Source organism: Myotis yumanensis, unplaced genomic scaffold (genome assembly GCF_028538775.1).
Source record: "Myotis yumanensis isolate MYYU_CA2020_CCGP unplaced genomic scaffold, mMyoYum1.0.hap1 SCAF_3, whole genome shotgun sequence".
Lineage (NCBI taxonomy): Eukaryota > Metazoa > Chordata > Mammalia > Chiroptera > Vespertilionidae > Myotis > Myotis yumanensis.
In genome coordinates, this window is record NW_027223754.1 from 97,483,450 (window position 1) to 97,555,538 (window position 72,089).

General features: G+C 43.0%; 1 protein-coding gene and 1 pseudogene across 1 annotated transcript; both read left to right on the top strand.

Annotated features, from left to right (window-relative positions):
* The first annotated feature begins 20,398 nt into the window (after window positions 1-20,398).
* LOC139005120 (endogenous retrovirus group K member 6 Env polyprotein-like) lies at window positions 20,399-27,494 on the top strand. Its single transcript, XM_070407497.1, has 2 exons — window positions 20,399-20,485; window positions 25,156-27,494. The coding sequence occupies exon 2, from the start codon at window positions 25,173-25,175 to the stop codon at window positions 27,099-27,101; it is 1,929 nt and encodes a 642-aa protein (XP_070263598.1). The 5' UTR covers window positions 20,399-20,485; window positions 25,156-25,172; the 3' UTR covers window positions 27,102-27,494.
* A 35,772-nt stretch (window positions 27,495-63,266) lies between these two features.
* On the top strand, window positions 63,267-64,009 carry LOC139005121 (TCF3 fusion partner pseudogene; annotated as a pseudogene).
* The last annotated feature ends 8,080 nt before the right edge of the window (window positions 64,010-72,089 follow it).

The window sequence follows — 72,089 nt, forward strand, 5'->3', positions numbered from 1 at the left end:
TCTGGACTCACTCCCTCTGAGCTCCAGCACTGAAGAAGCAGCTTGAAAAGCACCAGGAACATACAAGAAGGAACTGAATTGTCTAGCACCAGGACTGAGGAGTTAGCTTTCTGCCACACAGAAATTCTGGCAGAGACCATTGTTCCTTTGATGAGCCCTCCCTCACAGAGCAGGCAGGATGGAGTCATATCTGAGTTTCCATCAACCTGGCTCATACAGTTCACCTGGTGCTTGCCCAAGACCCTGACTTACTCAACTTGAAGACTCATCCAAGCCATTTCCACTGGCTTTTTCATACAACTGGCCTCTCTTGCCTCATGCTTCAGACTTTACTAAAATATCTCAAGTAAGCAACAACTGGCCTCAGCAAGCTCCGTACTTTTTGCTAAGTGGCCTTGGGCCTGGCACTGGTGGCCGCCTGCCTTGGTCCATGGCTTGGCCTCTCCTGGACATATGCATACCATCATAAATAGCAGCGGTCTGAAGATTTTTCACTAGCTTGTGCCAGGTGGCCCTAAGCAGGGCATGGCCCCAGGCAGAGCACAGGCAGCGGCCAACTTTGCACCTCTCAGAAGGCCCTAGAGCCAGTGAACCTGGTAAAGATCTTCAAGTCATGCTGGATTACAATCCTACCACATCAATGAGCAACACAACCAATGGACAGACTCTGTGAGCACCAAAGCCCCACTGAAGTAAGTCCTGCTCCATAGGGTCGACACCTGTACACAGCTCTCCTGGTATAGTTGCAGTTGGTTCTCCCAGCTTATTAGCCTGGGGATCAATTCTTCCCAGTGATGCCAATAGCAATCAAAGCTCAAATACAATAGGACAGTGCACACAGCCCACACCTGCGTACATCTGGAGCACCCAGCTCAAATGACTGGTGAGACTGCACCACTGGGCCCTCAGGATACTTACTATACAAGGCCATTTTATCAAGTATGGGAAATGTAGCAAGCAGCTCTACCTCATACATAGAAACAAACACAGGGAAACAGCCAAAATGTGGAGACAAGGAAACATGTCACAAATGAAAGAAAAGGAGAGAACCAAGATGGCGGCGTAGGGAGCGGACCTGTGTGTGCTGCTCTCTCACAGCATCATTGAAACTATCAACTATGAAGTAAACAACCGCCACTCAGAACCATGGGGAAGTTGGCCCAGTGGGAGATCTACAACTGGAAGAAAAGAAAGAAGCGCAGTGAGACTGAGTGGGAGCTACGGAGGCACCAAAACCAGAGATACGCAGTCACACGCCACGCGGGCTGCAAATGGATTCTCGGTTTTTTACAAACCCTCGAATCCTCTGGGCTTGCTCGGGGCGGGTCTCTGAGGCCCCAGATCCCACAGGGAGAGGTGGCCACGGCCTTGCAGTGGTCGGAGAGCGAGGGAAGCTCTGACATGCGGCTGCTCGCCGGCACTGAGGGACAAGAAGTCCTGGTGTCCCGGGGAGGCGAGGGGCGCGGAGACGCCGCCATCGCTATTTGCTCCACGCTGGCGACTCCCTGTGACCCCGCCCTACCCTCAGGGCTGTGCCAGAGGCACAAGAGGGAATGACTGTGCTTTTACAAACTCTCAAATCCACTGAGCTGGTTCGGGCGGGTCTCTGAGGCCCCAGGCCCCAAGGCGAGAGACGGCACAGCCTTCCAGCGGTCAGAAAGCGAGGGAGGCTCTGGCGCTCGGCTGCTAGCCGGCACTGGGGGACGCAAAGTCCTGGTGTCCTGGATAGGCAAGGGGCCGCTGAGTCTCCGCCCCGGCGACTCCCTGTGACCCCGCCCTACGCAATTTACATTCCCATCTGGGCTGTGCCAGACTCACAAGTAGAAACGCCTTTGCTTCTGCAAACTTTCAAATCCACTGAGCTGGTTCAGGCGGGATCATGAGGCACCAGACCCTACAGGGAGAGGCAGCACGGCCTTGCAGCCATCAGAAAGCGAGGGAGACTCTGTTGCACAGCTGCTCGCCGGCACTGGGGGACACAAAGCCCTGGCAGAGATTCAAGGGGCCGCGGAGACTCAGCCAGTGCTATTTGCTCCGCCATGGCGACTCCCTGAGACTCAGCCCTAATCAATTTACATCCCCATCCAAGCTGTGCCAGGTGCACAAAAAGACCCACCTGCGCTTTTGCAGCCTATCCCAACAAATTGCAGACTTCAACTGCTCGCAGCCATGGGAGACACACTCAAGAAGCAGACCCAGGAGAACCAGGATGGCAGCTAAGGAAGAGACCTGTGCGTGCTACCTCACACAACAACATCGAAACTACCAAATATCAGACAAACACCTATCATACAGAACCATGGGAAAGTTGGCCCAGTGGAAGCTCTACAACTGGAAGGAGAGAAAGAACATTGAGACTGAGTAGGATGTGACACCAAGTACAGATCCCAACCCAACAAACTGCAGATTTCAACTCCTCGCATAGAAAGAAGCGCATTGAGACTGAGTAGGATGTGCAGAGGCACCAAGTACAGAGCCCATCCAAGCAGGCTGCAGATTTCAGCTCCTTGCATCTGGGAGGGACACAATCGGGGGGCAGAGTCGGGTCCGGGGCTGGCCAGGGCTGGGCCTGACTGGGCCGGCACTGTGGAACTGCTGTACCAGCAAGCGCACAAACATGCCCACTGGTCCCAGTCTCTTGTGGGGCTCTGGGGGACAGCAGACAGGCAGTCTGTGCACTTGGTGGAGGGCAGGAGTGCTGGATGTTCAACCACCAGGAATGCCTGGAGATTTTGTCTGGTGGGGAGCCGCCGGCAGGGGACAGAGGGCCAAACTTCCTGTTTCCCCGGTAAGGCTGGGATGGCCCCGGTGAGGTCGGGATGGCCCCGGTGAGGTTGAAACGGCCCCGGTGTGGTAGGGACGACCCCGGTCAGGTCGAAACGGCCCCGGTGTGGTAGGGACAACCCCGGTCAGGTTGAAACTGGCCCCCGTGAGGTAGGGACGACCCCAGTGAGGTTGAAACGGCCCTGGTGAGGTTGAAACGGCCCCCATGAGGTAGGGACAACCCCGGTCAGGTTGAAACGGCCCCGGTGTGGTAGGAACGACCCTGGTGAGGTTGAAACGGCCCCCGTGAGGTAGGGACGACCCCGGTGAGGTTGAAACGGCCCCTGTGAGGTAGGGACGACCCCAGTCAGGTCGAAACGGCCCCGGTGTGGTAGGGACAACCCCGGTCAGGTTGAATCGGCCCCGGTGTGGTAGGGACAACCCCGGTGAGGTTGAAACGGCCCCCTTGAGGTAGGGACGACCCCGGTCAGGTCGAAACGGCCCCGGTGTGGTAGGGACGACCCCGGTGAGGTTGAAACGGCCCCCGTGAGGTAGGGACGACCCCAGTCAGGTCGAAACGGCCCCGGTGTGGTAGGGACGACCCCGGTGAGGTTGAAACGGCCCCCGTGAGGTAGGGACGACCCCGGTGAGGTTGAAACGGCCCCCGTGAGGTAGGGACGACCCCAGTCAGGTCGAAACGGCCCCGGTGTGGTAGGGACAACCCAGGTCAGGTTGAAACAGCCCCGGTGTGGTAGGGACAACCCCGGTGAGGTTGAAACGGCCCCCGTGAGGTAGGGACGACCCCGGTGAGGTTGAAACGGCCCCTGTGAGGTAGGGACGACCCCGGTCAGATCGAAACGGCCCCGGTGTGGTAGGGACAACCCCGGTCAGGTTGAAACGGCCCCGGTGTGGTAGGGACGACCCCGGTGAGGTTGAAACGGCCCCCGTGAGGTAGGGACGGCCCCAGTCAAAAAAAAAAAAAAAAAGAAAGAAAAGGAGAAATCTTCAGAAAAAGGACTAAATGAAATGGAAGCAAGAAAACTACCAGATATAGAGTTCACAGCAATGATTATAAGGAACTTAGTGATAACTTCAAGGAACTTAGTGGGAACTTCAACAGCATGAAAAAGGACTTAGGAACCATGAAAAAGAACCAGTCAGAAATGAAGGCTACATTAACTGAAATGAAGAATAATTTACACAGAATCAATAGTTGAGTAGAGGACACCAAGAATAAGATCAGTGATTTGGAATATGAGGAAGTATAAAACACCGAATCAGAACAGAAAAAAAAAAAAGAACCCAAAAAATGAAGATAGTGTAAGAAGCCTCTGGAACAACTTTAAGCATACCAACATTCACATCATAGGGATGCGAGAAGAAGAAGAGAAGAAGCAAGAAATTGAAAACCTATTTGAAAAAATAAAGACGAACCCTAGTTGGTTTTGCTCAGTGGTTAGAATATCAGTCTGCAGACTGGAGGGTCATGGGTTCAATTCTAGTCAAGGGCATATACCTGGGTTGCAGGGTTGATCCCCACCCTGGTCAGGCACTGTGGGAGGCAACCATTTGATGTGTCTCTCTCACATCAATGTTTCTCTGTCTCTCCCCTCCCTTCCATTATCTCTCTAAAAACAAACAAACAAGCAAATAAATAAATAAAGACAGAAAACTTCCCTTACATGATGAAATAAATAGACATATAAGTTCAGGAAATTCAGGAAAAACAACATGAATCCAAGAAGCCCACACCAAGACACATCATAATTAAAATACCATGGGTTAAAGACAGAGAGAATCTTAAAAGCCACAAGAGAAAAGTAGTTAGTTACCTAAAAGGGACCTCCCATAAGACTGTCAGCTAATTTCTTAACAGAGACTTTGAAGGTCAGAAAGGAATGGCAAAAAATATTCAAAGTGATGAATAGCAAGGACCTACAACCAAGATTATTCTACCTATCATTTAGAATTGATGTCAAGTAAAGAGTTTCACATACAAGAAAAAGCTAAAGGAGTTCATCACCACCAAACTAGTATTACATGCAATGTTAAAGGTTCTTCTTTAAGGAAAAGAAGTAAAAAAAAAAAAAAAAGATAAAAAATATGAACAATAAAATGCAATAAACAAATATCTATCAACAATTTAATCTAAAAATAAACATACAAGAAGAACAGAAACCGACTCATAGACACAGAGACAGTTGCCAGATGGGAGAGTGGTTGGAGGAATGGATGAAAAAAAGTGAAGAGATTTAGAAGTACAATTTAGTAGTTATAGTATAGTCATGGGGGTGTAAATTACAGCATAAGGAATATAGTCAATAATATTATAATAACCAGGTATGGTATCAGATGTGTATAAAATTTTGGGGAATGATCACTTAGTAAGTTTTATAGTGTCTAATCACTGGGGTGTACACTTGAAACTAATATAATATTGTATGTCAATTATAATTGAAAAATAAAAAATGATTTAAGAAATGAAAACAAGGGGAATTTATTTCATAGTACCTTTGTTTCACCTACCCTAGTGATGTCGCTAAGGCTGGAACCAGATTGTTTGTTAGGAGTATGGGTGATAGAGAAGTGGGTGCTTGGGAAATTACAAAGGCAAACCTAATATAAGATGATGTATGATAAGAACCACAGTCTTTTGCTAATTTATGTCAGCAGAATCTGCTGGGAAATGATTTCTGAAGAAGCTCTATCAAGGAGGAGAGAGTGTAATTACAGATCAGATTGAAAGTATCAATGCAGGCCCACACCCCAGAGATTCTGGATCCTGTGTGCTGAACCCAGTGGCTAGAAATGATTCTAAATGACTTACCTGTTGAATGAAAACTGGGTTCCACAGGGGTCTACAGTAAATAGACTTAGTCTGTCAGAAAATAATCAAGTGTGACTCCTATAAGTATACCCTCTAAGAGGTCTCAGGAGAAACTGTCTTTATCAAGGCCTTGAATAATACATTGATGAGGTGAGCACTTTTGAGAATTGGTTTAGGGGTTCTTTTTTGTAGGTTCAAATTGCAATGGGAAGTGCTGCAGGGGGAATGGCTTCATACATTCAGTGGAGATAGGAAATACCCAGATGCCCAAGCCAAGCAATGGCATTTGATTGGCACAGGTAAAGTGGTATGGTTGCCTTCATGGGTATCTGGGATCATGGTCAGTTGGAAGAGTGTGACCCATACAGATTTTGAAAGTGGATAATTAATCCCTAATTGGAAGCAGCTATGCTTTTTCTTTATGTATTTAAGTAAAAAACAAAAATATCTCTAAGTGTGGTGGTAAGAGGCCTGACTTGAGCTTATAAGTCATCACTCCTTACCCAAATCCCATACTATTTCATAGACTTGGAACCCCTTGAATGAAGGCAGATCTGGGACCCATAAAAAAGGCAATAGTTTTCCTTTAAGGGCTCAGAGCCATTTACCGTGGTAGTGGACCCTGGGGAAAAGGACATACCCAGATATTCCAGGGAATACTTCACAAAGGTTCTAACTCAGGCTAATTTCTGGTGACTCCAAATTCCACTGAGGCCTACCAGGAAGAGTGGAGATTTTAAAAAGCCAGATAATAGAGTTTTGACCCAGATCTATATCACAGTAGGTCCAGTATGTTTCTGAACATGGTTATTTACCTGGTTCCTATATAAATAGATGACAGATAGATAGATAGATAGATAGATGATAGATAGATAGATAGATAGATAGATAGATAGATAGATAGATATATGTATTTTATACAGTTAGGATAGGTATCCTAAATAATTGGCAGATATATTCATTAGTTTTCTGACTCATGAAGCAAGGACTATTATGTAGGAAGGACAAATTGGATGTTAAGCTACAGTAAAATAAATGAGGCAATAGTTGATGCCCATGGAATTCACTGAATTTATATCTCCATCACTAGAAGTAGTTAGCTTTATAGCATGGTGCAATGGACTCTGTGATACTCAATTTTAGTGCTCATACCTTGTGAATTTGGCTACTATCTTACAAAATTCAAAATGCTACCTGAACTGGCAAGTGAAATATGCTGCTCTTTCTCCCTTAGCCAGAATGTGTATATCTCCAAATGATGAACTGGAAGAGGGATGGATTCACTACCTAGTACATCTAATGACCCACTTATAAAACTTGCTTTCTGTCATTGTGGCTCTGGATTCTGTCAGTTTAATAATTTTAGTACCCCAGGGAGAAGTGCTTTTTTCAGAGGCTATAACAATAGGTTTCCGTTGAATTGGAAGTTAAGGTTGATCATTTTAAGTCACTCAGGAGGAGCATGGTTGTAATTGGAATGATGGATCTGACTATCTAGGAGAAAAAGGGTTTCACTTACTCAAAAGACAGAGATGAGTGTAGACAATTTCTGGAGCAGCATTCTACTTTTATGCTATTTGGCAGTAAAAGTTAATGAAAAACTACAGTGCCCCCACACCCACCTCAGGCTAACCCACAGAGCTGAGACCCCTCCAGGTGGAAAAAAGAAGGTTCGGTTTATCCATCTGGCTAAAGAGCCCACACCAGCTACAGTGCTGGCTGAAGACAAAAGGAAACTGAACTGTGCAATAGAGGGGAGAAATCTTAATTATCTGTACATCTCATTACTAGTATTGCCTTCCTTGCCATGTCATGTATGGATTTATATATTTTAACTAATTTTCTTCTTTCCTATTTCTTTCCCATGTCATTTTAAAATAAATTTTGTTGGTTAACTTTATATTTTAGGTCACAGGCTGCAGAATATTAAATAAATATTCAACAGAAATCAAGGACAAAACATCACGCAGAGATGTTAGACTTTGATCTAATGGCAATAACTGGCAAGGCTGAGGGTTGCCTTCCTTTGCTGGAAGAGGCTGAGAATGTCTTGATTGGGACACACTGCATTATACCAGGCAGGAGTATTTTCAAGTGAAGAGTATATGTAGATATCAGGAAGAGTCCTGGACTATGCTAGACATCTGCTATTGTTTGGCTACTCAGCATCCAAACACCCTTCTAGTTGTGGGAAATCCCCAAAGTGTAAATCTTGGTGGAAGGGAGGCCTCACTTCCCATTATAGAAGCTGAAATGGCCAGACACTTCTCTCTGGCCCCTGGTGCTGTGGTATATATGCCTCCATGACCTAGGCTTAAACATTTCAATGTTCCTGGGAGAGTGACACAAAGTCACAGACCCTGTGAAAAATGCTTCCTGGTGCTACTTTGATCATTTTTCAGAGCTCAGCAATAGCAGTGGTTAGTGTCAAAATTCTAGAAGAAAGGACATGAAGTGTTAGGTGGTGGCAACATTGAGTTGTTGTTGGTGGTGGTAACCCTGGTGGCATCCTGACAGAATGTTTCTGGTTCCCTGCCGTTCACTCTACTCTGGTCCTGCCTATTTTCTCAGCCTGGGCTACATAGTTTTCCTGTTGATACAGTTAGTAACACAATATTCTCTCAATAAATGTCTTTCTCCTTTACTAAGTTTGTGATATTTGGTCCCCATTACTTTCAACCAAGAGCCTTTACTTTTATAAGACTGATTCATGGATAACATCTGATTTCTAGCTAGGGACAGTGAGCCAGAAAAAAATGAGGGCTACATGAAAAACACTGCAGATTTTTTATTTGTATGATTGTTGTTTTCTTTACTCATCTACTTTTTCAAATGAAGTAAAAAAATAGAAAAAAGAATAACTTCCACTAGTAGAAAATTACAAACTTGTTAGGGAGATAAACACTTATCTATAAAGAAGGCTATAACTACGTTTCTCTAGTGCTCGTGCCTGGAGATTTCTGTCTTTGTGCCTCTAGTGTGGGCCATTTGTCCTTCTCATCTTTATCTAGTTCCACTGCTGTGGGTAGTCTGCCTGCTGGTACAGGAGAGGGAAAGTAAGGCTTCAGATCCTGCAGGGAAAGGGGGCGGGAGAAAAGGATGTCGTTATCATCTGACCTTCAGGAGAACTGTCTCAAGATTAGACCTTTCCACACTGTGAAAGTTAATATTTTTCTAGCATATCTCTAGTTCTTAATATACAAAATAATTTCCATTACCTTCTTAACATCACATTTTAGAAGGCTCCCATTTTATTATGCAAGCTTTTCCTCAAGATAATCAGTATATAAAATCTACCCCTATGTAAGACTGAAACAAAAGAATATAAATATCCAACTCTCTATTCTTATGTCTGCTAGATTCACAAAGGGAAGGAGCAATTCCTTGTCAAATTGACAAAATACAGTGAGCACTCTCATGTCAGAATTGTTAAGTACATGCAATCTGGTTCTTAAATAAATACTCAGAATATTTTGGTTTCTATTTTTATTTTGGTGAAAATGTCCTCACTTAATTTGGCAGGTTGAATGCAATTTACAGCTCAGTTTCAGATAGAAAAAAATCCTTTTCACAGGGTGAGTGAGGGGTAAAGCATCACCTAGCTGTTCTTAGCTCACTTCCAGTGGCAGGTGCATGGGTGGGCTTATTTATTTTGAAGAAGATGAAACACAGATAAAGCAGTGGATTTATCTCTGTTTAACTCTTTAGTCCCTTCTAGCTCTGAGAGTCTAGGATGGTCACAATGCTAAGTGTACAGAACCACTTAACATCCTCCACTGCTTTAATCCATTTAATCTTTTGTGTGTCTAGAATGGGGAGTGGTGCCAACAGGGATCTATTTTGCTGGAAAATCCAAGTCACATGACATCTCAAAGATGGCAAAATAAGAAATAACTGCAGTAAAACTTAGAACAGTGGGTAGTTCTCTAAATGTTTCTAAATATACATCATTTTGCAACAGCTACTTGGAGCACAAGCAGAAAGGTTATGAAGACAAAATAATGACTTTAGTTACTGGAAGGCATCTGTGTTCAACAGTCTGTAAGGAAGACAGGTGGGGCTGGCTCACTACCTAGGATGAGGGCTGGTACAGAGCTTTTATTAAAATTACTGTATATCGGTGGAGAAAATAAACACTTAGTGGGTGCTGTGGAACTGCTAGGCCATATGTTTGACCAAAACTAAGAAGCCCTGCTCCAAAATAAACCTACCTGAAACAGGCACTATGTTTTTTTTAAAAAAAAAAATCCATGTATTAGGTAAATTTGGAAAGGCATTTTATCTCTTGCTATATCTTCAGTGCCAGTGTCTGGGATTTATGATCTGGCCATAGAGTCACTTGACATATGGTATGGCATGGCAAGGAGAATGTAAACACAACTTTAGAATATCATCAGGAGGACAAAGAGGATGTTAAGTGGCTCTGTACACTTAGCATTGTGACCATCCTAGACTCTCAGAGCTAGAAGGGACTAAAGAGTTAAACAGAGTTAAACTCTCTGGTGTATGGGTACATTAAGGTCCTGAGAGGTAATGGGACTTATTTAGGATCCCACAGCTAGTAGTGACAAACTTAAAACCAGAACCAAAGTCTTCTGAGCCTCACTCCTTTGTTCTTTTTAATTAGAGAACATAGCTTATCATTTGTATTAGTTTCACATGGCTGCTATTAACAAATTAACACAAATTTAGTGGCTTAAAAGAATGCACATTTAAAAAAAAATATATTTTATTGATTTTTTACAGAGAAGAAGGGAGAGGGATAGAGTAACAAATTAGCACAAATTTAGTGGCTTAAAAGAATGCACATTTAAAAAAATATATATTTTATCGATTTTTTACAGAGAGGAAGGGAGAGGGATAGAGAGCCAGAAACATTGATGAGAGAGAAACATCGATCAGCTGCCTCCTGCACACTCCCTACTGGGGATGTGCCCGCAACCAAGGTACATGCCCTTGACCGGAGTCGAACCCGGGACCCTTGAGTCCGCAGGCCAACGCGCTATCCACTGAGCCAAACCGGTTCTGGCAAAAGAATGCACATTTATTTTCTTACTGTTATGGAGGTCAGAAACCAAAAAAAGTTTTCTCTGCTGATGCCAAGTTGTCAGTAGGGCTGGGTCCTTTGGGACACTCTGAGGGAGAATCTGCTTCTGTGCCTTTAGCAGCTCCTAGAGACTCCTGCATTCCTTGACTTGGAGCCCCGTCCGAGAATCATTCCAACTTCTTGCTTTCATCATCCCATCTTCTACTACTGACTCCAACCCTCTGACCTCCCTCTGATAAGGACACTTGTGATTACATTAGTCCTAGCCAGTTAATCCAGGATAATCTCCCTTTTCCAGATTCTTAACTTAATCACGTCTGCAAAGTCCATGTTTCCATGTAAGGGTTCCAGGGATTAGAATGTGGAGATTTTGGAGGCATTATTCTGCCTACCACTCCATTCTACCTTCCCTTATGCCCTCTCCAATTCTCTGAAATCAAATGATATAGAAGGCAGAATTGATTTCTGGAGTCAAAACTATGCAGTAAAACTTAGGACAGTGGATAGTTCTTTTCATTTGACACAACACTTTTGCTTCAGTCAATTTCCCTGAGCCCCCAGATGAGAGGAAGGGCCAGTATCATTTCTATTTTACAGATTAGTAAAAGAGGGGAAAGTTAAGGACTTTTTTTCAATTATAGATTGGTTCTTAAGACATATCTGCATGTACCAAGTAATATTGAACTGCACTTAGTACTTAAGTATTTTAAATCCTTAGGTTTCAAATTTTTTGTTAATATTTAGAGCAGCTGGCTTCATTTGTTTCTTCAATAAATTTTTCCTAATACCTGTTTGTTTGTTTGACTTCATGTCCTTGGGCTATGCCAATTGGGAGAGCATTGGTAAAGAAAACTTATTCATAATCCTAAATACATTATATAAGTGGCTGGATCAAAACAGGGAGATGCCTGTTACCAAAGGCAATCCAGTGAGGAGGCCCTGGGAGAAGGGGAGGCCTCACTAGCAAGGGGTGGGTGGCCCTTGAAGAGGTCAGTCATTTCTGTGCTACTTGAACAGGAAGAATAAGCCCATTGCTCTTTGAATTTCTTTCTTGCAGATTGATGGAGAGGGAATAAACATATTTACAGTTAACATGAACTTTACCACTTTCCCAATATTCTAAACACCTGGCATTTTTTATTTAAAAAAAACAAATATAGGGAGAAACCAAGATGGCGGCATAGGTAAACACCGGAGATTGCTGCCTCGCACAACCACTTCAAAAATACAACTAAAAGACGGAACGAACATCATCCAAAACCACAGGAAGGCTGGCTGAGTGGAAATTCTGCAACTAGAAGGAAAGAGAAAAGCATACCGAGACTCAGAGGAGGTGCGGTGCGGAAGTAAAATACAGAGGTACAGAGATGCATGGGTCTCTGGGGACCCAGACTCATACGGGAGAAACTGGACTGTCTGGCATCGGTCAGAACTCAAGAGCAGCTTTCTCTCGGGGGTGCTTGCAGCGATTGCCGGGACACTGAGAAGCAGGCCCTCTGAGGGCAGGACTGAGAGCAGCCATAACTGCTCGCTCCGCCCTGTTGATCCCCTGGGACCCCACCCTGCCCAAGCCATGCACAGAGGCTTTTGCATATGAAAGGCCTGGCCCATTGCAATCTGATAGTTACCTAACAAACTGCAGCTGGCTCAAGGCCCCAGGGCAACTTGCATTGCATCACAGCTGGCTTCTGCTGGATAGCCTCAGGCAGAGGCTAGATTAGCACCTCCTTTGAGATCCAGGAGCCAGTGTGCCTGGTGGTCAGAGTGGGACCATCCATATTGCAGCTCCTCGGATCCATAAAGGACACACTCAGGGGGCAGACTCAGTGAGCACCAAAGCCCCATTGAAGCAAGTCTTGCCCCGGAGGTGTGTCTCCAGCATAGAAGTACTTCCACTGCAGACACAGCTGATTCTCACAGCCAATTGGCCTGAAGGTCAATCCCTCCCAGTGTTATCTACAACAATCAAGGCTTAACTACAACAAGACTGTGCACAAAGCCCACAAAGGGGTGCACCAAGAGTGTCTACCTCAGGTAATTGGGGAGGCTGAGCCACTGGGCCCTATAGGACACCTAGCACAGAAAGCCACTCTATCAACACAGGGAAGCATAAAAAACGCGGAGACAAAGAAACAGGACACAAATGACAGAAATGGAGGAAAGCAAACGACTGGATATAGAGTTCAAAACCACACTTTTAAGGTTTTTCAAGAATTTTCTAGAAACCGCCGATAAACTTAATGAGACCCTCAAGAAATCTAGTGAGACCCTCGAGGTTGTGATAAAGGACCAACTAGAAATTAAGCATACACTGACTGAAATAAAGAATATTATACAGACTCCCAACAGCAGACTAGAGGATTGCAAGAATCAAGTCAACAATTTGAAACATGAAGAAGCAAAAAGCACCCAACCAGAAAAGCAAAATGAAAAAAGAATCCAAAAATACGAAGATAGTGTAAGGAGCCTCTGGGACAGCCTCAAGCGTACCAACATCCGAATTATGGGGTGCCAGAAGAAGAGAGAGAGCAAGATATTGAAAACCTATTTGAAGAAATAATGACAGAAAACTTCCCCTACCTGGTGAAAGAAATAGACTTCCAAGTCCAGGAAGCGCATAGAACCCCAAACAAAAGGAATCCAAAGAGGACCACACCAAGACACATCATAATTAAAATGCCAAGAGCAAAAGACAAAGAGAGAATCTTAGCCGAAACTGGTTTGGCTCAGTGGATAGAGCGTCGGCTTGTGGACTGAAAGGTCCCAGGTTCGATTCCGGTCAAGGGCATGTACCTGGGTTGCGGGCACATTCCCAGTAGGAGATGTGCAGGAGGCAGCTGATCGATGTTCCTCTCTCATCGATGTTTCTAACTCTCTATCTCTCTCCCTTCCTCTCTGTAGAAAATCAATAAAATATATAAAAAAAAAAAAAGAGAGAGAATCTTAAAAGCAGCAAGAGAAAGACAGTCAGTTACCTACAAGGGAGTACCCATACGACTGTCAGTTGATTTCTCAACAGAAACTTTGCAGGCCAGAAGGGAGTGGCAAGAAATATTCAAAGTGATGAATGCCAAGAATCTACAACCAAGATTACTTTATCCAGAAAAGCTATCATTCAGAATTGAAGGTCAGATAGAGTTTCACAGTTAAGAAAAAGCTAAAGGAGTTCATCACCACCAAACCAGTATTATATGAAATGCTGAAAGGTATCCTTTAAGAAGAGGAAGAAGAAGAAAAAGGTAAAGATACAAATTATGAACAACAAATACACACCTATCAACAAGTGAATCTAAAAACCAAGTGAATAAATAATCTGATGAACAGAATAAACTGGTGATTTTAATAGAATCAGGAGAGAATGCAGAAGGGAAAAAAGGCAGTTTTACTCCCTAAGTAAAAAAGCCAGTGGTCTCAAGGCTTGGCAAGATAAAGTTGCCAGGTGCTTCTTTTGGATTATGGGAAGGCCACAACAAAGTCAAAAGGGACCTTGAGAATTAATCTGTACCAAAATATTCAGCAGAGGAATTTTGTAACCTATAGGCAGGAGGGTATATAATGCCTCAGACCCCCACCCAACTTGCTCTTCAGATTAGCTGAGAACCTGTCTGCGCTTCATAAGCCAGATGTATAGGTTTGCTTGCCTTGCCTTTTCAGTAAATGTGTATGCTTTAATAAATTGGCTTTTCACAATATAGTCAAAGTCTCTCGTATACATTTATTTATATGGGAAGACAAGGATCGAGGTTGGGGACAACCCTCTCCCACTGACTCAGGGGGCTGTCCGTTAACATATCTCTGGTGTTGGTGAGAGGTGACTCTAACATCATTTGTTAATTGACTTCCTGAAAAATAAATGAAGAATGTTTTCATTTGGGCTTGTTTGCTTCCTCTACATTCAAGGATGACTAAAAGAGTCATTTATCTTTTTAAAAATATATATATTTTATTGATTTTTTTACAGAGAGGAAGGGAGAGGGATAGAGAGTTAGAAACATCGATGAGAGAGAAACATCGATGAGAGAGAAACATCGATCAGCTGCCTCCTGCACACTCCCTACTGGGGATGTGCCTGCAACCAAGGTACATGCCCTTGACCGGATCGAACCTGGGACCCTTGAGTCCTCAGGCTGATGCTCTATCCACTGAGCCAAACTGGTTAGGGCTATCTTTTAAAATTGGACTAAACAAACGTAGGCCTGTGGTCAGAAAAGTGCTAGATTTGGTTTACTTGGAGACAAAATAGAGGGAAAATATATTATTGGACTAGATAGGGCCTTCTAGAGTGTTCAAAAATGGTCACAATGAACTTCCTTCTACCATTCCGATGGTCCACTGACCAACTCCTTACATCCTGGAGGAGTCATTGCCAATTTCAGAGGGTATTGTGGAACCTAAGGACAATCATGGAGCCAAAGTCAGCAAATATTTGAGCCCCAACCATGATCCATGCCTTTTAAAAATATATTACTTCATTAAATTCTCTCAACAACTTTGTGAAATAGGTGTTGCTCCCATCTTACAGTTTAAGAAACTTTGAAGGAAGTTAAGTCACCTGGTAAAGAAAAAGATCCAAGTATTCCAATGCCCTTATTTTTCAACTCCAAGTCTAGTGCTGTTTAGACCTCACTGTGGCTTTTAATTGTGCCAGAAATTTCTGTTAAGTGAAAAGACTAAGAAAACATCCATGGAATGTTTGAAAAGTGAGGTCATAAACTTAATACATCTTCCAAAGAACTTAGGGTGACAAACTGATAGAAAGCAAGGGCTGAATTTCTAGTTTTGCAAAGGGACATAAAAGCAGGAGCTGTACACTTGGGCATCTTGTATCTCAGGGCCACCATTACTCACTGAGATTCTGAACAAGAATCCTTAACCCTCCTCTGCTCTGCCTCTTCAGTTTTAAGACAGGATTAATGATGACACCTACTTACAGGATGGTTGTGAGGGCAATGGGATAAGACATGTAAATTCAGTTTATGCCATATAGGAAGTTCTTCAATAAATGCTAGTGATAGTTACTTTTGCGAAGCCAAAACCTTTTTCACCACTTATTTACTCTTAAATCAGATCTAATCTTCCTTTAAGCCTCATTTGTCTTTAAAGGGTCCAAGATTCTAAAATTTTAGATTATTATTTTTAGAATAATTACACTTGTAACTTTAATATCTCTACAGAACTTTAATGCCATTATTCGTTTTCTGAAACATTTTTAAAGTATCCCATTTTGGGCATTGCTTTAATTTATGTGCCACCATCCTTTTCTAGACCACTCATAGAGAGAGGAGTTACATACTGTAGCTTCTGCCAAAAAAATATATCTGCCAAAAAAGGATTTCTCATGGTTAACTGGGCCTAAATTCATAACCAGAGGCTGGCAGCCATTGCTGCCTTTCATGCCCTCTGCATTTCAGGGAAAGCCACAGACTGAACTTGCAACCTCCCGTGCTGTGCTCCTGCTGTCTGAGTCAACCATTATAAGTGAGTTAGTTCCTGGTTTTGTCTTTCAACCAAGGGACTGAGACCTGCCCTATCTAATCAGAAGTTCATTATTATATCCTCATCTGTATCTATACCAACCAATCAGGGCTGTGAGAATTTGGATACCTCATTTGCATAAAACTGGACGAATGGGAAACCTGAGCAGGCACTTTATGAAAGGTGGCCTCTCCTTTGTCTTGGTGAGTGCATTTTCAGTTTCCACTGGAGGCTGCATTTCCATTTTGCAAACTATTCACCTGAATGAGGGTTCTCCTTTGCCACATCTCAAATTGGGAATTTTTGTTGAAAATACTAATTATGATGAGTCCATTAATAAAAAGTCATTATTCCATTTCACAGGCACAGTAACTAATCACTGCTTAATTATTAACAAACCCAATTCTGGTTTAACAGAGGCAGCATGACACCAGACCAGCATTAGCTGGTTTGGGTTCTGGGCTGGCATTGTCACTCACTTACTGGGTGCTTTTTGTTTGAAATATCTGCTCTTTTCTTCCAGCTGAGGTGTTAAGATTCTAAGAAGGTTGTGAATTTGACTGAGAATGACTCAGTCCATGAGGAAATACATGCTTGGAAAATGTCCTTTCAGATGACAAACCTGTGTAAAATTTTTTGCTTCAAAAATGCAAGTAGACAAGGTGACTGGTTTGTTTGGTTTGGGTGTCCTTTTACTTCTGTTTACAACTTTACTCTCAGGTCTATTCCATTTCAAATATTTCTTCTGCTTTCTGTCAATTAAAGGAGGAAATATTGACCTAACAGGTGAGATCTCACTTTTACTTTCATTTCCTCCAGTGTCTGGAAGCAAGTATTGTGAGTGCCCACCTATGCTTTTGGTATTGAAAACACAGCAGGGTCTTATGACTTACTGGAGTCTTCCAAAAGACCACAAGATGGAGATGTTACTCCACAAACTTAGATCTTCTCATTCAGTCTAAAAATGATTATATGTTTGGCAGTGGAGCAGGCTCTCAGATTGCAGTAATGAATAAAATAGACCTTGCTCCATGGAGTTTTCAGTTTTGTGGAGAAGGTAGATGTTTGAATGTGGATTTAGCAGTTCACTTAGTACTATGGTGAGAGAAATGCAGGGGGCTATGGTTATGCATCGTAGGGATCCTAAATGCAAGTGGAGAAGGTCTGGATGATGCTCTTGTAAGCTTCCCTGGAGAAAACAATGTCTAAGCTGAGACCTGGAGAATAACTAAGCATTACCTAGGAGCAGAGATCTAATCTAAACAGAAGAAGGGCATTCCCAGAGTCCCAGCATGGAAGGTGAACTTGGAAGGAGTCTTTAAAGCAACTGAAAAAATGTCAAATTATAGTTGAAGCATAGGAGTAGAGAGTGATGAGAGACATGGGTGGACCATATGATGAAGGGTATTTTTAGGGCAATTGGAAGGCAATTTCTCTTATAGTGGTTTGTCCACCTTAAAGGTCTTTCTTGCCCTTTCTAACTAGCACAATCCCTGTCATATCTCAATGGTACACATTGTGTTCTCTAGGAAATTGTCCCTGATCCACCAGAACAGGGTTAGGAGCCTCGCCTGCAAGCTCCATTGCATGCTACCCATCTATCACTTTTGTAGTAATTGACATTATGAACAGACAGGACTTGGACTCAGCTGTCTAGGATTTGAGTCCTACCTCCTCTAATTTCTAGTAAATTCCTGGCTTCAAATTCCTGATTTGGAAATGAGGCTAATAGTAGCAACCATCTAACAAGGTTTTGTGAAATGACTTGCAAGTGCTCAGTATATTCCTTGGCATATATTATGCATGGAATAAATATTAGCTATTGATATCCACTATTTTAAATGTTAGTTGCTGATAGCTATTATTCTATCCTGGATTGTAGTTTCTTAATCACATGTCTGAGGATATTCATTGTATTACTCAAGATGAACCTGTGTCACATTTAAAGCTATTAACTCAAAGAAGATACAGTTCAAGACTGTGGTGAAGCTCCTCTATGACTTCCCCTATCATGAATTGGGACCCCTAAGGGTAGGAAACATGTCTGAATCAGGATTTTTATATCCTTACTTGAGTTTTGAGGTTTTTGTTGACAGTCCTTACTGTAATCAATCTCTGTTGCTTTCTAAATTTAATGAGCATTTTTATAAAACTCATTTAACCTGGATGGAATCAAAGATGGCGGTCGACAGGACAGCAGTGATGAAGAGAGTTTGAGGGAGGGAGCGAAAGGGGAGTGCGTGGATGTATGGTGTGTGTGTGTGTGTGTGTGTGTGTGTGTGTGACAGTTATATCCCTCAGGACTTCTGGGGGCTGGCAGACCAGGCTCCCTAGCCGGGCAGCCTTTGCTAACGCTAAAACCTCTCCCAGGGTGGCCGGCTCTGCTGCAGAGACCCCGCCATCTTGAAGGGGAGAGCGACTGTGACGGGCAGCCCAGCCTTACCTCCACCCAGGGAGACCTTGGACACCACCCGGGACCCTACAGCCATACTGGCCAGGGACCTGCTGCCTTGGCTGTGAACTCATGAACACCGAGACTCCAGCCTCCCAGCTGCAGGATCCTAAAAAGTTTGTCCGTGGAGAGACAAAATGGTAGCTAAATAGGCGGTAGTGTCCTGTGCCTTCTCACAGAGCAGATAGAAGAAACAACTAAATCAAATAACATCCACCTGGAATTGACAAATTAGACACAGCTGGTGAGACAATCCAGGGCCAGAAAGGACAGAGGACACCTGGAAAATGGTAGGATCAGGGATCTGGGCTGAAGAAAGAGACATGCAACCATCTGGACTAGAGGGTCAGAAGGAAACTGCACTGCACCAAGTCCGTGTCCCTTGGGGATACTGTAGCACTTGACTGTGGAAGGGGTCCACAGGGCTGCTGACAGCGGGAGACTCTAGATCTAAGTCCACAGCCATGGGAGGCTGTGCCCAGAAAGGCAGCCTGAAGTTCTGCACTTGGTGTGCAGTGCCAGGGTAGATAATTGAAAGGGCAAGGGCTATGCCCTCCATCTTGCCTGTATCCTCCATGTTGGGGCCACGTGCGGCCTTCTTCCCGGAAGCCCAGGCCTCTGCTGGCCACGCCCGGGATTTTAAACTAACCAATGACAATTAAGGGAAGTGCGCGCCATAGATATGACCACATCCTGTGTAACAGGACCTGGCTTGCGCCTGGCCAATCGGCAGAGCACAGTCCTTTCTCCTCCCCTTACTCCGACCCCCCCCATATAACCGGTCTCTGGGCGGGGTTCGCTCTCTTGGCCACTTGGCTAGCCGATGTGTCGGTGAGTCTGGTGGATGGAGAGCTCAAGCTAGCTTGAAATACAGATTCTTATGCTTTTGCATTGGATTGGCTGGCTCCCTGATGTGGTTTCTTGGGAATCTTGAAATCTGGGCACAACATTTGGGGGCTCATCCGGGATTCCCAAGACCATGCAGGGATCCTCAATTCGTAGAGTCTGCTTGGCCGCGGTAAGTGTCTGTATGTTGTGTATTCTGTCCTGTATGAGCTCACTTCTGGAATCTTTGCCTGAGGGGTCTAGGGCGGACGCGCCCATGAACGACCACAGGTGGGGGAGAGTTAGAAGACGTTCTGCTCCCCACGAGGAATGTGTATTCTCCTCACGGATATGAGAGATGTGTATTCCTCTCATGAGAGATGTGTATTCCTCTCGCGGATTTGAGACGAGGCGGGTAGCTCCCGCCGGGTTTGGCGTAATGCCATCGTCTAGTTGCTTCCATGGAAGACTGTATTTTCGGGCCCGTTTGTTGTTTATGTTTGTGTTTTTTCGGTTTTGTTTTGTGGACTTACTGGACGGATGTTGGGGACCAGATGTAAGCTGGCAAGGTCCTTGCACCTGTAGGGGCTAGCAAGACTGGGACCCTTACCCACACAGTTTTCCCAGACTTGTTTGGATGGCATTTATCAGTAGAATAAGAGCAACATTTGTAGAATGAGAACAGCCTTTCATAGCTTACCAAGAAGTCTGTAACTATTTACTGAGATATGCTGTACTGAGAACTTGTCCTTCTGCTGTGTCCTTCCCTTAGAGATTAAGAGGAACAAAGAATACATTCCTCTTGATAGACCTCCTATTCAGTGTGTTATGTATAAATAGTATTGTGTGGCTAATAAAGTTGCTTCAGTTCATCGAGAGAACTGGGGTCCTCCCGATCCCGCTTTCCTGTCTTTCTTTCTTTTCTCAATTCCCACCTCCCTGCCTCAGCCCGGCTCAACCCTGTCAGGCTGGCCCTGACAGATCTGGCGCCCGAGATACGGGACTGAGGAACTGGGAAAAAGACGGTGAGGAACTCCGTCGGGCTTGGAGAGACGACGGTGAGGAACTCCTCCGGATAAAGAGTGCACTCGTTAAGGTAAGGGAGGAGCAATTTTTTGCTAGTCGGGAGTAAAGCATGGGACAGTTAGAATCTAGAGAAAATGCCCTTTATGGGCAAATGTTAAAGTCTATGCTTAATAGTAGAGGAACTAAGGTTAATGACAAGCAAGTAGAAAATTTTTTAAAATTCATTCAGGAGGTCTGCCCTTGGTTTCCTGAGGAAGGAACCGTTAACTTAGAAACGTGGCAGAAAGTTGGAGAACAAATGCGTGATCATTATAAAGCCCTTGGGCCAAGTAAGACCCCGGTTGATGCATTTTCCTTATGGAATTTAATACGGGATTGTTTAGATCCCAGGCATGACCATAATCAACCGTCTCTTAAGCCAGAAAAAAAGGAGAAGCAGTGTGATAGCACAAAACAGGGGTCTAAAAAAGACAGTATATTAAAAAGAAATAATGTAACTTTTAAAGGCAATTTAACTCCTCAAGATGAGGGGGATTTTGAGGAAGCTACTGCTCTTTGTCATAATGATAATACAGGTATTGTTCAGGCAAAAGAGGAGCAAGAATATTTTTCTGCTGGAACTGAAGAGGGCAGTGATATAGAGGATGTGTTGGAATGCTTTTTAGAAAAATTAAAGCTTCTTGGCAAGAAAAAGAGAAGCCGCGGGGGCCGTTCCCGCAGCTCTCCGCTGCCTTGTGCAGCACCAGTTCCACTCTCCCCTCTCCAGATGGCTTTGCAGGAAGCACGAAAGTGTGGTGAGGAATTGGGCATTCATGCCTTCCCTGTTATGGAACAGGTGAACCCTCATACGGGACAGCGTGAGCATGCTTATGAACCGCTTCCTTTTAAAACCTTAAAAGAGTTAAAAACAGCCTGTGCTCAGTATGGGCCCACTTCCCCTTATACTTTAACCATCTTGGAAACTATAGCCTCAGAGGCTCTCCCACCTAATGATTGGAGAGCTATTGCCAAGGCTTGTTTATCAGGAGGGGATTATCTCTTGTGGAAATCAGAATATGATGAAAAGGCTAAGGAGCAAGCTTCTCGTAATCGAGCTGCCCAGATTAATATTTCTTATGAAATGCTGGTAGGTGAAGGAGTCTATGCTGATACCCATAATCAAATTCAATACCCCCAGGAAGCTTATGGACAGATTAATGGAGCTGGGATTAGAGCCTGGAAAAAGCTGCCCACCTCTGGTCAGAAAACAGAGGAGCTCTCAAAAATTATTCAAGGGCCAGATGAAAAGTATCAGGATTTTGTCTCTCGGCTATTACAGGCTGTTGGCCGAGTAGTGGTGGATGGAGAGGCTGGCATGTTAATAGTTAAACAGTTGGCATATGAAAACGCCAACACTGCCTGTCAAGCTGCACTGCGGCCCTATCAAAGACAGGGGACTCTCTCAGATTATATCTGCATTTGTGCAGATATTGGTCCCTCATATATACAAGGAGTTGCCATTGCAGCTGCATTAAAGGGAACCACCATTGAAGGAATTCTTCAGCAACAATTTAGCACAGGGAAAAGTCCAACATACAAGTGCTACACTTGTGGAGGAACAGGACACATAGCAAGACAGTGTCCTTCTAATAAAGGGATTAATACAGGAAATGGCAGAGGTCCCAAACAACCTGGACTATGCCCTAAATGTAAAAAAGGAAAACATTGGGCAAATGAGTGTAAATCTAAGACAGATATCCAGGGAAATTCTTTGCCTCAACACCAGTCGGGAAACTACCAAAAGGGGCCAGCCCAGCCATGGCAAATAACAGGGGCATTGTCTATTTACTCTCCTGTCTCTATGCCGTCTCAAGGCCAGCAGGCTGCACAGCATCCAGCCTGCCCCAGAGAGCAAAATAGATACAAGAGCTATTCCGAGCAACCCCCGGAAGTACCGGGCTGGACCTTGGATCCATAGAGATGAGACATTCTATCTGCCCTGGGTGCTGCCATTGCTTATTAAAATAAACAAAATATCATTAGATTTAAAACCTCCCACATAGAGAAGAAATGATGATTTCCTTGCATTTCTGATACAGCTACAGCAAATGCCACCGGATCTGAAATTTAAAAATACGTCTGGGATTTCTGTACACGTGTAAAGAGAAAACTAGCTTGGAACTAAGGCGCCCGTTGTCCGATTTTGGACATTTAGATAGAGTTCTAAGCTGAAATCTCTTTGCAAATATACAAAATAAAACCCAAGACTGATTATTTCCTAACAAAAATAGCAAAATTTAACCCAAAAGAAAAAAGATGCAGGCTAGATTCTAGCAGCAGGATTGGCATTTCCATAATAAAGAACAGTTTTTAAATACTAATAAAGAATATTAAAAAGTTAACTTCAAGGCCAAAAAGGAAATTCAGTAAAATTGTCTCTGTTACAAAAATTTGCTAAAGAATATGCCTTAAAATAATAAATTAGATTTAAATCTCAAGAATTATTGAAATATATTAATTATAAAAATCTAAGTAGCCCAGGTAAAAGACAGCTACACCCTTTAATTAAGGCTGGCTTCCCAAAGCAATTTCTAATAGAGGAAGGGCTAGCCTCCCTTCCCCCAACAGAGCAGGTAGGCCAAAAATTTCCTGCCAGTGACAACTTTTAAAGAGAGGTTTGCTTCTCAGTTTCCCATCCTTAGTAGAAAGAATGTAACTAATTTGCATTTTAATGGTTACCTGTTTTCAGTCAATGGCACCCCAGGCTTAGGAGTTAGCTAAATTGAACTAGATATTCTGAAATAACAAAATGCTAAAATATTAATCTAAATTTCCCTCACGAAAAATCTAGAGGACAGAATTAAATCTATTGATTATGTCTTGTATTTTTGAAGTTTACTCTTAAAAATGTTACTGATTGAGAAATGCTGAATGTTTAACTTGCCAGCTAAGAGTTTATAGTTCTAGTTAAATAAACTAGGAGAAATCATATAATTATAATAAAATTTCAACATTTGTCTAATTGAAAAAAGAGGATAAATTGTTATCCCAACCAAAAATTTTAAATACAAAGATCAGTTTTAATTTAATTGATATCTTTTAATAATTATAAAAGGTATATAATCTTTAAATTATATATACACATATATATTTAATAGTCTTTTAAGTTAGATTTTAAAACTATAATCAAGGAATGACTTTAGGACATTTCATGGGCCCTGAAATGTTTTCAGAAGTTTATTTTCTCTTCTTAAAGGATTTTTTAATAAAGGCAATTTAATATACTTGAAATCACATAGAAAGCTTTATCAAATAAATATTAATAAATATATATTTTAAGTTTTTACCTCTGAGAAAGGGAAAAACAAGTTATCTTATTTAATATTTCTTAAAATACAACAGTAGAATTTTAAGATATATTTTAAAATAACAAAAGCTCATTAATAATTTTTAATATTTTACAACAGCATATTAACATTTATTCCAAACAAGCTTACAAACTAATTGTTTGGCAGCAATTTAATAAGAACATGAAAGGATTTTATCCCTTTCACTGTGTGGAAGGCCCCCTGGGAAGGCACTTGAGCATTCTATATTAACCTCCATTGACTTTTTTATCAAAGGGGTCCGTCCCTCTTCAACTGTTACCTAAGCTCTCTGTTCATACTGAGGTTAAAGCCTCATGGTGGCTGGTACCATGGATCTGTATCTTGCCCAATGGCGTAAGCTGGGCCCTCTCTGGAGAACAAACCTGGGTTCCCCATGATCAATGCCAGGGCCCTGCCAGCAGGCGAGGGGATCCCAAGGCAGTTACTGGGCATGGAGGCCACAGGGGCATACACTACCAAGGAGACAGAACTAAACCTCACATCACCCTGTTTGGCCCCAGAAGATGGCTGGTTAGTCAATGACGGGTAAGACCCCTCTGGGAGGGGCGACCTAAGACAGGCACAGTCGCAGGGGGCCTCAGGGGAGAACTTGGGGGTCAACAGAGGTGGGGCAGAGATCCTCACCCCCCCAACTATGCAGGGGCTTGAACACTCGCCCCTTCTGAGGGAGTCTCCTGCCCCCATGGCTGCTGCGCTTCCCATGCCCAGCTCAGATCGGGACCTAGATAACAGAAAGAGACTTAGTCCAGCCGAAATCGGAACCCAGATAACAGAGACTTGGCTAACAGCAACTACCCTATATCTAAATCCAGCTTAACACCAGGAATGCTCAGGGCCTTCTCAAGGATACAAAATAATCCTTTCCATTAATATTTACAGTATAAACTAAGATTGTTATTAAAGTATTAAATTTGACAGTAAAATAATAGTCATGTTTTCAGATTAATTAAAACTAGCTCAAGAAGTATTAACCAAAATTATCATTTCATGGAAAAATTGCTTAACATACAATAAACCTAAAGCAGTCATATTTTTGTACAAAAAATTAAAATTTAAAGTTATCTAGACTGCATTATATAATTTCCAAAAGCCTCCTAATAATCAAATTTTTTTTTTTTTTAAAAAAAGGAGGAGGATAGTGGAAAGATAGTGGAAAAATACCATGTAAGGAAAAATATCCTGTAACTAATTTACATCTAGAAAAATTTTTTTATTTGTAATGCTAACAGCAAGACACCCATAAAAAACACATATGGTGTCAAATAAGCCAAAGGAAAATCGTTTGGACAAAAATTAAAAGAATCCCAAGTCTAAATTATAGATATGATTCCTTTATTAACCTTTGGTCGAGAATACGTTTGTATATTTTCAGAAAACAACTCCAAGACCATGTGGATTCCTGCAACAGAAGAGAATTATCAGGAATGCTCCAGCCATGAAGACAAGAGAAAAAACAATCCAGAGATAGAGAATGAAGTGGAACAAGAACTCACTCCACCATTCAAGAGGCTACGAGTCGGTCCACTAGCGCCCATGCCACCACCGCTGCCACAGAGATCACAGATGACTCGGAGGACATCTCCACCAACTTGGGAACAGTTGAAGAAGCTGACAACAAAGGCCGAGGCCATGGTCGTTCGCCAAGGAGCACAACAAACTGCTAAGACTTTGTTTCTAGCCATGCTGTCAATTTTGGCTGTTCAGGTCTGTGATGCTCAGACTCCATACTGGGCATACATTCCAGATCCGCCCTTTCTCAGGGCCGTTACTTGGGATGACCCCAGCGTTCCTGTTTTTGTTAATGATACAGATATCATGGGCCAATCAAGTGCAGATTTTCTTACTCCTCAATGGGTAGAAGATTATAGATATGAGGGAAGGTCAACCAGGGTCCCCATATGTTTTACAGCCATTAAATATTGGAATAACTGTCTTACTGTAGAACCTTCACCAAGGTATACCCATGGCATTAGCAGAGGTGGAGATCCTGAAGAGTATGAGGGGTGGATCCGACGAGAATGGTTCCTTACTATATATGGCCTGCCTGACATCACCCATACTGTCTCTCAGGGTGTCCCGCCCAAATTGCCTCCATGTGTGTATAATGAATACAGACTATTTCTGAAGTATCCACCTTGGCGGCGTTGCCGTCATGAGTTGGCTGTGGTACATACTCCCATTAACAATTCCTTTCAGTTACTTGACTGGTCCTATCCCAACCCGCTATCTAGCAGAAGTAGTTTTAAGGCTAGAGAGACCCCTGGAGGCTGGGTAGAAGAGATCCTCACCACCAAGCGGGGAGGAGTACAGTTAGAAATATTTAAGCTTATGGCCGCTTTAGGTAGCATTTCTCTGCATCATGATAACCTTACAGTAATCACAGGTCTTACTGCTTGTGTACCTCCTCCTTACCTTCTCCCTATTGGAATTGTAGATATTGTACTTAAGGGCAACTTGTATACAATTTCTTGTACTCATTGCAACTTGTCTAACTGTTTGTCTAGATACAACTTTGGTTATGCGGTGGTTGTATTACATCAGCCTTCCTTTGTCATGCTCCCAGTTAATATTACTGGACCTTGGTACAGGGATACAGGTTCCCAGGTATTAAGGGAACTGAATGAATTGCTAAGCCGCCCTAAGAGGTTCATCGGAATGCTTATTGCTGGCCTCGTGGCTCTAGTCTCCCTCATTGCTACTGCCACTTCTGCGGCCATAGCTTTAACCCAAGAAATACACACAGCTCATTTTGTGGATGGCTTGGCGAAGAACGTTTCGGATGCCTTAGGAGCTCAAGAGCTCATAGATAAGAAAATAGAACAAAGGCTCAATGCACTAGAAGAAGCTGTGCTCCTTATAGGAAATCAAATGCACAGCTTGAAAGTGCGTTCTACCCTTCGGTGTCATGCTGAGTTTGATTGGATTTGTGTCACCCCTAAGATATATAATGGTACTATGTGGCATTGGGATCGAGTTCGCAACCACCTGTTAGGAGTTTGGGATCAGACTAACTTTACTTTAGATATCAGTAGATTACATGGAGAGATTCAAGCTATTAATGATGCAGGTTCTGCTCTATTGCCTCCTAGTGAAGTAGCACAGAATATTTTTAATGAAATTCAAAGCCTTATGTCCTTTCATGGATTACAGTCTTTTATTTGGTCTCTATTAACTGTTGTTATCCTTGCTCTCGTTATTCTCTGTTTACTTCCAGTCTGCTTCCGAACCATCGGATCTAGCATCCGATCCCTACAAATAGAACTACATAAACTTCGCCTAAAAAAGAAAGAAGGGGGATCTGTTGGGGACCAGATGTAAGCTGGCAAGGTCCTTGCACCTGTAGGGGCTAGCAAGACTGGGACCCTTACCCACACAGTTTTCCCAGACTTGTTTGGATGGCGTTTATCAGTAGAATAAGAGCAACATTTGTAGAATGAGAACAGCCTTTCATAGCTTACCAAGAAGTCTGTAACTATTTACTGAGATATGCTGTACTGAGAACTTGTCCTTCTGCTGTGTCCTTCCCTTAGAGATTAAGAGGAACAAAGAATACATTCCTCTTGATAGACCTCCTATTCAGTGTGTTATGTATAAATAGTATTGTGTGGCTAATAAAGTTGCTTCAGTTCATCGAGAGAACTGGGGTCCTCCCGATCCCGCTTTCCTGTCTTTCTTTCTTTTCTCAATTCCCACCTCCCTGCCTCAGCCCGGCTCAACCCTGTCAGGCTGGCCCTGACAGACAGACGTTATGGAATGGACTCAGACTGCTCCTTTGGGTATTGTGATTGATCATTTCAAGGAGATTGCGGGAGGCTTTAGAGCTCCCTCAGAAACTGGGAAGTTGTTAGGAATTGAATGGATTGTTTAAACTCTGAATGAATGTCTGGTGAAAGTATGTGAGTGTAAAGGCAGGGGAGGGGTCCCCGCCCGCCCACGCGCCTCCCAGGCAGGGAAGGTGAGCAGGGATCACTGTGCCTGGGGCCGCAGGAGCTGCTTGCTCTGCAGTCGGGGGCAGGCGTGCGGGAGCGCGGTGCGCGGTGACCGCAGCCCTCGCCCCGGAGCCCGGCAGTGCTGCGGGCCCAGGCGGCGGCGGCGGCGGCGGCGGCGGCGGCGGCGGGCCGGCGTTGGCCCTGGGCTTGTGGCGAGTGAGTGGAGCCCGGTGGAGCTCGGGGGGCGGGGCGGGTGCGTCGCTCGCGGGAGGCGGGAGCGGCAAGGCCCCTGGCGGCATCGGGTCCAGGGGGAGGTCACCACAGCTAGATCATAGAAATTAAATGTAAAAGTTTTAAAATGCATCCGGGATTTCTGTGCACGTGTAAAGGGAAAAGGCCAGTTTAGAAACGAGTGCACATAGTTTTGAGCTGAACCTGACCTTTTGCTGTGTACAGAATAAAAACCCGAGACTGTTTTGGCCTTAAAAAGTGGCGAGAAGAACTTAACAAAGAAATGCAGGCTGGTTTCCCAAGGTGATTTAAAATGGCTCTTTTGAAGTTTCCCGCCCTGAGGCAAATACCACCAGGAAGTTGATAGTCAAATTTACATGTGAATAGCTATGGGGGTTGCTTTTGATTTCCCCAGCAGAAAAATTGTGACCATTTTGAAACTTAGCAGCTATGCCAGGCTTATTGGCTGGAAACTTAAAACTTTTAAGTTCAAATCACCTATGAAGCAGGAAGTGTGCTTGAATCCAATTTCTAAAGTAAAGTTGTAATAAATACCGTTTCTATCTAAATAAGACATAGGTCAAGAATCCTGTCCTGGGATGTGGGAAAGACCCCCACATCTGTTCCTGTCAGGCCCCCATCAGGAGACTCGGGCGGTGTCCCTGTTATCTGCTCAAGAGCCCAAGGCTGTAAAAATACTTGTTCACTGAAAAGGTGTAAGTGTAAATGTTTATTTGATGTTTATAAGCATCTCTGTTGTTTACTGGGAACTTTGATTTTCTATGTGATATTCTGTGCTGGGTTGGGATTTTGGAATTCTAGTCTGATTGGGACATTTAAGGATGGGGCTCACAGTTCCTCAAGGCAAAGACTTAATGGGCCCTTCCCCCTGCCTGTGCTGAATTAGATAAAACAGGCCAGTACTGATTAAGAAAGACAATGGGCCTTGGAATCTGTAAAGATAGGCGGGAATGAAGCTGGTCTAATGTACTGAAAGGGTTTGGTCATGGAAACTGGCGGGGGAATGGGTGGCTCTCCTATCATGTTTGGCAGGCCTCACCCCCTATCATTCCTGACTTTCTTGCTGCAAGAATTGTCTCTTTTCTTGAGAGGGCTCCAGAGGGTGCACGAGGACATTTGGCTGTGCCTCGGCACCACCCAGGAGACTGGCCCAACCCCAACTCCTCATCAGCACAGACCAGGAGATTGGGTCTACGTCAAAAGGCATCACCTGGAGCCTCGATGGAAAGGTCCCTACACCCTACTCCTTGGTGCTGACGACCCCCACCGCTCTCAAAATAGATAGACAGCGTCGCGACCTGGGTCCATCACACCCACGTCTAGTCAGCAGACCTATCCGAGATCCGGAAAAACTTCGTCATCGATCGAGAACAACGCAACCTGCTCAAGCTCAAGCTACGGCGTGCTCGACCTGCCTGATGCTGGTAACATTGAATAGACTTAGATAATGCCTGCGTCTTCATGGACGTGGCTCCAAAAAGACAAGGACAATTCATAGGAAGGTCAAGAATAGACTTTAGTATCACATGTTTAGTAGCAGAAGATGTGGCTGCCTAAAGCGGCCCTGATGCCTATATTATGTTTCATTGTATTGATGTGTTATATTGACCTTTAGTTCTCTTGCAGGTTTGAATGTATGTTGGCTGTCCTGGAAGGGAACTATATGGGTTGACCCCCAAAAGTAAAGGGTGCCTAGCTGCCAAGAGGACAGGTGCCCAAATGGGCAGGGAACAGTGCCCATCAGGTTTTGGTCTCTGTTGAGAGACAGCTAACAGTTGGCAGCCTGTGTACTGCTTGCAGGCCTTTGTGACCATGCCCATGTCAGGGGTAGTCTGAAAAAAGCCTGTTTAGAATAGAATGTCTGAGGCATGGTTATACATAGAAAGAAAGTTTAATGCCAACAATTAAAAGGAATTGGCAAGGAAAGTCAGCAAATCTTAGAGTAGATCAGTATGTCTTTCTTCTTATGTAATTCCTCCGAAATTTGGCAATGCTAACATCAGGACATTTCTTTGCATAGATTCAATAAGACCGGTTCCTAATAGTGGTTTTATTAACGGAAAACTTTGACTGGAGTATCATGTTTTAAAGAGCCCTGTCTGAGCTCTAAAGACTTGAAGCCAGTAAAAATGCCACGAAGAAAGCCTGGTATTCTGCTTGGAAGCCCTGAAGATGGCTGGTGCTGGAGTGTCAGGCCGATGCCCTACCATCACTGGCGGTTGGTAAGAGTAGAAGGGGAGCAGTAGGGATGCCTCTGCATCCCTGCGGAACCCCCACACACTCTGGGCCGCAACAAGTAGGAGGGCTACTGAGATGAGCTTAAAGCCTGGAGCGTGGGCTCAGGTGGAGTTGCTACAGGTGAAGGATTCACCTAACTCAGCAGACACTGCAGGCAGGCCTGATGGCAGCTGGGTGGCGTGGCTTCCTGGCCCTACGGGGCACATTAAGATTCAACCATGAGATTCCAGCAAAGGTAGTCAGTTACCATTCTTGTTGTGTTTATGCAAACATCAGGACAGTAGATAAATTAATCTTGATTTGGCTTTTTGATAGCCATGGAGGAATTTTAAGAAGAAAAATCCTATTTCAATAGAAGTTGTTAAAGCTAAAATGGTTTCTTTCCCTTCCATCAGACCATTTGTTAAGATATGCCCAGTTCGGGCCTCTAGCAATGGTGAAATAGAAATGCAGTCCGTCTCATGATTGAGCCGGAAGTTCCAAGACAAAGGGGGGGAATGAAAGGGCGAGGGCTATGTCCTCCATCTTGCCTGTATCCTCCATGTTGGGGCCACGTGCGGCCTTCTTCCCGGAAGCCCAGGCCTCTGCTGGCCACGCCCGGGATTTTAAACTAACCAATGACAATCAAGGGAAGTGCGCGCCATAGATATGACCACATCCTGTGTAACAGGACCCGGCTTGCGCCTGGCCAATCGGCAGAGCACAGTCCTTTCTCCTCCCCTTACTCCGACCCCCCCCATATAACCGGTCTCTGGGCGGAGTTCGCTCTCTTGGCCACTTGGCTAGCCGATGTGTCGGTAAGTCTGGTGGATGGAGAGCTCAAGCTAGCTTGAAATACAGATTCTTATGCTTTTGCATTGGATTGGCTGGCTCCCTGATGTGGTTTCTTGGGAATCTTGAAATCTGGGCACAACAATAATTGTGCAGCGGTGTGGTTGCTCTTTCTTTATATTTTTCTTGCTTTTATTCGCTAATCCCAGTACATAGGATCTTTCAATTACAAACACTCACCGAGGCTGCGGTGCAGGTGGAGGTAATTTTGTGGAGGCTGGGGAACAAAGCAGTGAGAGGTGACCAGGAATCCAGCTCCGAGACAGTCCGGTCCCTTCAATCTAAACAGCCATTTTTTCTCCTGAGAAATCAGTCCCTCCTAGCAGCACAGCCACACCCAGCCTTGAGCTCCACAGGGAAACAAGGATTCTGAATACCCCCAGGGAGCCCTTGGGGACTGGGTTGAGGGGCCATTTGGTCCCGGAAACTAATACAGCAACACCCCCACCTAGAGCCTGTGTCAGAAATAGAGGCTTGTGTAAATATGACTGAAAGCAGGCAGACAAACAAAGAGGGCAGATTGGTCCTGCCTGCTTGAAACCAAGGCTGGGAACACAGACAGGGAGGAGAAGTGGATCGCTGGGAACTTCAACATGGTGCTAACTACCTAACAGGAAGCTGACAGGTGGCAGACAGAGCAATAGAGAGGGTTCTTAATCCAGCTCCCATGGGACATTAAAACTCAGCTAAAGCAAATGACACTTCACTACTTCATTTTTAAAAAAATTTTTTATCTTTTACTTAAGAAAGAAAAGGAAAAAACATTCTTTTTTCTTTATTTTATTTTTAAATTTTTATTATTATCTTTTAAAAAAAAAACCTTTTATTGTTTCTGGATTAGTGTTCTACATTCTATTTCCATTTTTATTTTTTATCATTATCTTACTTTATCTCATTTGTTCTTTTTTGCCAACCTTTCCTTCCTCACTTCTCCCTTTCTCATCCTGTTTCTCTTATCCTATTCCTGCTATAGTTTTTCCTCTCTCTTTTCTTTTTACCCCTCATTAAAAATTGATCTTTTTTATCTGCTTTATTGATACATTACTATCTTGTTCTTTTCTTCTTCTAACCATTTAATTAATTTCACTCACCAAACTCAAACCTATTTGATCTCTATTCTATTTTCCTTTTCCAAAAGTAGATGAATATATAGATAGATTAAAGAAAGAAGAAATTTTTAATCATTTATTTTATTATTATTATTAAAATTGATTATTTTGTTTTTTTACTTTTCTTCTTATCCACTCATTCTCTTTCTACCTCCTCAATACTGAACCCCATTCATTCAATTCCTTTACCTTACCTTCTAGAAATAAGCTCTGCCTCTTCAGATTTAGTTCCCCCCCCTTTTTTTTCTGTGTGTTTGTTCTTTACACTTTTTGGTTTATTTGTTTGTTTTGTGGAGTTTTCTCCTCATATATGTATATATTACCCCTCCTTTTTGCTTCTTTTTCTTTTCTCTCTTACCTTTTTTCCTTTTCTCAATATCATTTTGCACTCTTTTCTATACCCTAATTCTCTTTTCTCTGGGGTTATTGGAGTCATGGATACATTCATGTTTTGTTCCCTTTTGTCGTGTCTTGTCGAGTTGTATTTTGTGCCTTTCGGTCAATGCAGTAGAGAGTGGGCCACATAACTAGACACCCTGAGAGGAGCAAAAATGGGGAGACAAAGAAACAGCCCTCATACAAAAAAAAGGAGGAATCACTAGAAAAGGAAGTAAACAAAATGAAGGGAAGCAATTTGTCAGAGAAAGAATTCAGAGCAATCGTCATAAGGATGCTGAAAAGGATGGAAGACAAATTCAACAACATGTGTAAGAATCAAGAGGAAATTAAGAAGAACCAAGAAGAAATGAAGAATGACAGAGCTGCAATAAAGAACACAATAGAAAGCATCAACAGTAGACTAGAAGAAGCTGAAGACTGCATCAGCGAGCTAAAAGACAAGTTAGGAAAAAACACCCAAGCAGAGCAGCAACTGGAAAAAAAGTTATAAAAACAGGAGGAGAGTCTAAGGGAGCTTTGGGACAACATGAAATGAAATAACATCCGCATAATAGGGGTGCCATAAGAAGAGGAAACTGAGCAAGAAATAGAAAGCCTGTTTGAAGAAATAATGACAGGAAGCTTCCCTGATATTGGAAAGAAAAAACTCACACAAGTTCAAGAAGCACACGGAGTCACAAACAAGATGAACTCAAAAAGACCAACACCAAGCCACATCATAATTAAATTGGCAAACACCAAAGACAAAGTAAAAATCTTAAAGGCTGCCAGAGAGAGACAGAAAGTTACCTATAAGGGATCTCCCATTAGACTATCCACTGATTTCTCAACAGAAACACATCAGACCAGAAGGGAATGGAATGAAATATACAAAGTGATGCAAAGCAATGGACTGAATCCAAGAATACTATACTCAGCAAGGCCATCATTCAAAATCAAAGATGAAATCAGGAGGTTCATAGACAAGAAAATGGCTAAGGGAGCTTATTTCCACCAAGCCACCAATGCAAAAAGTGCTAAAGCATCTGCTGTAAAAGGAAGAAATAGGAAGGGAAGAAGGAACACAGGCATAAAGAATAAAAATGGTGACAAACAAGTACCTATCAATAATAATCTTGCCCTAACTGGTATGGCTCAGCGGGTAGAGCGTCGGCCTGCAGACTCAAGGGTCCCAGGTTCGATTCCGGTCAAGGGCGTGTACCTTGGTTGCGGGCACATCCCCAGTAGGGGGCGTGCAAGAGGCAGCTGATCGATGTTTCTCTCTCATCGATGTTTCTAACTCTCTATCCCTCTCCCCTCCTCTCTGTAAAGAAATCAATAAAATATATTTAAAAAATAATAATAATCTTAAACATAAATGGATTAAATTCTCCAATCAAAAGACATAGGGTAGCTGAATGGATAAGAAAACATGACTCATATATCTCCTGTCTACAAGAGACCCACCTCGGAACAAAGGACTCACACAGACTGATAGTGAAGGGATGGAAAAAAATTCAGGCAAATGGAAATGAACAAAAAGCTGGAGTAACAATACTTATATTGGACAAAATAGACCTCAAAGTGAAGGCCATAACAAGAGATAAGGAGGGCCACTTCATAATACTAAAGGGAGCAATTCAACAAGAGGATATAACTCTTCTAAACTTCTATGCACCCAATTCAGAAGCACCCAAATACATAAAAAGAACAAAACAAAACAACTTCTAGAAGATATCCAGTAAGAGATAGATAGCAATACAGTCATAATAGGGGACTTTAATACCCCACTGACATCACTGGATAAATCCTCCAAACAAGTAATTAGTAAAGAAACATCAATCCTAAATGATTCACTAGATCAGATGGAATTAATTGACATCTTCAGATCATTTCACCCCAAGCTACAGAATATACATTCTTCTCAAGGGTACATGGGACATTTTCAAAGATAGATTACATATTGGGACACAGGCATAGTCTCTTCAAGTTCAAGAAGATTGAAATCATATCAAGCATCTTCTCAGATGACAATGGCATAAAATTAGAAATCAACTACAATAAAAACAATGAAAAAAATCAAATACCAGGAGGCTAAATAGCATGCTATTAAACAATGATTAGGTTACCCTGACCAAAGTGTGCTTCCTTTGGGGAAAGTCTATTTTTACTTGTCTATTAGCTAATTCCTCATGTTGGAAAATGAGGTCAAGTAAAACACTCAGCCACAGTCTAGAATTATAGCTGTAGACACTGGGAGCTGCTTAGAAACTATCCTGATTTAGAAGAGGAGTCTTTGAAATCCCCAGAATGAAATGACCCAGTTACTCTGATTTCTACTATATCTTCAAAGGCACCATCTTTTGAATTATCCCTGACTGTCAGAATAATGTTCAAAATGAGTTTTATAAGGGTGCCAAGACTGTTTTGCTCAGAAAAAATTTCTCCCTACAATCCATCCAACCAAACCTCATAATAATAACCAGAGCTTTGCTCACCATGGTGACTATGGAAGCTGCTATTGAAGGTTAAATCTATTGATCTTGAACAGAGAATCCATCTCACAGCGTTTTCAAATGGGCCGTGAAGTCTTCCCTCAGGGATGAACTGTATTTTAGTTTCTTGTGGGTTTCTAAAGACTCATCTCTCTTTTTAAAAAATATATTTTATTGATTTTTTACAGAGAGGAAGGCAGAGGGATAAAGAGTTAGAAACTTCGATGAGAGAGAAGCATCTATCAGCTGCCTCCTGCACACCCCCCACCGGGGATGTGCCCGCAACCAAGGTACATGCCCTTGACCGGAATCAAACCTGGGACCCTTCAGTCTGCAGGCCGACGCTCCATCCAGTGAGCCAAACCAGCTAGGTCAAAGACTTATCTCTTGGTATGATGTGTTCTTTAGATTTGCTGGTGATTTTGTTCTCTCAATGTAGAGATGCAAACCAGAGGACAGAAGGAGGAAAAGGAGTCCAAGGAATATGGAGTTCTTGCTTTTCAAGTCACCTTTCCTATGCTCTGTTGCCCTCATATCCAGGTCATTTGCTGAACGCCTCTACTCTTTTTTAAAAAATATGCTTTTATTGATTTCAGAGAGAGGAAGGGAGAGGGAGAAAGGGATAGAAATATCAATGAGAGAGCATCCTGCATGTCCCCCACTGAGGAAAAATCCCTGAAACCTGGGCATGTGCCCTGACTGGAATCTAATTGTGACCTCCTGGTTCATGGATCGATGCTCAACCACTGAGCAACACTGGCCAGGCCTCCTACTCTTATTTTGCTGGTTTTTAAATCTTCACAAGAAGATATTTTCTCCATTGCCTTTCAGAGAGAGGAGGGCGGGGGGGAGAGAGAGAGAGAGAGAGAGAGAGAAACATTAATGTGGTTGCCTCCTGCATGTGCCCCCAGGAGAGTGAACCTGCAACCCAGGTATATACCTTTGACCAGGAATGGAACCCTTGACCCTTTGGTGCCTGGGCCGATGCTCTAACCCAGTGATGGCGAACCTTTTGAGCTTGGCGTGTCAGCATTTTGAAAAACCCTAACTTAACTCTGGTGCCGTGTCACATATAGAAATTTTTTGATATTTGCAACCATAATAAAACAAAGACTTATATTTTTGATATTTATTTTATATATTTAAATGCCATTTAACAAAGAAAAATCAACCAAAAAAATGAGTTCGCGTGTCACCTCTGACACGCTTGTCATAGGTTCGCCATCACTGCTCTAACCACTGACACACCAGCCAGGGTTGGACCTCCTACTGTTAGAATGAGAGACAACTTTTTTATTTCTCTCAGGCTGCTTTGGGAAGATGGTGGGCTCTTGGGAGAGAGAATGCTCTGTTGAATAGAGCTACCTTTAAGCCTGTAATCCCTATAAGGCTGATTAGTCTATCTTGGACTTCACTAGTTAGTTGGAAATATGGCAGATTAACTATCGCACAGTGGTTCTCAACCTTCCTAATGCCGCGACCCTGTAATACAGTTCCTCATGTTGTGGTGACCCCCAACCATAAAATTATTTTTGTTGCTACTTCATAACTGTAATTTTGCTACTGTTATGAATCGTAATGTAAATATCTGATATGCTATATTTGTTTTCCGATGGTCGCAACCCACAGGTTGAGAACCACTGCAAAGTATCAAACTATACTATAGTGTATGTAATTAAAATACCGTATCATTATATTATTATTAAATACTTTGATATTCTGCTATGACAATATAAACATCACAGGAAAAAAATTGATCTCAGAGTCAGGAGGCTGAGGACCAGTACTGGGCTTCATTATTAAATAATTTGTTAGCTATGCTGCTTAACCCCTCCTTGCTCCAATTTTCTTCTCTGCAGATGGAAATAAACTATAATAATACCTATCTCATAGTTATCTTGGTAAAATAAAAAGAGGATGTTTAGCTGAAGAATACTACTCTTGAGGAAGAAAAAATAAAACTAGAAGTTTGTAAAAACTAAGTATAATTTTAGCAGATACTGACAAGAAAACAAAGAACTGCTGGCTAATTTATTACTTGCCTGTAAATAACAGGTCCTTACCTCCACCTGCCAAGGACAGCAGAAAGGGAGGGGGAGAGTGGGAGAGGAAAAAAGAGTCATTTTACTTTTAAGCAAAGAAGCAAGAGGTTTCTGACTCCAAGCCTAGCAGAAATGTTCAGCAAAAAAAAGTTAAGATATAATATTTTATTGGCCTGTCTAGAAAAGGATTAATTCTGTAGTCAAGACCAAATCTTTAATGTTACAACTAATTTAACTTTTGATAATCTTTAAATTAAATATATTTAACAGCTTTGCCAAATGTAATATTTCAAGAATTTAACCGAGAGACAGCTTTGTGGTACCCCAGGGGCCCTAAGGTAACACAAAGATTTTCTCTCTCTCTCTCTCTCTCAAAAAGAAATATTTTTGAACTAAATTAGACCAATACAATATACTTAAAATTACATAAGGATGTAAGCTATACAGGCTGGGTTGGGTAACAAGATTAATGCTTCCATAATAATAGGCGGTTCTTGCTCGGGGCATACATCACAGATTAGCATGTCCTTTCCTTGAACAGAAAGGGCAATCAATTAGTTATTGGTCAAGAAAATAATTTAGGTAATAATTAGCTTTAAAATCTCAAAGTTATTAAGGTATAATTGCTGGGGTCCAACCCCAGCAGGTCCAGGGGTCCCCAAAGGTGTGGACGGAGTCGGTGAAGAAGGAATGGCACGGGGTCAGCATTCAGTTGATCAGCAGCCTAGCCAGGATCTCTAGCCAAGTTCTGGTCAGGATCTCCAGTGAAGTTCTGGTTAGGATCTCCAGCCAGGTGCTGTGTCCATGTTCTCTTGCTAGGTTCTCCAGCCAGGTTCTGTCCAGGTTCTCCAGCCAAGATCTGTAGCCAGGTTCTGTCCAGGATCTTTTGCCATATTCTCTCGCTAGGTTCTGGCTCTAGGTTCTGTGTGTTGTTGTCTTGTTACATCTGTATTTATACCAGTTGATTTTAATCCTATCAACTTCTATTCCAAAGGTTAGGGTGTTTCTTATCTCCACTCCAGGGAGTAAAGATTATGTAGCTTAAGCATGATTAATTACCCACCTGGCACTTAGTTAAGGGGTTTTATCTCCTCCCTAACTTCAGGGAAAAATCCCTACCTGGGGAAACAACCTTTCTCGGAGAGGTGACCTTGGTTAAAACACATAGTGCTAAGGGGAGCAAACATATCAAGAACAGTATGCCACATACACCAGGTCCCCCGAAACATATGCTGTGCAGATGTTTCTTCTCTGCAGCGACTGTGTCAAGCAGCAAGGATGGACCGGCCCCCGGCATATAATAAATAAATATAACTAAAATAAAGAATTTAAACAGGAGAACCAAGATGGCGGCATAAGGTACAAACCTATACGTCTGCCCCCTCAAATTAAAACCACAACTATAAGACAAAACAGCTATCATCCAGAACCATAGGAAAGCTGATCAAGTTCTACCACTAGAAGGAAAGGAAAAAGCACATTGAGACCGAGTAGGAGGGGAGAGGCGCCAAGAACAGAGGTACAGGGGCGCGCGCACACGCGAGGCTGCTGCACCTTAGTGCACGGTTTTTTTCAATCGGAAGAGGACAAGCTCTGAACTCATTTACGGTGAGACGCTGGGGTACAGGCTCCTACAGGGAGAAACGGGACTGTCTTGCAGCGGGTTGGAAAGCGAAGGTGACTTTCTCACAGAGCTGCTCCCAGGGATCATTGTTGGCTGTAGGGACGCGCGGCACTCGGGGAGTCGCGGAGTCGGAGTCGCGGGGTCTCTGACTGTTATTCCCAGATTTCAGGATCCCCAAGAGACCACCAGGGAGCCAGCCGTGTCCGATGCAAAAGCAAAGAGTCTTTATTCGAGCTAGCTCGTGCTCCCCCACACTCGCCGATGCAGTGGCAAGAGGCAGAGAGAGAGACAGCTCTGTGGGGAGAGAGGTTTTATAGTAAGGGGAGGAGAGAGGACTGTGGGCCCTGCCGATTGGCCAGGCGCAAGTCGATGTCTTGTTTCACAGGATGTGGTCATATCTATGGGGCGCACTTCCCTTGATTATCATTGGTTAGTTTAAGGAAATCCTAGGTGTGGCTAGCAGAGGCTTGAGCTTCCGGGAAGAAGCTCCTTGCCGAGCACATGGCTGCTGCCCAAAAATGGAGGATTCAGGGCAAGATGGAGGGAGTAGCCCTCGCCCTTTCATTCCCCCCTTTGTCTTGGAACTTCCGGCTCAATCATGAGACGGACTGCATTTCTATTTCACCATTGCTAGAGGCCTGTACTGGGTGCACAGAACCATCAACTGAACTATCCTTATACGCTTCTTGACAAATTGGACTAGTCTGTTAATGCGAGGGCCGAAAGTCAACAGCATTAGGAGGATTACAAGGGGTCCTGCGAGGTCCGCTGTCTTCTTGAGGGTGATCTGCAGCGGGTGTGTCTGGTTGAAGGTCACCTTCCACTCAGGATCCCTGCTGTCCTGAGCACAGAAGGAGCTGGGCTTGTGACCTGACAGAGACAAACTATAACAAATGGTCCGGTGGAAGGGAAAGAAAACATTTCAGTTTTAACAACTTCTATTGAAATAGGATTTTTCTACTTAAAATTCCTCTATGGCTATCAAAAAGCCAAATTAAGACTAATTTATCTACTGTATTCAATTTGGCCTGATGTTTGCGTAAACACAACAAGAATGGTAACTGACTACCTTTGCTGGAATCTCATGGTTGAATCTTAATGTGCCCCGTAGGGCCAGGAAGCCAAGCCATCCAGCCGCCATCAGGCCTGCCTGCAGTATCTGCTGAGTTAGGTGAATCCCTCACCTGTAGCAACTCCACCTGAGCCCACGCTCTAGGCTTCAAGGCCCATTTCAGTAGCCCTCCTACTCGTTGCGGCCCAGAGTGTGTGGGGGTCCTGCAGGGATACAGAGGCATCCTTACTGCTCCCCTTCTACTCTGACTAACCGCCAGTGATGGTAGGGCATGGGCCTGATGCTCCAGCGCCAGCCATCTTCAGGGCTCTCAAGCAGGATACCAGGCTTTTCCTGTGGCACTCTTATTGGCTTCAAGTCTTCAGAGCTCAGACAGGTTTCTTTAAAACATGATACTCCAGTTAAAGTTTTTCATTAATAAAACCACTATTGGAAACTGGTCTTATTGAATTTATGCAAAGAAATGTATTGCCATGACTTACTTAGCATTGCCAAATTTCGGAGGAATTACATAAGGAGAAAAACATACTGATCTGCTCTAAGATTTTCTGATTTTTCTTGCCAATTCCTTTTCATGGATTCTTCAGAGTTATAACAAAACAGTAACTGTTGGCATTAAACCTTCTTTCTATGCATAACCATGCCTCAGACCTTCTATTCCAAACAGGCCTTTCCCAGTTTTCTACAGTTGAGGCTTGCACCACCCCCGACATGGGCATGGTCACGCAGGCCCACAAGACAGTATACAGGCTGCCAACCATCAATTATTTCTCAACAGAGACCAAAACCTGATGGGCACTCTTCCCTGCCCAGTTGGGCATCTGCCCTCTTGGCAGCCAGACACCCTCTACTCTTGGGGTTCACCCCGCACAGTCCCCTTCCAGGACAGCCAGCATACATTCAAATCTGCAAGAGAATCAAAGGTCAATATAACATATCAATACAATGAAACATAATATTGGCATCATGGCCACTTCAGGCAGCCAAATCCTCCGCTACTAAACATGAGATATGGCAGGGCTATATAAACATCTTAGGGAGGTGACTAAAGTCCACTCCTGACCCTCTTATATAAGGCAAAATTGTCCTTGTCTCTTTGGAGCCATGTCCATGAAGATGCAGGCATCACCTGAGTCTATTATACAGTTTTCTGCAGGTCACTGTCAGGGCTGTGCACTGTGGCCAGTTCTTCTTTCTAGCAACAAACATAGTCTGTCCAATTTCCTTAAAATGTATTCTGGCATGGGAGAAAGTTGTTTTGCTGCACACAGGTAGCTCAACCCCTATACAGCTGGGCTTGGATCTCTGCCTAGCAAACTGCAGTCTACAAGTTCAATACACAGCCTCTGGTTCTCCCAACCCAACGAGGTTTCGGCCAGTCTCTGAGTCAGATTCCTCCTCTCTTGGAGAACTTCAAAGTCCCGATGGCTTCCAGGTCCAGGGAGAGTGCCCTTTTGTTAACCCTGTTTATTAGTTACAGTGTTCTGCTTTCTTGCCTTTCTACCAGTTCCCTTTGTTGCAGAGCAGCAACCAGGCCTCTTTCAAGGGAGTGCACTAGAAGGGGATATCAGCCCCTCCTCTGCTAGCAGCAACAGGTACCGAACCCTTTCAATACATTTAACCAGCTTCATTTCCAGCCATTTTTACAGATTCCAGGGCCTGTTGCCTTCCTTTAACCAGCAAGCCAAATGATACTGGCCTGTATTATTTAATTCAGCACAGGCAGGGGGAAGGGCCCATAAAGTCTCTGCCCTGAGGAAATGTGAGCCCCACCCCTAAATGTCCCAATCAGACTAGAAAAGCCATAAATACATTTTAAATCTACCCCAGAATTCCAAAATTCCAACCCAATACAGAAATATCACATAGCAAATCAAAGTCCCCAGCAAACAAACAGACAGAAATGTTTACTAGTTAGGCGGGCCGATTCCACCTCTGACAGAGAGCAAGCGCTCTTGGGAAAAGAACCCAGTGGCCACTTGGGGCGTTTTGCTATCGGTCAGAGCACTCAGCCTTAAAGAAATCAAGCGTGCATTTTTTTTTCTTCACAGACTTCCACATTTACATGAACAAACAGAAATAATTAACATTCCTCAGATTAGCAATACATTCATATTTTTAAGAGACACAAACAGAAATTTCATTTGCTAAACAATTTTAAACAACAAAGACACATATTTAAGCAATAAAGACAGATAACATTTCCCATTAAAAACTTCGAAACACAACAAGTCCCTGAACAGAGGTAGTCAAAAAATCACAAAGGTATTGACTACATTTCAAGGTTTGGAATGAGAAACCTAGTTTTCAAAAAAAGCAATTTACAGAAGCAGAGACAGCATGCAATCTATACTACAGTTTTGGGTAAACACATTATCTAGAGTCCTTGGATAACCTAGGTTAAACTTAGGCATGTTATCTAAACCACAGTCCTGGGTCTCCAGAACACTGAGTTGACAAGTTAACTGGAGCCTTCCGACCTTGGGACAGCTGCGCTGTCCCTCCCAGGCAAAGGAAAAATGTGCCCTCTAAGACTAGTATGATGAACAGAGAGAAAAAATGGCGGAGGTTTAGACAGACGTTTCGGTGCTTTGTCCCGGAGCAGATAAGGGCGAGCAGCTGAAACGGGTAACATACAGCCTGAATAAGCACAGGAGATTCAGCTGAGAGACAGTCTGCAGCCAGGAAAGACAGAGAACTCCTAGAAAATGGGGACGGTTAGAGAATGAGGCTGAAACCTCCACCGGGGCACCAGCTCAGCCGCGAGTCCACGTCATCTTGAGTAGCTGTTATCGGCATCCAGAGATCGGCTACTAACCCGGAGGCAATGGCTCTCAAGCAGCGTGACTACATGAACTCAGAGGAGACCTGCTTCCCCCCACGGAAGCAGATTCAAGTAATAGCAGCCTCCTGATCACCACACGCTCTGTCTGGGGAACAGTTACTGTGTGTGAAGCCTCCCTCCACCATCCAGAAGAGCCACCATAGCTGTGAACAGCACCCACCAGAGGCCCTGCTACCAACGGAGGAGCAGCCTCTACCAAAACCGCCCAAGGAGCAACCACAGCCCGAGGAGCCACTGCCACCTAAGGAGCAGCCACTGCCACCCAGGGAGCAGCCACTGAACAACTCAACAACTAGATATGTCAGTGAGATCAAACATGGGTAGACAAAGAAACCCCCAAAGGAAAGAAAAGGAGGACTCGCCAGAAAAACAGCTAAGTGAGACAGAGGCATGCAACATGATGGAAAAAGAATTCAGAATAAGGGCCCTAGAGTGCATACACCGGACGGAGGAAAAAATCAATACCATATGCAAGAAGCTAGAAGAAACAGATGAAAAAATCAACTACTTATGCAAGAAGCAAGAAGAAACAGATGAAAAAATCAACTACTTATGCAAGAAGCAAGAAGAAACAGATGAAAAGATCAATAACTTTTCCAAGACCCAAGAAGAAATGAAGAGCGATATAGCTGCAATAAAAAACACCATTGAAAGTATCAACAGTAGACTAGGAGAAGCGGAGGACCGAATTAGTGAATTAGAAGACAAGGAAGCAAAACACACCCAAACTGTACTGCAATTGGGAAAAAAAATTAAAAGACAGGAGGAGAGCCTAAGGGAGCTTTGGGACAACATGAAACAAAACAACATATGAATAATAGGGGTGCCAGAACAACAGAAAGATAAACAAGGATTAGAAAACGTATTCAAAGAAATAATATCAGAAAACTTCCCTGAGGTGGGGAAGAAAAAAGTCTCACAAGCCCAGAGAGTCCCAAACAAGGTGAATCCAAAAAGACCCACACCAACACACATCATAATTACCATGGCAAATGTTCAGGATAAAGAGAGAATCTTACAGGCTGCAAGAGAGAGACGGAAAGTTACATACAAGGGATCTCCCATTAGATTATCAAATGATTTCTCAACAGAAACACATCAGGCCAGAAAAGAATAGATGGAAATTTACAAAGTGATGCAAAGCAAAGGACTGAATCCAAGAATACTCTATCCAGCAAGGCTATCATTGAAAATTGAAGGGGAAATAAGAAGCTTCACAGATAAAAAAAGGCTAAGGGAGTTTATCACCACCAAGCCAGCCATGCAAGAAATGCTAAAGGGACTGGTGTAAAAAGAAGAAATAAAAAGCTCAGAAAGAAAACAGCCACACACAAAAAAAGAAATGGCTACAAACAAGTACCTTTCAATAATAACTTTAAATGTAAACGGACTAAATGCTCCAACCAAAAGACATCGAGTGGCTGAATGGATAAAAAAACATGACCCATACATCTGCTGTCTACAAGAGACCCACCTCATTAGAAGGGACTCACACAGACTGAAAGTGAAGGGATGGAAAAATAACTTTCAGGCAACTGGAAAGGAAAAGAAAGCTGGGGTAGCAATACTTATATCTGACAAAATACATCTCAAAGTGAAGGCCATAACAAGAGATAAGGAAGGCCACTTCATAATACTAAAGGGATCAATACAACAAGAAGATATAACCCTGGTAAACATATAAGCACCCAATGCAGGAGCACCCAAATTCATAAAAAAAACTCCGGGAAGATATCAAAGGAGAGATGGACAACAATACAATCATAGTAGGGGACTTTAATACACCACTGACATCACTGGATAAGTCCTCTAGACAAACAATCAGCAAAGAAACAGCAATCCTAAATGACCCACTAGATCAGATGGACTTAATTGACATCTTCAGAACACTTCACCCCAAAGCCATGGAATATACATTCCTCTCAGGTGCTCATGGGACATATTCAAATATAGACCACATATTGGGTCACAAGCAAAGTCTCCACAAATTGAAGAAGATTGTAATCATAAAAAGCTTCTTCTCAGACCACGATGGCATAATGTTAGAAATAAACTACAATAAAAACAACCCAAAATACTCAAACACTTGGAAGCTGAATAGCATGTTATTAAATATTGATTGGGTTACCAATGAGATCAAAGAAGAAATTAAAAACATCCTGGACACTAATGACAATGAAAACACAACAATCCAAAACCTATGGGACACAATGAAAGCAGTCCTGAGAGGGAAGTTTAATAGCTCTACAGGCCTATCTCAAAAAACAAGAAGAAATGGTAGTAAATCATCTAACTCTAAATCTCAAAGAATTAGAAAGAGAGCAACAAGAAAAGCCCAGAGTGAGCAGAAAGAAGGAGATAATAAAGATTAGAGCAGAAATCAATGACATAGAGACCAAAAAAACAATACAGAAAATCAGTGAAACCAAGAGCTGGTTCTTTGAAAGGATAAACAAGATTGACGAACCTCTAGCCAGGCTCACCAAGAAGCAAAGAGAGAGGACCCAAATAAACCAAATCAGAAACGATAGAGGTGAAATAACAACAGACCCCACAGAAATACAAATGATTTTTAAACAATACTACGGACAACTCTACTCCAACAAACTAGACAACCTGGAGGAAATGGACAAATTCCTAGAAAAATACAACATTCCAAAACTCAATCAGGAAGAATCTAAAAATCTCAATAGGCCAATAACTATGGAAGAAATTGAAGCAGTCATCAAAAAGCTTCCAGCAAACAAAAGCCCAGCACCAGACGGCTTCTCAGGGGAGTTTTACCAAACTTTCAAGGAAGAACTAAAACCTATCCTCCTCAGACTACTACAAAAAATTCAAGAGGAAGGAACACTTCCAAGCTCATTCTATGAAGCCAGCATCACCCTAATACCAAAACCAGGTAAAGACAACACAATGAAAGAGAATTACAGGCCAATATCCCTCATGAACATAGATGCCAAAATCCTCAACAAAATCTTAGCAAATCGGATCCAGCAGTACATCAGAAGGATCATACACCATGACCTAGTAGGATTTATCCCAGGGATGCAAGGATGGTACAACATCCGTAAATCAATAAACGTGATACATCACATAAACAAATTGAAAGAAAAAAACCACATGGTCATATCAATTGATGCAGAAAAAACATTCGACAAAATACAACACCCATTTTTGATAAAAACTCTCAGCAAGGTGGGAATAGAAGGATCATACCTCAACATAATAAAAGCCATATATGACAGGCCTACAGCCAACATCATACTCAATGGACAAAAACTAACACCATTTCCCCTAAGAACAGGAACAAGACAGGGATGCCCGCTATCACCACTCCTGTTCAACATAGTACTGGAAGTATTAGCCATTGCAATTAGACAAGGAGAAATAAAAGGCATCCAAATTGGAAAAGAGGAAGTAAAACTGTCCTTATTTGCAGATGACATGATATTATACATACAAAACCCTAGAGACTCCATCAAAAAACTACTAGACTTAATACATGAATTTGACAATGTAGCAGGATACAAAATTAACCCCAAGAAATCTGAGGCATTTCTATACACCAATAGTGAACTTTCAGAAAGAGAGATTATAAAAACAATGCCATTTACCATCGCACCAAAAAAATTAAGATACCTAGGAATAAACTTAACTAAAGAGGTAAAAGACCTCTACTCAGAAAACTACAGGACTTTGAAAAAAGAGATAGAGGAAGACATAAAGAAATGGAAGAACATACCATGTTCTTGGATTGGTAGAATCAACATCATTAAAATGTCCATACTACCCAAAGCAATCTATAAATTCAACGCACTTCCAATTAAAATACCAATGGCCTACTTCAAAGATCTAGAACGCACTCTCCAAAAGTTCATCTGGAATAGAAAAAGACCCCGGATAGCTGCAGCGATCCTGAGAAAGAACAGTGTTGGTGGGATCTCAATACCAGATATCAAGCTGTATTACAAAGCCACTGTTCTCAAAACTGCCTGGTACTGGCACAAGAACAGACATATAGATCAATGGAATAGAATAGAGCGTCCAGAAATTAGCCTGAACCAATATGCTCAATTAATATTTGACAAAGGAGGCATGAACACACAATGTAGCCAAGATAGCCTCTTCGATAAATGTTGTTGGGAAAATTGGACAGATACATGCAAGAAAATGAAATTAGACCACCAACTTATACCATACACAAGAATAAACTCAAAGTGGATAAAGGACTTAAATGTACGACTGGAAACCATAAAAATTCTAGAAGAATCCAAAGGCAACAAAATCTCAGACATATGCTGAAGCAATTTCTTCACTGATACAGCTCCTAGGGCAGTTGAAACTAAAGAGAAAATGAACAAATGGGACTACATCAAAATGAAAAGCTTCTGCACATCAAAAGAAACCATCAACAAAACAACAAGAAAACCCACTCCCTGGGAAAACATATTTGCCAATGTCATATCTGATAAGGGCCTAATCTCCAAAATTTATAGGGTACTCATATAACTCAACAAAAAGAAGATAAACAATCCAATCAAAAAATGGGCAAAGGGTCTAAATAGACACCTTTCAAAAGAGGACATTCAGAAAACCAAGAGACATATGAAAACATGCTCAAAGTCACTAATCATCCGAGAGATGCAAATCAAAACAACAATGAGGTACCATGTCACACCTGTCAGAATGGCTATCATCAACAAATCAACAAACGACAAGTGCTGGAGAGGATGTGGAGAAAAAGGAACACTTGTGCACTGCTAGTGGGAATGCAGACTGGTGCAGCCACTATGGAATACAGTATGGAGTTTCCTCAAAAAACTAAAAATGGAACTCCCATTTGACCCTGTGATCCCCCTTCTAGGAATATATCCCAAGAAACCAGAAACACCAATCAGAAAGAATATATGCACCTCTATGTTCATAGCAACAAAATTCACCATAGCTAAGATCTGGAAACAGCCTAAGTGCCCATCAGTACATGAAGGGATTAGAAAACTGTGGTACATCTACACGATGGAATACTATGCTGCTTTAAAAAAGAAGGAACTCTTACCATTTGCAACAGCATGGATGGAACTGGAGAGCATTATGCTAAGTGAAATAAGCCAGTCAATGAAGGAAAAATACCACATGGTCTCACTCATTCATGGATAATAGAGTCCATTATAAACTTTTGAACAATAATAGATACAGAGGCAGAGCTGCCTCAAACTGATTGTCAAACTGCAGTGGGAAGGCCAGGGAGGGTTGGGGGGCAGGAGGTATGGGGGTAAGAGATCAACTGAAGGACTTGTATGCATGCATATAAGCATAACTAATGGACATAAGACACTGGGGGATAAGGGAGACCAGGGGATTGTCAAGATCGGGGTGCGGGGGGGGGGGGGGACGACACATATGTAATACCCTTAGTAATACTTTTAGCAATATAAAAAAAAATAGACATTAGTATCCAAAAAAAAAAAAATAAGACCAATATGAAACCACAGTTTCTACCTGAAATAATCGTCACTTTCGAAATTGGATTACTGCTATCAGTCCCTTTTAAAGACTTTGACATATAACCTTTAATTATCCTTAGTTTAAGGAAAGCAGGGTTTTCTAGATTTAAGAGATCAGCTTAAAAATAGTATTAAATAAATCCGAGAGGAAAGCACACTTCCTGCCCCATCCACATTTCTTTTTTTTTTTTAAATATATTTTATTGAATTTTTACAGAGAAGAAGGGAGAGGGATAGAGAGTTAGAAACATCGATGAGAGAGATCGATCAGCTGCCTCCTGCACAGCCCCCAGTAGGGATTTGCCCGCAACCCAGGTACATGCCCTTGACCCGAATCGAACCTGGGACCCTTGAGTCCGCAGGCCGATGCTCTATCCACTGAGCCAAACCGGTTCGGCTCCCATCCACATTTCTGTAGTAAAACTCCACCTTAAAACTCCCCCCATGAAATCCCCACCTGCCTCAGTGAGCTAACACTCCTTCTGTGATTGACTAAATCAGAGGGATGGGCCTTTGCTGTTTCAAGATGGTGGCCCCCAGGGGAGCGGCAAGCCATGTGGCTGACATGGCAGCTGCCAAGTCATGCAGCCCAAAATGGTGGCTGTCTACACTGTTTTTTTTTCAAACCAAGATCCCTAAAAGATAGATAGCCAACATTATATTGCAGACAAACTGAAATCTCATGAGCTGTTTATACCTTTTATAATTATCTTAAAGAATATCAATTAAATTTAAACTGGTCCTTGCATCAAAAATCTTCAGTTGAGGTCACAAAATCAATCCTCCCTTCTCAATCAGACCAATAAGCAAAGGCATTTAGTTACCACAATTACACAATTTTTCCCAATTCAATCTGAACCTTAAACTTTTAGCTGGCAAGTCAAATATTCAGCATTTCTCAATCAGTAACATTTTTAAGAATAAACTTCAAAAATGCAAGACATAATCAACCACACATTCAATTCTGTCCTCTAGCAATATTTCAGCATTATTTCACTTCAAAATACCTAGACATAAGTTTTTATACAAACAGACTTTGTCCCGACCCCAAGGGAGGGGGTGACGAGAGACAGACAAGGGAGGGGGTGACCTGTTTTCACAGATCCTCACTCAGATTCCTGCCTGACCGAAGTCGTGGAGCCACACAAAGGAGAGGAGAGTGCAGGCCCCCTCCCTCCACACTCACACACTTTCACCAGACATTCATTCAGAGTTTAAACAATCCATCCAATTCCTAACAATTTCCCAATTCCTGAGGGAGCTCTATAGCCTCCTCTAATCTTTTTGAAATGATCAATCATAATACTTAAAGGAGTAGTTTCAGTATGTCCCATAATGTCCGTCCAGTAAGTCCACAGAATAAAACAGAAAAAACACAAACACAGACAGCTAAAGGGCCCAAAAGTACAGTCTTCCAACTCCATGGAAGCAAGACCAAAAGCTAGACGATGGCCATACGCCAACGGGCAGGAGCAACCCGCCTTGTCTCAGATCCTTGAGGGGAATACACGTCCCTCGTGAGCTCACATAGGACAGAACACACAAACACACAGACACCTACTGCGGCCAGTCAGACTCTCTGGATCGGGGGTCCCTCGAGGGTCTTGGGGATCCCGGACGAGCCCCCAAATGTTATTCCCAGATTTCAGGATCCCCAAGAGACCACCAGGGAGCCAGCCGTGTCTGATGCAAAAGCAAAGAGTCTTTATTCGAGCTAGCTCGTGCTCCCCCACACTCGCCGATGCAGTGGCAAGAGGCAGAGAGACAGACAGCTCTGTGGGGAGAGAGGTTTTATAGTAAGGGGAGGAGAGAGGACTGTGGGCCCTGCCGATTGGCCAGGCGCAAGTCGGTGTCTTGTTACACAGGATGTGGTCATATCTATGGCGCGCACTTCCCTTGATTATCATTGGTTAGTTTAAAGAAATCCTAGGTGTGGCTAGCAGAGGCTTGAGCTTCCGGGAAGAAGCTCCTTGCTGAGCACATGGCTGCTGCCCCAAAATGGAGGATTCGGGGCAAGATGGAGGGAGAAGGCCTCGCCCTTTCACTGACGACACCATTGCTGTTTGCCCCCACCCTGGGAACTCTCTGAGACCCCGCCCCACTACATCCCCTCCCAAGCTGTGCTCAGCGGCACAAAGGAGGCACCTGCGCTTTTGCAGCTTAACATACTGCAGTGAATCAGAGAGCTCCAAATCTTCCAAACTCCAAACAAAGAGGAGAAATCTGTTGATATTGCTGTAGCCCCTGCTGGGTGGACCCACACAGTGGTTGACTTGGAGATCCAGGAGCCAGGGTACTCTGGGTCAGATACTAGATTTCAACTCCTCACACCTATAAGGGACAAACTCAAGAAGCAGACTCAGTGAGCACCAAAGCCCCACTGAAGCAAGTTCTACCCCAGCACAGCAGTTCTTATAGACATAGTGGCTCCTCGCAGTCAGCCAAAAATGCGAAGACAAAGAAACATGTCACAAATGAAAGAAATGGAGGAAAGCAAACTAATGGAGGACATAGAGTTCAGAACCATAGTTATAAAGTTACTCAAGAATCTGCTACGAATCTCCAAGGAACTTAGTGAGACCTTCAAGGATCTTAATGGGAATGCCAAAAAAATGGAAAAGGACCAGTCAGAAATTAAACATACACTGATTGAAATAAAGAATAATATACAGAGATCCAACTGAAAGGGCGAGGGCTAGGCCCTCCACCTTGCCCCAGGGTAAGGGCTAGGCCCTCCACCTTGCCCCAGGGTAAGGGCTACGCCCTCCACCTTGCCCCAGGGTAAGGGCTACGCCATCCACCTTGACCCAGGGTAAGGGCTACGCCCTCCACCTTGCCCCAGGGTAAGGGCTACGCCCTCCATCTTGCCCCAGGGTAAGTGCTCCATCTTACCTTGACCACGTGGTTGGCAAGGAGCTTCTTCCTGGAAGTCTAAGCCTCTGCTAGCCACACCCAGGAACAAGACACCGACTTGTGCCTGGCCAATCGGCAGAGCACAGTCCTTTCTCCTCCCCTTCCTCCAACTCCCCCTATATAACCCGTCTCCACACAGAGTTATCTCTCTCTGCTTCCTGTCGCTGCGTCGGCAAGGTGGGGGAGCCGAGCTAGCTCGAATAAAGACTCTTATGCTTTTGCATTGGACTGGTGGCTCCCTGATGTGGTTTCTTGGGGATCCTGAAATCTGGGCATAACACCAACAGCAGACGAGAGGATCCCAAGAATCAAGTCAAAGATCTGAAATACGAAGAAGCAAAAAACACCCAACCAGAAAAGCAAAACGAAAAAAGAATCCAAAAATATGAAGATAGTGTAAGGAGCCTCTGGGACAACTTCAAACATACCAACATCCGAATTATCGGGATGCCAGAAAAAGAGAGAGAGCAAGATACTGAAAGCCTATTTGAAGAAATAATGACAGAAAACTTCCCCTACCTGATGAAAGAAATAGACTTACAAGTCCAGGAAGCCCAGAGAACCCCAAACAAAAGGAATCCAAAGAGGACCACACCAAGACACATTATAATTAAAATGCCAAGAGCAAAAGTCAAAGAGAGAATCTTAAAAGCAGCAAGAGAAAGAAACTCAGTTACCTACAAGGGAGTACCCATATGACTGTCAGCTGATTTCTCAACTGAAACCATGCAGGCCAGAAGGGAGTGGCAAGAAATATTCAAAGTGATGAATGCCAAGAACCTACAACCAAGATTACTTTATCCAGAAAAGCTATCATTCACAATTGAAGGTCAGATAAAGAGCTTCACAGATAAGGTAAAGCTAAAGGAGTTCATCACCACCAAACCAGGAATATATGAAATGCTGAAGGATATTCTTTAAGGGATAAATACCACATGATCTCACTCATTTGTGGAATATAATGAACAACATAAACTGATGAACAAGGACTGATCCAGAGATGGAGACGCATTGATTGGACTGTCGGGCCCTGGAGGGAAGGTAGGGGAGGGTGGGGGTAAGGGGGAGAGATCAACCAAAGGACTTATATGCAAGCATATAGGCCTAACCAATGGACATGGACAACGGGGGGGGAGGGGGTGAGGGCATGAGGGGGGGGTAGGGGATAACGTGGGGATAAGGACACAGATGTAATATCTTAATCAATAAAAAATGTATTAAAAAAAAGAATTTAAATAAAGCTTTTAACAGCCAAGATGGTGATTTACAATCCCAGCCTCCCCCTTGGGAGGACAGCTAGCTTAATAAGGTCCCAACCACCATGAGGCTGCTATGCCACCAAAACTCAGATATTCTAGGCTGTGAAAGAAGTTAGCGCTGCGGCACTGGCCTGAGATGTTATCTCTAAGGAAGAATGTAGCAGTTTCTGCTAGACAAATTTTAATTTACCTGCTCTTAGTTTTTATTATAAAAGGTCTCTTGTACTTTGTCAAAGGTATATTTTCTTGAAAATAAAAGTACATTTAGGGTGTGTTCATAAATATTATTCTGGGAAATGTTATCTGTTTACTTTTTGCTAATCATTGAAGAATTGGGGTTTCTAAGAATGAGGAATTCTAATACATTTTAAAGAAAAAAGAAAGAAAAGGGCAGTACAAGTTACTGAAGATATAGGAAAAAAAAAGAATATTAGAGTAAAAATACTTAATAGAAGGTCTAAGGCATAGTTATTCATTTTTGAAGGACATAGAAAGAAGGTTTAAAGGCTAATTTAGAAATATAAAATTTATAAATGTTATATATATAATAAAAAGTAAAAGAGAAATATTAAAAGGCAATTGATTAAATAATGCAGGCCAGTAGGCTAGGACAGACAGAGTAGGGCAGTGGTCAGCAAACTCATTAGTCAACAGAGCCAAATATCAACAGTAGAATGATTGAAATTTCTTTTGAGAGCCAAATTTTTTAAACTTAAACTATATAGGTAAGTACATTGTTATTAGCTTAATTAGGGTACTCCTAAGCTGGCCTTTGCTAAAAATGTCCTCAATCTGATTGAGGTACGTTCGCTGAGGTCGACCCCTTCCAACTCTCCCATCCACCCTCGTCTTGTATACTTGTTTCATCTATCTTTTGTCACCTGCGCATGATTTGCGGACGCGACTAGCACTAACCACTGCATAATGAGACTGCTGACTGACTGGCTCACTCAACTTGTGCATGAATCGCGCGCGCCTCCCCTGCGCTGCGTATCCCGAGGCCTGCCTGCGCGGTGTCTACTGTTGCCTGACCTACCGACACCCCCCACTTCTTCTAAGGCCACTTCTTCAAAATAGACTTGCCCAGGCCATAAACCGACTTCTGCACATGGGCCACGAAGTTTCAATCGCCCGCATGTGGTATTTTCTGGAAGAGCCACACTCAAGGGGCCAAAGAGCTGCATGTGGCTCTCAAGCCGCGGTTTGCCAACCACTGGAGTAGGGAAACTGAAATATTTGGACAACAGTTTACAACCATCTAGAGCAGTGGTTCTCAACCTTCCTAATGCCATGACCCTTTAATACAGTTCCTCATGTTGTGGTGACCCCCAATTTCATTGTTACAGATTGAACATAATTAAAGCACAGTGATTAATCACAAAACAATATGTAATTATATATGTGTTTTCCGATGGCCTTAGGCGACCCCTGTGAAAGGGTCGTTCGACCCCCAAAGGGGTCGCGACCCGCAGGTTGAGAACCGCTGATCTAGAGGGCTCTGTCTTCCCTAAATAAAGGACACTTAAAAGTCAATGATTTGCTGTTTGCCTCCCTAAACAGAGGGTAAATAGTTATGCCAAAGTACTGAGGAAGACTAATAGGAGAAATCCAATTAGTGTCATTTACTATCCACACCCAAGCCGCCTGAAGCCACCTGGAAAAGTAGAAGCAGCAGTGAGAAATGGGGGATGCCAGACAGTAACCTGACACCTGAGCTGCTGCCCAGTGAATTACAAGCAGCAGGCCCTGGGATCTGTGAAAGCGTGGGGGATGAAGCTGGTAAAGTTTCCCATCTGCAACTGTGCTAAAAGGCTTAAGACTTTAGCAGCACCTGCTGGTGCAGCAAGGAGTCCGTTCTGAGAGGGCATGTCACCCCTCCCAGAGACCATATGTGGTTTAAGGACAAGTCAAGCAGGGGGAACCCTACTACAGGGACAGCTGTAACTGTCTATTTGAGTATAGATGAACTATATGGTCCGGTTCAGATACTAGGAAGAGTAGCCCTTCGGCCATTAGAAGGACAGATGAACTGTCTTTACAGGCCTATAGTCACCACGATGGCACAGGCAATAGGCCATCACCCAGGTGGGGCAGGAAAACTCCACCAAGGGGTTTAGGTAAAGGATTAGGCTAGATGAGTATATACCGAAGTATCCTCATATTGCATGTGCAGGATAAAAGCAACAGAGGAACTGTTGCAAACCAAGACCTTCCCCTAGGCAGAGGGAAGGAACAGGCAGTATAGACCTAGCCATGGTCTATTACTAGGGAGGGTCCCTAAATAACCCTTCCATTACCTTAGGGAACCAGGTACCACTATAGTTGCACCTCTTGAGCCAAACCTGACATTGTACCCTACAAGAGACAGGGGTACAGGCCAGGAGGGATAGAACCCACAGGTTTTGCCATTATGGCCAGAATACTGGCCATTGCATGTTACAGTTTATATTAAACTCTGAGTTCAGAAAGATGGCAAGTAGGCCAGAGCGCCCTTAGAAGGCCATCCCAGTGTAAGAGGTAAAGTGTGGGAACCATACCAGTTCCCCAGATTGTCAAGGCCAGTAGGGGCACAGAAGCCTTGTTATCAATACACCAGAATGGCCAAAGGCCACTCTGGGCATGTACCTAAACGGAATGTTCAAGGACTCTGAGCCTGGGAATCCTAGGCCAAGATACCATGAGTAGGTACAAGGACACACAGCACACTGTACCTTTCAGTAGCCAATGTGATTATATCACTATTGGCACGAAGACTTCTTTGTCTAAATAGCATAAAAGTAGGTTACTAACCAGCTAGTAGGCTGGAGTCAGCTGAAAATAGAGTGAGAAGTCTACTAGAGAGAGCAGCTGGGCAGAAAAATCAGAAGATCTTAAAGCAAGTCAGTGTATTTTTCTCCCTATATGATCCCCCCAAAATTTGGCAATTCTTAATGAATAAATCATGGCAATGCATTTCTTTGCATAAATTCAATAAGACTGGTTCCCAATAGTGGTTTTATTGACCAAAAACTTTGACTTGAGCCCTGTCTGGACTTTGAACACTTGAAGCCAATAAGAGTATCATGGAGAAAGCCTGGTACAGTGGGGCCTTGACTTAAGAGTGTCCCGAATAACGAGTTTTTTGAGATACCAGCTGTCTCTAGGCCGATTTTTTGCATTGAGTTGATAGAGTAATTTGAGTTAACAAGCTCCTTAACGAGCTCGGTCTCAGAACGAATTAAACTCGTAAGTCAAAGCCCCACTGTATATAGCTTGGTAGCTCTGAAAATAGATAGTGCTGGAGTATCAGGCCCATACCCTGTCATCGCTGGTGGTTGGTCAGAGTAGAAGGGGAGCAACAAGGGTGCCTCTGCATCCCTGTGGGACCCACATGCACTCTAGGCCATGAGGAGTAGGAGGGCTGCTGAGATGGGCCTTGAAGCCTAGGACATGGGCCCGGGTTGAGCCACTGCAGGCGAGGAATTCACCTAACCCACCTAATGGCAGCTGGATGGCTTGGCTTCCCTCCCCTAGGGGGAACATTGAGACTCAATCATGAAATTCCGGCAAAAGTGGTCAGTTACCATTCTTGTTGTGTTTATGCAAACAATCAGGCCAAATTAAAAGCAATAGATAAATTAGTCTTAATTTGACTCTTTAATAAACATAAGAGTGATTTTAAGGAGAAAAATTCTATTTCAATAGAAGTTATTAAAACTGAAATGTTTTCTTTCTCATCCACCAGACCATTCATTGCAACTCTTGCTGTTCTAATTGCTCAATAATACTAAATTTTATAATACAGTTTGTCTCTGCCAGGTCATAAGCCCACCTCCTTCTGTGCTCAGGCCTCATTGTCCCTCTGACAACAAGGATCTCTTGGCTCTGAAAGAAAACTCCATCCCTCTTCAGCATGGACGTAGCCAGAGGATCCCCACCGACGTCCATTTTCCCTAAAATAATTCAGAGCCAGGATCCTTGAGGGGATATATTAGGCAGTTAGACAGACATGAGCAGAGCAAGGATGATGGGCTGTCACTACCAGATGTAATTACGTCTTTTTACTCTACGTATGTGAGACAAGGGGCATACCCAAAGGGGTTCTCATCCAAAGTCTCAGCCCCTGGAAAAGACGAATAGCCTACTTGTCCAAAAGACTTGACCTCGTTGCATCTGTGTAGTCTGCCTGCCTCCGGGCAGTAGCAGCCGCTGCTATACTTGTTAAGGAAGCAGACAAAATAACCCTATGGCAGGAACTAATCCTAACTACCCCACATACAGTTAAGACTCTACTCTGGAGCACGTGGGAGCGCTAGATGTCAAACGCTCGAGTCACCCAGTTTCAGGCTCTTCTACTCGACCAGCCCCACATCAGGTTCCACAAGACTCTTGCCATCAACCCTGCCAGCCTCCTCCCAGGCGATGACCCTGAAGAACCTCTACAGGACTATTCAGAGGTCATCGACTTAGTATAGACAGCCTGTCTGGACCTCATTGACACCCCTCTGGCATTGCCGGTTGAGTTACTGTTCACTGATGGGAATAGTTTTATCCAGGAAGGAATCAGGTATGCGGGGGTGGCAGTGGTTTCTTTAGACTGAACCATCTGTTCTCAGGCACTCACTCACGGGATGTTGGCCCAGAAGGCTGAGTTAATTGCCCTTATTCAGGCTCTCTGGTGGGCAAGAGATAAATCAGTAACAATTTATACTGATAGCAGGTATGCGTTTGCAATGGCTCACATACACAGTGCTATTTACAAGGAAAAGGGACTCACTAAAAACAAGAGGGAACTGGGCCACAGACAAAGCAGCCCGAAAGGCTGCCCTAAAACCAGTGGGGCCTCTACAAATTCTAGTATCTCTTCCAGACCCTGACCTACCCACCTCACCAGTCTACATGGAGAAGGAGGAGAAACTAGCCACACAGAGGCAGGCCTCCAGAAGCCCAAAAGGATGGTGGACTTTACCTGACAGCCGATTTTTGGTTCCTGAGGCTCTAGGGTGGACAATAGTTAGCCAGTTACATCAAGCTACTCACTTAGGCCACACTAAGCTTACAGAGTTTCTAAAAGATAAGTACTATATGCCTAATCTGGAAAAGCTGAAATCCATAACCAATCTTTACTCAACTTCTTACAGGCTTTACAGTCCACCCGAAAGCAGTCCAGAAACACGTCCAAGACTCTCTGCCTATACGAACTTCTGATCCAGTCCACCCCTTCCAACCTGGTGACTCTGTTTGGGTAAAGAAATTTACTACCCAAGGACTGACTCCTACCTGGAAAGGACCTTATACCATTATCCTAACCACCCCCACAGTAGTAAGGGTCAACAGAATCCCGGCTTGGCTCCACCATTCCCCACTCAAGGTGGCTAAAGCAGAATAGAAAATCCAAGACTCTTCATCAGACCCACTAAAGCTGAGACTCTTGCATGTACTCCTGGTCCTCATTCTGGGCCCCTATCTTAAAAACTGGTTTACTAACTTTATTCAACAAAGAATTAATTCTATCAAGCTCATAGTCCTCATGGGTCGATATAACATCCTCCCCAACAATGACTCACAAGAGTCAATGATTTGACTTATGTACATAAAACCAGTGGGGAGTGAAGCATAGGCCATCTTGTTCATGTTTCCTCTATTTTGAAAAAACTGCTGTTTGAATTTTAACCCTGCTATTCTTGGCTTCTGTAAAACACACTTGCTTACTTGAATAATAGGGAAAATAAGCTCAACTATCTGACCTTGCAAGCAGCTCCGCTGCTGTCCCTGGCTACTCCCATGCTCCAGTTATCTGAAATGTACTATACTCAAATTACACGCAAAGCCTGCGAAAGTTCTGGAAGTATAATCCCATATTTGGAAGACAAAGAACTGGGAGAATATAAAAAGGGAAAGCTTCCTCCATGTTCTTGCTTGGACTCTGGAAATAATATTCCTCTGAGCCTGGTGGCGTAATAAAAGACTCCAAAATTTGGCTTAATAAGGTGTCCCTTGTTCTTCTCGCTGATTTACAATATAACAATGCCAGGGAAAGAATGGTGAAGATATAGGCAGAAGACAGGATGAATGTAATGGGAGAAACATATATTGGAGGCTGGAAGAGCATGATGAAATTCTGGGCTCCTGTTAGAATTATCCTCCTTGCTAGCTCAAACCTAAGGCTGACTGAATCTCAAGCCTGTGTGGTTCTATCATAATAAAATATTGTAGTCAGATTTCATGAGTGAAGAATAAGATTGTCCAGGAAAGCTACTTGACTTCTGTGCCTCAGTTTCCTCAGCTATAAAATGGAAATGATAATAATAGTGCCTACCTTAGGGTAAGTTAAGTAAAGGTAAAGTAAGTTCATGTAAATTGCTTAGAATAAATAGTATCAGAGAATAAGAAGTGCTCAATAAATAATATGTAATTACTTGTAATTATGACTACAACCAGTACAACTACACCACTATTTCTCTTACAACAATGCTTTGAGAGTCCATCTGAAGAAAATGAGCTTAGTCATTTATTTCTTAATTATCAAATAACTAGAGGCCCGGTGCACAAAAATTTGTGCACTTGGGGGGGGGGGGGTCCCTCAGCCCAGCCTATGCCCTCTCGCAGTCTGGGACCCCTCGGGGGATAACCACCTGCTGGCTTATCCACAGGAGGCCCGGATGGTGGTGGGGTGGGTGGCAGCTCATGCTGTCCCACCCTGCTGCCCCGCCCCACTGCCCTGGGTCACAGATGGCAGGCCCGGATGGCGGCAGGGTGGGTGGCAGCTCGCACTGTCCCACCCCGCCACCCCAGGTCACACATGGGATGCCCAGATGGCGGCTTGCACTGTCCCACCCCACCTGCACTATGCAAATTTAACGGCCATCTTTGTTGGGTTAATTTGCATACTCTTCTGATTGGCTGATGGACGTAGTGGAAGGTACAGTCAATTAGCATCTTTGTCTTTTATTAGTGTAGATTATTAAATGCCTGTCATTTGCCAAACATTGCTGTTGACACTTGGATGAAATGGTGAACTATACATGAATCATTATTGTTCTAGAGGGCAGAAAGGCAATATAAATGCATACATTAAATAATCAAATAAATAATTATAAATTGTGATCATTACTATGATAGAAACAAAAGTGAAAATTAAAAAATGATGGAGGAAAATGTACTGTATGTTCTTCTATTGGTCAGAAAAAGGCCTCTTTCTGGAAATAAAATTTAAATGAGACCTGAAGGTTGAGAAGGAATCAGCAATTTGAAAAAGCAGAGTAAATGTAGGTGTAGAAACATGGGGATATATTTGGAGACTGACAAATCATGATTGGATTCTCAGGTCATCAGAATTAGCTCTGAAATAGGCAGTGGACTGTTTGTGTTTACATTTCACTTCTTGTTAATGAAACAGAGATCAGTAATAGATTTGCACGTGGCAATAAAACCTTGTACTTTAATGTTTTGTCAAATAGCATTTAAAGATTACAATTTAATTTTATTGCGTTTATGCTTTGTCAGGTAGTGTACCTGTGTATAATGCCAAGATTGTCAATTCTACTTTCAAAATTTACTCCATACTCATCCACATTTCTTCATCACTAGTGGCAATCTCCCCAGGCCAAGCCACCAGTATGTCACCCAAACAAGTGCAGTATCATCTCTAGGTTCACCCTGTGTCCCTACAGTCCATTTTCTATAGAACCACCAGAGGTAGCTTTGCAAATGTAAGTTAGATGATGTCTTTCCTCTGTTTTAAACATTTCTGTCCTCCCTTTTTCACTACAAATAAAATTCAAGCTGCTTTCCATTGCTTGAAAGATTATGCAGTCCAACCCCTGTTCAACTCCTGACTGAAGTCCAGGTTACTTTCTCATGCCAGCCTACTGCACATCACTTTCCTATGTCTAGACATTCAACAAACAAGAAATAAAGCTTGATTTGTAACATTTACCAATTTTTATGTTGTAAATACTCCCACTTTGACCATTTCCAAGCTACTAATGAGATGTCACTAAATATGGAGTTGGGCAGACATGTGCAGTCATACCCCATTGCAGTATTTCTGCTAGACAGGTGCAAAAACCTCAAGAGCAGAGATAACAGTAAAATTTATAATATAAATAGAAAGTAATACATTTAGAGTATTTATTGCCTTTGTTTTAAATGAAATTTAATTGGCCCGGCTGGTGTGGCTCAGTGATTGAGCGTCAACCCAGGAACCAGGGTGTCACAGTTTGATTACAGGTCAGGGCACATGCCTGGGTTTCGGGCTCCATCCCCAGTTGGGGGCACGCAGGAGGCAGCTGATTGATGATATTTCTTCTGTTATCAGTGTTTCTATCTCTCTATCCTCTCTCTTACTCTCTCTAAAATCAAAAAAACATTTTAAAAAATGAAATTTAATTGTAAGTTTATATAATTTATTTTTTGCTAGTGCTCATTTCTAAAAACTGACTTGCAAAATTCCTGAAAATTTAACAATTGGCTCTCAGAAGCTGGTACATACTGGCTCCAGCACATTCCTATATGTACCCCAAAAGTTCTTAACCACCCCTGCTGGTCTTACAGCTTGGACTTCCCTCTGGATATGCTAGTTTCCCTGGGCCCTATTAAGAAAGCTTATTTCATATGTTACCTTTGTCATGTGGGAGTTGCTTGGGGTCCTAAGTCCCCATGCCTTGCCCCTGTGCTGTCATTTCTTGATGATAACCCTAATGGTAATTGGTTTTCTCCTAAGAGTGAGGCAGAAATTCAGTATCTCATTTTCCTTCCAATTATGCATATGTGTTAAAAATTATGCAAAGAATCAGATATTTACTTTCTGTTGTATGTTTTAGACACCTTTGCTTATTACATTTGCCTTTTTAGTTTTCACTGATTTTATATTTGTGTATGTGTTAAAAAATGTATATCCTGCAGCTGATTGGAAAGTTCTGTATATGTCTATTAGTTGCAGTTGATCTAAATTATAGTTCAAACCCAATGTATCCTTATTGATTTTTTTGTCTGGATGATCTACCCATTGTTGAAAATGGAGTAATGAATAAACTGTCTATTTCTCCCTTCATATCTGTTAGTATTTGTTTAATATACAGGGTATCCTCCCAAAATATATCTATACTTTGAATAATTATTAATTCCAATGGGTTAAATCTGAAAAGAAACATCAATTTAAGTATCAGCTGTTAAAGTGTGTATATATTTTTTAGGGACACACTGTATCTAGATGCTTTGATGTTGGGTGTATAAATTATCCTATGTAATAAAAGGCTAATATGCAAATCAACCAAACAGCGGAATGACCGGCCGCTATAACACACATTGACCACCAGGGGGCAGATGCTCAATGCAGGAGATGCCCCCTGGTGGTCAGTGCGCTCCCACTGGGGTAGTGCCGCTCAGCCAGAAGCCAGGCTCACAGGCTGACAGGCACAGCAGTGGTAGCAGGAACCTCTCCCGCCTCCGAAGCAGTGCTAAGAGCTATCAGTTGGACATCCCCTGAGGGCTCCCAGGCTGAAGGACACCACCCCCTCCGAGTGCATGAATTTCATGCACCGAGCCTCTAGTCTACACTAATAAAAGAGAAACATGGTAATTAGCATACGACCGCTACCCTTCCCATTGGCTAATCAGCATATCCTTATGCAAATTAACTGTCAGCCAAGATGGCGGTTAACCACGAACAAAGATGGCGGTTAATTTGCATATGTAGCCACAATGCTGGGAGGCGAAAGGGGAAAGAGGGAAGAAGCCGCCTGCTGCTGACTGCATCGGCAACCCAGGTGGCAGCCAAGAGCCAGAGAACTGAGCTGCCTTTGTTAGGAGAAGCCAGGACGCCTTTGCCGGCTTCTGTGATAGGAGAACCTGGCAGCCTTTGCCGGCCCTGGGCCAGTAATCGGAGAAGCTGGGTGGGGCAGGGAAGAGGTCGATATCTGCCTCTTCCCTGCCCCGTCTGGCTTCTCAGATCCCTGATCACCAGTGATGGGAGAACACCCAGAGGCGGGGCCAGAGGCCGGCTGCATAGCTGCCTGGGGACACCATCCGGTCCGGGGGAAGCAGCCAGGCCCCAGCAGGATATCCAGAAGCGGACCCAGGCTCAGGAGCTGCGTCGCTGCTGGGGCACGTGATCCGGTCCCTGGGCTGAGGAGACTCAGGGGCCGGGGCTGCGAGATCCGGTCCCCGGGGCGATGCAGCGAGGCCCCAGCAGGAGACCCAGAAGGCGACCCATGCGCCGGGCGGAGGCTGCGTCGCCGCTGGGGAACGCTATTTGGTGCCTGGGTTGAGGAGACCCAGGGGCCGGGGCTGCGTTGCAGCTGGGCACGAGATCCAGTCCCCGGGGGCGACGCAGCCAGGCCCCAGAAGGCGACCCAGGCGCTGGAGCTGCAAAGCCGCTGGGGCAAACGATCCGGGCGACGCAGCCAGGCCCCAGCAGGAGACCCAGAAGGCGACCCAGGCGCCAGGGCTGCGTCGCCGCTGAGGCACGCGATCCCGGCGAGGCAGCCAGGCCCCAGCAGGAGACCCAGAAGCCGCTGGGGCACGCTATCTGGTGCCTGGGCTGAGGAGACCCAGGGGCCCAGGCTGCGTCCCAGCTGGGGCACACGATCAGGTCCCCGGGGCGATGCAGCCAGGCCCCAGAAGGAGACTCAGGCGCCAGGGCTGCATGGCCGCTGGGGCACACCATCCGGTGCCTGGCCTGAGGAGACCCAGAAGGAGACCCAGGGGCCTCCCAAGAGGAGAGTCTCCGTGGTCAGATGGCGCGGTGTCAGGACAGGAATAAAGACCCGAGGTGACTCAGATGCCTGGCCACAGGGTTAGACCAGCCAGCAGGGCCTTTCAGTTGGGACTGGGATGGGGGTGGGGCGAGGGAGGCAAGCCGGACATAGAGAACTACAACTCCCAGGAGGCTTAGCGGCCGGGGCCTGGGTGCCTGGCTGTGAAATTGGATGGGCTGTGTCATTTTGCAAGCCACTTTAAACTAGAGGCTTGCAAGGTTGGAAGTTCTGCGCCGGGAGCCAGGGAGAAATGGAGCTGGAGCAGAGAGAGGGGTCCATGGCAGCCGTGGGCTTTGAGAAGTTCTCAGGTCACATCCTGGAGAGCGAGCTTGAGACCAAAGTGGAGTTCGTGTCTGGGGGTCTGGGCAGCTCCAGCCTCCAGGAGTGAGACGAAGAGGAGGAGGCAGCCCTAGGCCAGCAACAGCGGTGCCAACGGGAACTCAATCACAGGAAGTACCAGGCGTTGGGTCGGCACAGCAGGGAGATCAAGCAGGTGAACAAGCGGGTCCTGAACAGGCTCCATCAGGTACAGAGGATAACACGGAGACTCCAGCAGGAGCGGAGGTTCTTCAAGAAGGTGCTAGACTCCTAAGGCGATGACTACCGGGCCAGCCAGTTCACCATCTTACTGGAGGACGAGGGCAGCCAGGGCACAGACGCCCCCACCCCAGGCAACGCTGAGAACGAGCCTCCGGAGAAAGAGGGGCTTTCCCCGCCCAGGAGGACGCCAGCGCCCACAGAAGCCAGCAGCCCGGCCCCTGGCGAGGGGCCCAGCGGGTGGAAGAGGCAGCGAGCGCAGCGAGCGCCACAGGAAGGGCACCAGGCGGGAGTCCCGCTGACTCTGGAGCTGGCCCCTATGCAGATAAAGGTGGAGGAAGACTTTGGCTTCAAAGCGGTTGAGGCTCTGGACTCAAGTTGGGTTTCTCGGGGGCCAGACAAGCTGCTGCCCTACCCCACCCTAGCCAGCTCCCCCTTTGACTGACCCCCCAATAAATGGACCCCATGCTCTCCTCGGCAAAAAAAAGCTTATAGAGGCATGCTTATAGGATCAAATAGTATAAATATAGATGTAACAGGACAATAAAAAGAGAACCTGGCTATGATGATCACCTGAACGCTGCCTCTGTGTCATTCCTTCTTCGCCGACTCCATCCACACCTTTGGGAACCCCTGGACCTGCTGGGGCAGGACCCCAACATTCCTCTTCTTATAAGGACTTCAGTGAAATGGGCTAAGGGTCCCACTGGAACTGCCTCAATTTAATGTAATCCCCTCTTTAAAGATATTATCTCCATATACAGGTACATTCTGAGGTTCTGGGGATTAGGATTTTAACATACATTTTGTTGATTACCCAAATCAGCCCTTAACAACCAACATGTTCCAGAAAGCAGATTCCTACAGGGTTATTTACCAAACATTCAGAAGTATTTTTAAAAGAGCTAAGCCCCTCGCCCACTGCGCGGGCCCCTCCCGGCGAAGAGCGAAGGCCTGAGTTCCGGGCACCGGAGGAAAACTGGTGCCAGCAGCCAGGGGAAGGGGCACCCAAGGAGCCCCAGATTGCGAGAGGGCACAGGCCGGGCTGAGGGACCCACCCAAGTGCACAAATTTTTGTGCACCGGGCCTCTAGTAATTATATAATTTATAATGATATCTTCTTGATGAATTGATCCCTCTATGATTATATAAAGATCTTTGTCTCTTGTTACAGTTTTGTCTTAAAGCCTATTTTGTCAGATAGCTACTCATGCTCTCTTTTGGTTTCAACTAGCATGACATATCTTTTTTCATCCATCCACTTTGAGACTATGTGTGTTGTTATAGCTGAATTGAGTCTCTTGTAGGCAGTATATAGTTGGGTTTGTTTTTTTTTAAATCCATCCGGTAACTATATCATTTGATTAGAGAATTTAATCCACTTACATTAAAATTAATTATTGATAAGTAGGGATTGTTTTCTCGCTGCTCTGTAGTTCTCTTGTTCCTTTTTCTTCTCTTGCTGCCTTCCTTATAGAATTGATGATTTTTTATAGAAGTATGCTATTTTATATTTTGTGTATCTACTATAGATTTTTGCTTTGTGGTTACCACAGACCTAAGTAAAACATCTTATAACTATTACAGTCTATTTTATGATAACTACTTAACTTTGATCACATACAAAAACTCTACCCTTTTAATCATGTCTCTTTTATTTTTAATGTCAAATTTTAACTCTTATATTGTGTATTCATTAGCAAATTATTATAGCTATAGTTATTTTTAATACTCTTGTCCTTTAACTTTTTATTATTATTATTTTTTTATTAAATCTTTATTGTTCAGATTATTACATTTGTTCCTCTTTTTTTCCCCCCATAACTCCCCTCCTTCCAGCTCCCAACCCACCCTCCGCCCTCACTCTCCACCCACTGTCCTCATCCATAGGTGCACGATTTTTGTCCAGTCTCTTCCCGCATCTCCCATTCCCCTTTTCCCCCCAAGAATAGTCAGTCCATTCCCTTTCTATGTCCCTGATTCTATTATAATCACCAGTTCATTCTGTACATCAGGTTATTTATTCACTTGATTCTTAGATTCACTTGTTGATAGATGCATATTTGTTGTTCATAATTTGTATCTTTACCTTTTTCTTCTTCTTCCTCTTCTTAAAGGATACCTTTCAGCATTTCATATAATACTGGTTTGGTGGTGATGAACTCCTTTAGCTTTTCCTTATCTGTGAAGCTCTTTATCTGATCTTCAATTCTGAATGATAGCTTTGCTGGATAAAGTAATCTTGGTTGTAGGTTCTTGCTATTCATCACTTTGAATATTTCTTGCCACTCCCTTCTGGCCTGCATAGTTTCTGTTGAGAAATCAGCTGACAGTCGTATGGGTATTCCCTTGTAGGTAACTGAGTTTCTTTCTCTTGCTGCTTTTAAGATTCTCTCTTTGTCTTTTGCTCTTGGCATTTTAATTATGATGTGTCTTGGTGTGGTCCTCTTTGGATTCCTTTTGTTTGGGGTTCTCTGTGCTTCCTGGACCTGTAAGTCTATTTCTTTCACCAGGTGGGGGAAGTTTTCTGTCATTATTTCTTCAAATAGGTTTTCAATATCTTGCTCTCTCTCATCTTCTGGTACCCCTATAATTCTGATGTTGGTACTTTTGAAGTTTTCCCAGAGGCTCCTTACACTATCTTTGTATTTTTGGGTTCTTTTTTCATTTTGCTTTTCTGGTTGGGTGTTTCTCACTTCTTCGCATTTCAAATCTTTGACTTGATTCTTGCGCTCCTCTGGTCTGCTGTTGGGAGTCTGTATAATATTCTTTATTTCAGTCAGTGTATGCTTACTTTCTAGATGGTCCTTTATCACACCATTGAGGGTCTCATTAGATTTCCTGTACATCTCATCAAGTTTATCGACAGACTCTAGAAGCCTCTTGAGAGACCTCAAAAGTGTGGTTCTGAACTCAATATCCTCCCTTGATAGTTTTGTCCTGTTTCTTTGTCTCCGCATTTTTTACACTTTTGGTACACCCCCTAGTGGTCTTTGTGTGCAGTCTTGTTGTAGTTAAGCCTTGATTGTTGTAGTTATACTAGAGGGATTTGACCTCCAGGCCGACTGGCTGTGATCCCTTTAACTTTCATAATAGAGTTAAGTGGTTAACACTTCATCATATTAAAGTATTTGAATATCCTGAATTTGACTATTACTTACTTTTACTAGTGTGTTGTATATTTTCATATGTTTTCATGTTACTAATTAGTGTCCTTTTATTTCAGCTTGCAAAACTCCTTTAAGCATTTCTTGCAAGGCAAATTTAGTGGTGAATTCTCTCAGCTTTTATTTTTCAGGATAGCCTTTATTTTTTAAATTTATCATTATTGTTGAAAGTATTACAGATGTCCCCCCTTTTTAATCTCTCCTTCATTTATGAAGGATAGCATTGCTGGATGGAATATTCTTGGTTGGCATATTTTTTCTTTCAGCACTCTGAATATATTATCGTACTCTCTCTTGGAATGCAAGATTTCTGCTAAGAAATCTGCCAAGAGTTTTATGGAGGTTCCCTTGTAAGTTCTAATCTTTTCTCTTGTTGCTTTTTAAGGTTCCCTCTTGGCCTTTTATCTTTGATATTTTATTATAATGTATCTTGGAGAGGATCTATTTGAGTTATTTGGTGACCTATGAAGTTTATGAACTTTGATATTCAAGTGTCTTTCCAGATTTAGAAGATTCACAATGACTATTATTATTTTTAAAATAAGCTTTCTGGTCCCTTCTCCTCTATCCTCCTTCTGAAAATTCAACAATTCTCAAATTGGTTCTTCAGATGGTGTCTCATATATCATGTAGACTTTTCCCACTCTTTTTCATTCCTTTTTCTTTATTATCCCCTGATGGGATAATTTTAAAATTCCTGTCTTCTAACTTACAGGTTTTTCTTCTGCTTGTTCCATTTTGATAGTGATGCTCTCTGGTGCATTTTTCTTTTCATTTATTGCATTTTTCTACCACAGAACCTATTTGGTTCCTTTTTAATGAATTCTATGTTTCTATTAAACTTCCCATTTTGTTCATGTATTGTGCATATCACACTGCTTATTTAGTAAAATTTTCTTTATGTGTTTTCTTGTAACTCATTGAGTTTCCTTTAAACAGCGTTTCCTATTCTCTATCAATTAAATTGTAGATATCCATGTTTTTGGTATTGATTACTCAAAGACGATTGTGATCTTTTGGTAGTGATGTTTTCTTCATTTTTCATGTTCTTTGAATTTTGCATTGCTTTCTTTGCATTTGAAATAGTGATTCTCTCTTTCAGTCTTTACTATCTGCCTTCTCCAATGCATCCAAAATCATAATTTGTTACAATGGTGTGTTGGAATTTCTCTGCTGGAAACTTGGACTTCCACAGAGGTTGTTTCATCCATGGGTGATTGTCTAAGACAGTCTGGAGATAGTTCATGGGCCACTACAGAGTCCACAGCCAGGATAAAATCTATATGCCTATTACTGGATGCATGGGTGGGGGAGAGTCCTCCTGGGTCCCTTGGCATATAGTGCTGGATCTCACAGATTTCAGAAAGTCACTTTTGTTTGTGTACAGATACCAAATTGTTGTTGAGGGGAACACAAATCAGGGAAATTTTCAGGCATGATACTCGACACTTAAAAATTATTAAATTAGCTTGGGCAGAGTGGCTCAGTTGGTTGAGTGTTCTCCTGTGCACCAAAAGTTGCCGGTTCAATTCCCAGTCAGGGCACATACCTGGGTTATAGGTTTGATCCCTGGTTGAGGTGTGTACAGGAGGCAATCAATTGATGTTCTCTCTCTCATCTCTCTCTCTCTCTCTCTCTCTCTCACTCTCTCTCAACATGTCATCTGGTGAGGATTAAAAATAATAATACATTATTAAATTATTGGATGATTGATTCTTATTCTATGGACAAACTGAACAGTATTTTTTAAAGTTACTTCTTTTTTCTTTCTGATTTTTTCAGTTGTTGTTTTTTCCCCTAAAGGTACTACTTTTTTTAAAAAAATCTAAACTCAAGATCTCTAAGTTGTCTTTTACATGTTCATCTCTTGACCTACAGTTTGGTAAATGTAGTTAAAATGTGTACCACCTCTACTTGTTTATATCTGTATTAACTGCTGCCTCTGGCCTAGCTCATGCCTTTATCACCTTTTTCTGAGCTACTCTTAATTGTCTTCTAATTATTTTTACTACTTTTAGTCTCTCTCCACATTAATCCATCTTTCTGGTGCCAGTGGAACCCTTCTGAAGCACAAGTCAGTTCATACCATGTCCTTTAAAATAGACCAGATGGCTATGAGACCATCTGGATAAAATCCAAATTTCCTCTTGTGCCATTCAGACCCTTCCACCATCTGGCCTCAATCTGCCTATCCACCCTTTCCTCTCAGCAATTCCTTCCAAATTTGACATGCTGATATTTCCCAAGTGAATTTCTCAGAACACTATTTTCTCAGCTATTAATAGAAGATACATTAAACACATTCCCCATGGCCAAATAAGCTAGGATGGCAATGCTGGCATAAACAGATCCTTGTAGGACTTCTCAGAGCTACCTGTGTTAAAAAATATGAACATTTGGTAAAACTGTGGAGAAAATAAAAGGAATGATGGACACAAAATTCAGGGTAGTAGTTATCTTGTATGGAAAGGAGGAAGGTGTGACAAGTGAGGTATACACAAGAGGCTTTAATGAATTATTCTGTTTCTTAAGTTAGGTAGTATGCACATGGGTGGATGTTATTTGGAAAAGGCCACGTTTCTCCCTCATGTTTTAATGTCTCTGAAATTAGGATGGTCTTATAATTACTGAGCACCAACTGACAGTTGTGATGTAGTTGTCTTTACCTTAGAAATTTCTTTCTTTTTTTATTATTCCTCACCTGAGAATATTTTTCTCATTGATATTTAGAAAGAGTGGAAGGGAGGGGGAGAGACAGAGAGAAACGTCAATGTGAGATAGACATATCGATTGATTGCCTCCTACATGAGTCCTAACCAGGTCCAGGGATGAAGCCTACAATCAAGGTACATGTCCTTGAATAGAATTGAACCTGTGACCCTTCATCCCATGAGCCAACACTCTTACCACTGAGCCAAACTGGCTAGGGCTATCTTAGACATTTCTTAACCAATTTATTTTACTTAGGTTTTCCTTGTTTGTATATATAAGTGACATGTGACAAAAATCTAAGTCTGAAAAATCTATTTGTTTAAGTACAAAATAAAAATCTAAATGGCAAGAAAAAAAATCATCCCTAAGTTTGTAACAATATCTACATTCAAGCTTGATGGTAACATAAGGATCTTCATGGCTGAAGCCAATTTCCCATGACTTGTTTTCTCATTTGGTCAATGTAGATTGTAAAGATATTAAATAGCAAGCTCAGTGACTATTAATATTCAACTCAAATGACCCACTAACATTCTTCACCAAATCTGGCCTTTTCCAAAAACAAAAAGCAACAATTGGAAAAACCACTTTGTTAAGTATCTAAATAAATGACAATCTGCATTTATGTGTTAACAGGAAAAGGCTACCAGGTTTCCTAAACTCAAGTTGGTCTTACCTTCTCCTAACTGCAGTTAAGCATAGTTCTATATAATAGTAATTAGTTGTGTTCTCAATAACAAAACCATAAAGTCCTTAAGATACTGTGGCTTCCCACTGAAATCACTGGATAAATCATATAGACAAAAAATTAGCAAAGAAACAGCAATCCTAAATGACTCACTAGATCAAATGGACTTAGTTGACATCTTCAGAACATTTCACCCCAAAGCCACGGAATATACATTTGTCTCAAGTGCACATGGGACATTTTCAAAGACAGACCACATATTGGGTCACAGGCAAAGTCTCTCCAAATTTAAGAAGATTGAAATCATATCAAGCATCTTCTCAGACAACAATGCATAATATTAGAAATAAACTATAATAAAAACAATCAAAAAAATTCAAACACTTGGAAGCTGAATAGCATGCTATCAAACAATGATTGGGTTACCAAAGAGATAAAAGAAGAAATTAAAAACATCCTGGAAACAAATAACAATGAAAGCACAACAATCCAAAATCTATGGGACACAATGAAAGCAGTCCTGAGAGGGAAGTTTATAGCTCGACAGGCCTACCTCAAAAAACACGAAAAAATGGTAGTAAATCCTAACTCTACAACTTAAAGAATTAGAAAGAGAGCAACAAGAAAAGCCCAGAGTGAGCAGAAGGCAGGATATCATAAAGATCAGAGCAGATCATAGAGACCAAAATAAATGACATAGAGACCAAACAAAACAAAACAAAACAAAACACAATACAAAAAATCAATGAAACCAAGAGCTGGTTCTTTGAAAGGATAAACAAGATTGATGAAACTTTAGCCAGGCTCACCAAAAGCAAAGAGAGAGGACCCAAGTAAACAAAATCAGAAATGAAAGAGGTGAAATAACAACAGACCCCAGAGAAATACAAAGGGTTGTTAAAAAATACTATGAACAACTCTACTCCATCAAACTAGACAACCTGGAGCAAATGGACATATTCCTAGAAAAATACAACATTCCAAAACTCAATCAGGAAGAATCTAAAAATCTCAATAGGCCAATAACTATGGAAGAAATTGAAGCAGTCATCAAAAAGCTTCCAGCAAACAAAAGACCGGGGCCCGATGGCTTCAGAGGGGAGTTTTAGCAAACATTCAAGGAAGAACTAAAACCTATCCTCCTCAGACTATTCCAAAAAATTCAAGAGGAAGGAACATTCCAAGCTCATTTAATGAAGCCAGCATTACCCTAATACCAAAACCAGGTTAAAGACAACACAATGAAAGAGAATTATAGGCTAATATCCCTCATGAATATAGATGCCAAAATACTCAACAAAATTCTAGCAAATCGGATCCAGCAATACATCAGAAAGATCATACACCATGACCAAGTAGGATTTATCCCGGGGATGCAAGGATGGTACAATATCCACAAATCAATAAACATGATAAATCACATAAACAAATTGAGAGATAAAAATCACATGGTCATATCAATTGATGCAGAAAAAGCATTTGACAAAATCCAACACCCTTTCTTGATAAAAACCCTCAGCAAAATGGGAATAGAGGGATCATACCTCAACATAATAAAAGCCTTATATTACAAACCTACAGCCAACATCATAATCAATGGGGAAAAACTAAAACCATTTCACCTAAGAACAAGAACAAGACAGGGATGCCCACTCTCACCACTCCTGTTCAACATAGTTCTGGAAGGGCTAGCCATAGCAATTAGACAAGAAGAAGAAAGAAAAAGAATCCAAATGGGAAAAGAAGACATAAAACTGTCATTATTTGCAGATGACATGATACTGTACATAGAAAACCCTAAAGACTCCATCAAAAAGTTATTAGACTTAATATATTAATTCGGCAATGTAGCAGGATACAAAATTAACACTGAGAAATCTATGGCATTACTATACACCAATAGTGAACTTACAGAAAGAGAGATGAAAAAAAACCAATCCCATTTACCATTGCACCAAAAAATTAAGAT

What these genes read in the sequence shown, in the direction of transcription:
- LOC139005120 (XM_070407497.1), top strand. Translation starts at nt 25,173, where the DNA reads ATGTGGATTCCTGCAACAGAAGAGAATTATCAGGAATGCTCCAGCCAT.